Raw genomic sequence first — 72,089 nt, forward strand, 5'->3', positions numbered from 1 at the left:
GAATAATTGATGTTTATTTCAAACCGATATGCAGGTTACACAATGCGCACGGCATCGACTCAGTAGGATGTAGGACCACCGCGAGCGGCGATGCACGCAGAAACACGTCGAGGTACAGAGTCAATAAGAGTGCGGATGGTGTCCTGAGGGATGATTCTCCATTCTCTGTCAACCATTTGCCACAGTTGGTCGTCCGTACGAGGCTGGGGCAGAGTTTGCAAACGGCGTCCAATGATATCCCACACGTGTTCGATTGGTGAGAGATCCGTAGAGTACGCTGGCCACGGAAGCATCTGTACACCTCGTAGAGCCTGTTGGGAGATGCGAGCAGTGTGTAGGCGGGCATTATCCTGCTGAAACAGAGCATTGGGCAGCCCCTGAAGGTACGGGAGTGCCACCGGCCGCAGCACATGCTGCACGTAGCGGTGGGCATTTAACGTGCCTTGAATACGCACTAGAGGTGACGTGGAATCATACGCAATAGCGCCCCAAACCATGATGCCGCGTTGTCTAGCGGTAGGGCGCTCCACAGTTACTGCCGGATTTGACCTTTCTCCACGCCGACGCCACACTCGTCTGCGGTGACTATCACTGACAGAACAGAAGCGTGACTCATCGGAGAACACGACGTTCCGCCATACCGCCATTCCCTCATCCAAGTCGCTCTAGCCCGGCACCATGCCAGGCGTGCACGTCTATGCTGTGGAGTCAATGGTAGTCTTCTGAGCGGACGCCGGGAGTGCAGGCCTCCTTCAACCAATCGACGGGAAATTGTTCTGGTCGATATTGGAACAGCCAGGGTGTCTTGCACATGCTGAAGAATGGCGGTTGACGTGGCGTGCGGGGCTGCCACCGCTTTGCGGCGGATGCGCCGATCCTCGCGTGCTGACGTCACTCGGGCTGCGCCTGGACCCCTCGCACGTGCCACATGTCCCTGCGCCAACCATCTTCGCCACAGGCGCTGCACCGTGGACACATCCCTATGGGTATCGGCTGCGATTTGACGAAGCGACCAACCTGCCCTTCTCAGCCCGATCACCATACCCCTCGTAAAGTCGTCTGTCTGCTGGAAATGCCTCCGTTGACGGCGGCCTGGCATTCTTAGCTATACACGTGTCCCGTGGCACACGACAACACGTTCTACAATGACTGTTGGCTGAGAAATCACGGTACGAAGTGGGCCATTCGCCAACGCCGTGTCCCATTTATCGTTCGCTACGTGCGCAGCACAGCGGCGCATTTCACATCATGAGCATACCTCAGTGACGTCAGTCTACCCTGCAATTGGCATAAAGTTCTGACCACTCCTTCTTGGTGTTGCATTTGCTCTGTCAGTCAGTGTATAATATTTCATTAACATCAGCGCATTCTACACAGTCAGTGTTAATGAACGTTATTTGGTCACCTTTCAGTCAGCCGAAAGGAGAATTTGAAATGTGGCTTCCGGGAGAATGATTCGCATTCCACTGGCAGCTCGAAAACCCATTTTTGTCATTCTCATTCGGTATCATGTGCTCAGATGGATACAAAATATTCGTACAAGAGGGGTAGTTGATGTTTCTAAGCAAATAAAGTGTTATTTCCTTAAATAATTGCATTTAAAAATCAAGCTCTGCATCATGCTCTTGCAAAAAGTGTTAAATTATTGATCGAATGTAAGTGCATCAGAAAAGGTGCATTTGTCCACCATTGATAAGTATACCAGCGTGCAGGAAATCTGACCAATTCCCATAGATTACAATATTAAATTCCTTCCGTGGTTTCCAAATTTATCTAATTAACACTTGACCTCACCTAGCTCTTACTGCTTCTCCTTATTCCTGGTGCACGTTTACGAGCAATATGTCTTCTGGAAAAGAAATGAACTTCATTGACTTGTCTCGTTCTTGTCCTTGACTTTGACAGTAAGAAATTGATTGAGGTATGGGCGATGCGAGTAATGCCATTTTTTATGCAGACAGGCCCTGTGATGAATGGTACGAAAATGTATCTCTAAAGGTTGGCATTTCAGTGAGCTTGATGTGTAAAAGCAGCTTCTAGCTTGGCGAGGAAAGTAATGGGAAACTATGGCACTCCTTATTTCCCTTGTATGCCTCTTGATTTATGCCTAGGCTCACTATGCCAGCTGATTATGGAGCTATTGAGGATAAAGCCAACCTTCGGGATGAGTATAAAACACACATAGGCCTACATATCGTCGTTGCGCCCAGAAAAGCCGCTATGAGATAATATTTCAGCGTAGAACACTGACGAGAAGGGTTCTGGAATTTATCAACGACTATCGTTCTACGTGACACATGTGCTGCGGGTCAGTATGAACATACAACATAAATGGTAGGAGAAATTACAGAGAGATGGGGTAGCCCAATGTAATATTATTAGAGACTCGGTCTTCAAGGTGGAGGGGTTTGAAGTTCTCATCCATTACAGGAGCAAAGTAACGCGTCAGTCACATTAGTAGAAGTATGGAAGAGTGGGACAGATGTTAACGCTGGAGATCGTGGATCTGTTAAGATATTTAAAGACATTTCATTACCAACCTAAATAGCCGTTTATATATGGGCCACATTTTTTTTCTGCACGCAAATGTGTCTGAAGTGAATTATAGAGGAATTATGTGTGCCAGTTTTTTCTTTCCGAATTTGGCCAACTATGGACTGCCAAGGACATAAGGCTTCTTGGCGTTTCTTGTCTTCTGTTTCCTCTTACTTGTCTGTCCCTTCGAATCTTCCCATTCCCCCAAGTCCCCTTTGCAGCATAGAAGGTGAGGCCGCCTGCGTGAGGTACTGGTGTTACTCCACAGTTGTATCTCCCCGACCCGAAGTCTCATCCTCCAGGACACTGCCCTTGAGGCTATAGAGGTGGGAAGAAACCCCCTGGACGGTAAATAAATAAATAAATAAATAAATAAATAAATAAATAAATAAATAAATAAATAAATAAATAAATAAATACACTAGCTTTAAATAAGTGAAGATCGTACACAAGTTTTTTTTTCAGCTTACAGATTATTCCGAAGTCGGGCCTCATTTCTCAACTGTATCCTGCACAGCGTTAAGGTAATTATGTACCTCAGAGCGGGCAGTTTAAAAATTGCGTCTGTGATCTTCAATGATGTAGCTGTTGGGCTCCACCCGGGAGATAGCTGCGCCCCCATGCTGAGCGGACAGACAGATAACAGATTGTATAAGTTACAATAGTAAAACAAATTTGAGTCTTGCCTTCAGAAGCTACGCCCTGTGAGGTAATTACAAGCCTAGTGGTCCTCGTAGGGATCAATCTCTAAGTCGGTCTGTTTGGTGCGCACAGCTCCACCCGGAGCATCTGCCTGGGTGGGCTCACAGTTCCGTACAATGATGTGATTAGAGGAATCTGCTGTTTATCCTCACTGGGACACCTAAGCTGGGTCGCTAGCATTGACGCTATAAAGAGCTGTTTACACTCAGGGTGGCTCATAACATACAACCTTTATCAAAAGAAATTCCTGGAATGCATATACATCTCAGGTAGAAAAAAACCCTTAACCATGGATACAGATTATATTTGTATCACTACAGTAATATCAACGCGAGATCCCGGTCACCTCTTAATGTTATTCTGAAGGATAAAACATTTACTAAAGAAGTTAGTCAATTTATAGTTTTTTTGCTAGTTGCTTTACGTCGCACCGACACAGATAGTTCTTATGGCGACGATAATTCATAGTTTTAAAACCTTCGTCCCCCCAAAAATCATATCATCATTTGTAATTTGATGATAACTGTATATTTTTATGATTGTAAATATTTGTTTTTTGTAATATCTGAAGCGATTTCCTTTCAGATTGGAATACGTTAATTGATAACTTAGGTTCTTCAGTCTTCCGAAACTAATTTTTAATAAATACATTTATAAACTGTCTGAAAAAAGAAACATGTAGTAACAGAATTATTCAAGAAAATATTATTAAAATAGAATGACGGGTTTCGCTCTTGAAGGAGTGTCATTACATTTTATCAAATCACTCTGATTTTTTTTAGAAATATTTATATTTAAATTATGTTGAAATCCTTAAACACTTGAAGTTTGGAACATATCTTAACGAAGTCCTCACTTCTCTCCATTCTGGCATAGATAATAAGATAATACACTAGGTGAAATGGAAAATGTTACACCATGAACACCTTGACCGAAAGCCGAATACCCCAGTATTTCAATGCCTGTGAGATATGATGATTAAAATTTCATCCTCGTACGGCCTAATTGTTAATACAGGAAAGCGCTATTCCAAGAGATGGCGGCTGGTGTGTGTACGTGATAGCTGTTGGGTGTGTCTAGTAGTACTGTCTCTTTTGAAGTAGAGATCGTAACACAGCATGCCTAGAGAACGTGCACGGGAAGCTTATCGCCAGCTTTCGAACTTTGTGAAAGGTCGAATCATTGGCATGAGGGATATGGTAACATCGTACCGAAAGATTGCGCAGACAGTTGGTTGTAGTGCAATGACTGCAGAACGAGTGGTGATGAGATGGGCTCGGGACAACAGTGTGGCACGATGATCAGGCACGAGTCTTTCTAGAAGGAATACACCAGGAGAAGATCGTAGGATTCGTCGGTTGGCTCTGACGAACAGACGGATGATAAAAGCTGAAGTCCGAGCAGAAGTTACAGGCAGGGTGTCACCACGAACCTTCAGAAACAGATTACTGGAAGCTAGCTTGAGGTCTCGAGTTGCCCTGCGTTGTTTACCGCTGGCACCAAACCACTGACAATGGAGACTTGCATGGTGTAGAGCCAGAGTCAACTGGGACATCGAATGGCATTCATTGGTGTTCAGCGATGAGTATCGCTTGTGTTTGAGGTCAGACCGACGTCAACATGTCCGTAGACGACCTGGTGAAAGGTCACAGGAAGAAGAGATTATCGAGGCGCATACCTATCCAACTCGTTGAATCATGGTGTGGGGAGCAATTGGGTATGACAACAGGACGGTTTTGGTACATGTTGAAGGGGTGCTTGCTCGCCAGTATGTTACAAGAATCGTAAACCCTGTTGTCATACCCTCCATGACGAGGTACCAAATGGCATATTCCAGCAGGATAATGAAAGAGCCCACATTGCAGATCACGCCAGAAACGCCTTTGGGAATGTACGGATGCTTGACTAACCCGTCCGGTTTCCTGACTTGTCACCCATAGAACATGTCTGGGTTGTAATGGGAAGACGTATACGGTCATAACAGCTTCCAGCCAGCAATCTTCATGAACTGACACAGCATGTGTTTCAGGCATGACAAGAAATCCCTCAAGATGACATTTGGGGGCTGTTAGCTTCCATGCCATACCGAACACAAAAGCGTATTCGTGCCCGTGGGGGTCATAACTCATACTGACGATGATGGTGATGGACAGTTACGAATGGGCTGAAAGTTTAACAATTTAATACCTGCTATATGGTTAACACCCGGTCTAGAAAGCCAAGAATAACGGCCGAGAGGATTCGTTGTGCCTGACCATACGACACCTCGTAATTTGCAGGCCTAGGGGCTAAGCAGCGGTCGCTTGGTAGGCCAAGGCCCTTCAAGGGCTGTAGTGCCATGGGGTTTGGTTTGTATGTGGTGAACATCTACACAAAGTTTGATAAATACCGGAGTGGTTCTTCATGGTGAAACACTTTCCATTTCCGACAGTGTAGATCATACAGGGACTTCTTTTTATCTATTCACGGGAGTGCCACTCGCCCGGTCGCCTGCCCTGTGAGCCTGTCTCACACCAAGCACTTTGCCGTAATGTGGCCGGCGCTCGCCCGGCACTGAAGTCAGAGTGTTTTCGCACAAGATTACCTGTTCTTTATGAAGAAATTATGTATATACACACGCCAACGTACTGAAAATGCCATTGGAGCAACACACTGTGCACTAAACACGTGAATACTTGACTAAACTGAAACCTACGCTGATGAAGCTCTCAGCAGACTGCAAAGGAGGGGAACTAGTGGCGCCGAGAAGCGCAATATGGCAAAGTGCTTGGAGCGAGACAGGCTCGCAGCGCGGCGATCGGGCAAGCGACAATATGTAAAACAAATGTCTCTGTGCATACTTCATTAAGATAAGTTAAAAATATTCTAACGATTTAAATCAAATTTAAACATAAATACACTTGAGTGTGATTTGATAGAATCTGATGTTGTCATCTCAAGAACGAAACATGTAATTCTAATTTAATTTTGTTTAATTTTCAGGTATAATTCTGTTACCATATTTTTCCGGGTAGTTTTTAAATTAATTTATTCGAAATTAGTTTCTGAAGACCGAAAAACCTAACATTTATAAGTTGTGCAAACAGATGCGTTCAAATCGCAAGTTTCCAAATTAACATCTGACTTTTAACATTTTAGCTTCAATACTGAGATCGTTCATCTGGTGTTGCATTGGAGGGTATAGAATAATATTATATTTTCTCCATCAATATATGAGAATTGTCTGTTATTGTAACCTTAGAATTGGGCAATCTCCACTTTGCTCTGTTTCCAGCTGCAAGCTACGGACGTGCTGTCACAGGGACCGCTGTAAAAAGCCAACTACTTATAATGACGGGCACACTGATAGTAATGGCAAGCTGAACGTGGTTGATAGACCTGATTATGCAAGGAAGGCATTATAACGAGCAAACCTTGAGAGGAAGAAATGAGGAAAGGACTCGTTTACTTTTCTGTCACGGTCCGCAGTCCGTATGTCCCTGGTTAAGGGATTAGCTTGTTTTGCATAATCACATGGGGAATGGTGGTCAAAGGCCAAAAATACTTACCTGTTTTTAATAGTTTTTATTTTTTATTTTTGAACGGCATAATGACGTGTATGATGTCTTAATTTTTAATAATAATGTTACATCCCACCAAGTACTTTTATGGTTTTTAGAGATGCCGAGGTGCCGGAATTTTGTACAACAGGAATTCTTTAACGTATCAGAAAATCTAAACGAGGCTGGTGTATTTCAGCACCTTCACCTACCGCTGGACTGAGCCAACTTGAACTTAGAAGGCAAGTGCTCAACTGCCTGGGCTACTCGCCTCCTACTACTTTTTACTTTCGGGGTATGAAGTGCTATATTACGTATCTGTTATTCTCAAGAAAACATTCAATATAGTCCTTACAAAATAGGAGCCCTACAGGAAATACTGTGAGCTTGACAAAACTGCCCAGCTCATTTCAAGAGCGTGGTCGAACGATTAGGTTCGATCCCACAGGGAGCAGTTACGTTGAGGACAAGAGTTGAACAATGGAAATAGGATAGAAAAGTAAAAAGGATAGACGTGACTGGAGTTCAAACAATGCCAGGCTCAGGTAGGAGATCCGTGGTAGTGAACCCACGCCCCCAAGTTGAGATTTCCTGGAATTACCTCAGGTAAATTACTCGAAAATATGAGACCAACCCTAAACTATGCCATTCTAATAAACTTCTAATCAAATTGGGGCCAACAGAATATCCCTGTGTGGATTAGTGGTAGAGTGTCAGCCTCTGTAGTCCATGATAGCGGGTTCAAACCTGGGAGAGGTAGATTTGAAGGACGAAAAAATATCCTTTCGGTTCTCCATGTCGTACGATGTCGGCAGGTAAAATACCTCTAGCGACACATTCGGTGTGTATCCGAGAATATTATTTAAAACTCGGTGATAGATAGCCCATCAGACATCTGTTCGTTCGATAGCTGCAGTCGCTTAAGTGCGGCCAGTATCCAGTATTCGGGAGATAGTAGGTTCGAGCCCCACTGTCGGCAGCCCTGAAAATGGTTTTCCGTGGTTTCCCATTTTCACACCAGGCAAATGCTGGGCTGTACCTTAATTAAGGCCACGGCCGCTTTCTTCCCACCCCTAGCCCTTTCCTGTCCCATCGTCGCCATAAGACCTATCTGTGTCGGTGCGACGTAAAGCAACTAGCAAAAAAAAAAAAAAAAAAAGATCTGTTCCTCTGCCGTCGGGTAGAATGAAACGAAACATAAATTGACACGCAAGCAACCTAAATAACGTCAGATCAAAATGCCCGCACACAGTATCTTTGGCCACACCATTATTATTATTATTATTATTATTATTATTATTATTATTATTATTATTATTATTATTATTATTATTATTTGCCTGCTGCCATTTCTTGATGGATGCAGTACTTTTGTATCCATCTCTTGGCACAGGCCAGAGTAAAGTGTAGCTTCCACCGAAGTCCCAGTCTCATCCATGGCTGTGACAATATGGAAGCTGCTGGGGTATGGGTGGTGCTGAGTAATGACATTCAGAGCACGACTAGTGCATCTGAGTGTTATGAAAGGTGTTGCTCATAGGGTCAGTCGTGCTGCAATAGCACTTTCTGACCCAGTGAGGAAAGCAACGGCAAACTACCTCACTCCTCGTCTTGCCTAGTACGCCTCATTTCGGTGCTGCCATTGGTTTTTGCCGTTTCCTTATAACCGCATAACCTTTGGTGGTGCTATTTGAGGATCCAACCAGCCTCTGGGCTGATGAGCTAACAGACAGACAGACAGATTATTATTATTATTATTATTATTATTATTATTATTATTATTATTATTATTATTATTATTATTATTATTTGCTAGTGGCTTTACGTCACACCGATACAGATAGGTGTTATGGCGACGATGGAGCAGGAAAGGACTAGGAGATGGAAGGAAGCGGACGAGGTTTTAATTACGGTACAGCCCCAGCATTTGCCTGGTGTGAAAATAGGAAACCACGGAAAACCATTTTCAGGGCTGCCGACAGTGGGGCTCGAACCCACTATCTGACGGATGCAAGCTCCAGCTGCGCGCCCCAAACCGCACGGCCAACTCGCCCGGTATTATTATTATTATTATTATTATTATTATTATTATTATTATTATTATTATTACCTCTTCCAGCTACCTCCTACGACAGGCTAGGGATACCATGGATGTATTATACTGCCCCCTCCATAGTTTTACCGATTTGCGTATTTAAAACTCACTGCTGTTAATACAACGATAAAATCAACATGAGTCTGATAGAAAGATGTTATCTCCAGTTTACTTCTAAACTACACACGTGTCTTTACTGTGCGTACATGCTAATGAATAATTCAAAAGGTGAGAGAGAAATAGTTACAAATGAGCATGTCAAGGAAGTTTCTGAGTCGAGTACTTTAGAGCGCTGTTATCGTATGACCTCCCACAAACCTCCGTAAATCTGTTACGTACTCTTTGTGTACAAGACCATGGTTCGCTGTGTTCTGCGCGTGACATGATACGATAAAACAGATTTGGGGAACAAAACCAAATTTAATTCCGAACACAGTTTGAGGTTATCATTATAATGCCCTAAATAACAGTACGAACACGAACTCATCGTCAATTCTTTATTGTGGTTGTTGCTGTAGTAGTAGTAGTAGTAGTAGTAGTTGTTGTGTCAAAAATTCTCAACCTGGCCATTAAAGAACTAGACACGGAAGAACTGACCTTCATCCAAAAACCTACACCAACAGCAAGAGGCTTCACAGAGGGTTGAAAACTGCAATATATAGGTAAGCTGAAAAAAAAAACAGGGTGTGAGACAGGGTTGTGTGTAACCTCCGCTACTGTTCAACTTGTATTCCGAGCAGATTTTCGTGGTGACACTTTTAAAGGACAGAGGGTGGAATAAAGGTTAGCGGAAGACTACGTATATGACACAGTCGTCTTTGCCGACTGTCCCGAGGTTCTACAATGCCTGATAGATATTTGCAATTGGGCTTACCATCAACATAGCTCTCAGTAGAAATTACGACACACGGGTACAATTTGAAACTCTACGGTAAACAAATTTAACAGGTACCCAAATTCAAGTACGTTGTCTGTTGGGTCTCTGAAGATGAAGACCCGGACTTACAGATCTGTGTGAGGACAGAAATAGTTCGTGAAAAATTCAAAAAAATTATAAACTTAACTGTGTGGCAAAAATCCTCAACCAGCACGCAAGTCTTAGAAGTGCTATGTGTATTGTTCCTCTATAGGGCGCTGCAAGATCGATACTAGAGAGTAGCACCATAAGCAGAGTGAAAACCTTCGGGATTAGAATCTCCAGGAGGATGTTTCGGATTTCATGGACAGTTCACATCTCCAATGCAGTAATACTGAAGCACTTGAAGAAGAATCAGAAGTGAGTTAGTATGACCAACGAAAATAAGACAGACTACTTACGACATAAGAACGACATGAGCCACCTCCTAAAACTGACGTTGCAAGGCCGACGAACCCGAGGTTGAAGTAGACACTTATGGCTAGGAAACGTCTTTTTCCTTGCTAGTGGTTTGATGTCACACTAACAGATCGAAATTTTTCGGCAACGCAAAAATGGGAAAGGACTAGCATTGGCAAGGTAGCGTCCGTTGCCTTTATTAAGGTATATCCCCAGCAATTGCCTGGTGTGAAAATGGGAATCCACGGAAAACCATCTCAGGGCTGCCGACGATGGGATTCGAACCCACCTTCTCCTGAATGCAAGCTCTCAGCTACGCGCCCCTAACCACGCGGCTAACTCGCTCTGTGACTCAGTAACTTACGACAATGGTCAGGAATGGATTCAGAAACTACAGGTAATAAAACTAACCACTTTTAGTGGAAAAGACCCCAAAGATATATTATAATTATTATTAGCAAATACATTGAAATTGCGTGGTGAAAATAGCAATGAAATCAAATTAAACCACAAATTACGTAGTCCTATCAATGGCAAATAACAATAAAATGAAAGCAAAATGTTACAAGAAATATCAAAACAAAGACATTTATGATAAAAAAAAGCAGAACGAAAATATATAAAAACAAGACGCAAAAAAATACACGACAAAAATTACTTACGAGTAGTGAAACACGGTAGCTAAAGGCAATCGCATATAAATGTATACGAAATTTACGGAAAATAACTTAAAATATTCACAGATAGCTTTAATAGTTCCAGGACCTTGAGGCTATGATTTACAACAGATTGAGTTGCACAACGACTTAGTCTAATACTATACAGCTAATAATAAGAGTTGGTATCTGACATTTCTTAGAGGGAGGTCCGTTTACTGCCTGCCGAGGCGGAATGAAGGGAGTGGCTGTGTGGTTGCCATGGGAACGAGGGTGGGGAGACTGCGGTTGCCATGGAGATACAACTTCAGGGCAGCTCGACTTGCTGGGAGTTGCCAAGCCTGTCAGTGTTTCTGGTAAGAACCTGATTGTTTGTATAAGAGTGATCGCAAATGGGACTACACCGCCTGGCCAGGTAGTCTACAAGAGATCACAGCTGTCAGAATGAAGGAGGGAACAAGTGAGCCGGAAGCGAGGGGTAAGAGCATGTAGAAAGGAATGTGGCAACATCGTGAAATGGCACGTGCAGTGCTCCTCCCTCCAAACTTACCAGTCACGCGCCAACTTTAGTTAAGTCTAGTATAGCTTAACGTTGTATATACATTATCACATAGAAAATACGAAATTTGTAGAATATTTATGTCTTTTCATTCAGCTTCTTACATCTTTGGGGAAAAGGGTTTAAGACAGATACAGACAATGTATTCCAATTATCAATTCCCATATTTACAAAACATGTTCTATGTTTGTTTCCTACAGTCTACCTTAACCATTAACTGTCTTTTATAAGGAACAGGACATCTACGAGCCCTGAATGGACTATTTAAAGACCAAGTATAACCTCCCGGTAACAGGGTTGTTTGTGGGATGCAGAGGCACTATTACCAAATTCTTTACCGAGTTCTGTGTCCGTTTTGGCCTGAGAACAAAATTGAGAGGAGAAATATCGCTACAGGCTCTAAAGGGCTCTCTTCAGATTTTACAAAATTATCTATTTACACGCTATTAAACATAATTCATTTCGAGGTACTATTTAAAATAAATTATTAATTTTATATCGTCCCTGTTCTGCCAAAACGGCGAATGTTACAATGCTCCTCCTATCCATTATTTCCCTTAAACTGGTCACGCCTTCCAGCCACATATTGATATTCGGTCCATCAGAACAATTTCCGTTGAGTTCATTTTCCTATGTGCGTATGTAAAGGAAAATGAACCTTACTGTACCATACTGAATGAATGTATGTTTGCATGACATTTACCCACTCCTAGGGTGTGATGTATTTAAGGTTTATTTTCCATTACACACCCCCATAGGAAAATGAACTCAACGAAAATTGTTCTGATGGACCGCATATCAATATGTGGCTGGAAGGCGTGACCAGTCTTAAGGGATATAATGGATAGGAAGCGCATTGTAACATTCGCCGTTTTGGCAGAACAGTGACGATATGGTATGCTCCGTCAAAATGGTACCCCATAATATTGGGAAGTACATATATAAATAAATTAATAGTCGTACTTCATGACGATAAACAGAATAATGCTGATATTTTCTTCTGCTAATCAAATTCGACTTTAAATTGTAACGTAAGCTAATTTTCGATCATTTTACTCCTTAAAATTTTTACCCCAAGTAATAATAAATTTAATGTGGTTTTGTAATGAACTTGCTTATACAGCGTCGTCCTAAGTATATCGCCAAAGCAATATAGGCTGTTGGTCATGAATGGTAGTTTCGTATCTACATGTCTCGACTTCTCAACGGGGAGTTGAACCCACGTCATTATGCCACTGTTACGAAGACTGTATTTGTTTCAGGATAGAGGGAATCGCAACTAGCTAGTGAATAAGGCAACTTAAGTTCTTATACACCCCAATACATCAGGAATTTTCAACGCAGAATAACAATTCCCTGTTTTCGTTTTCTTCGTAAAACTCACTGTTCAATGAACACATGTAAAACCGAGATTTTAAAAAAAATTCTTCCTTACTTGCTGTTTCAAGGAATAATCTTCTACATAATATATTCTTAGAGTTCAAAGAAACTGTACTCTCTTGCAGCTCCAGGTCTCGTGTGTCAAGGATTGAGGCTGTGACCTTCGTTGTTTGAGCTTCATAAAACGACGTTATGGTTACACAGTTCTTTTGCAAGAACTATAGACCGCGGTTGCCCTTCAACACACACGCACGAGCGGCAAGCACGAGGATTTTCTTTTTTTTTGTGACCCAGAGGACCAAGTTTTATCCAGGAATTTATGTGGATCCTAAAGTGTTTTATTGACGTGTGTGGAGACAAAGGTCTCTCTTGTTCTTTAGACACCCACCACTCAAGAGGATATAACGACGTTGAACTTGGCACACACACGCTGCCTCTCTTATGACTAGGACGTAAAATATCGTTTGCAGCTCGTAAATATTTTATAATGGAGCTTCACTTGAAATGTGTTTTTTTAAAGATTGAAAGGGAAAACAACCCTTGAATTTCTAGTCAAGGAACTCGGACACGTGCAGTGTAGTTTCCTATTGCACGCTAAGGGAATATGGTATCTTTTTATCGCATCATACACGTGTACACTAATATCTTAATAATAAAACCGGCCCCTCAAACCTAAGCCCATTGTTATATTTGTGTATGACTGAATATCGCTGGATAACATGCATTCCTGGAATATTACTTTTTACACTACGAGTTTCTGTTTTATAACTCATCTCTGTTTCTCATATCCATTGAAACAGACCACCATTCCGTGAAATATCATTGAAATGTGATGACCTAAATGTTTATACACTGTATAATGCTGTGAAGTGGTCCATGTCCTTATTCTGACAGTATCAATAGTGGTCTTCTCCACCAGATGCCTCTTCATAAACTCGATAAGAAGACCTGCTTCCAAAATGAATAAACAGTTGCCATTTTGCTGTTCGCCAGATGTACACGCAGTATATAGTAATTACTTCTAAAATTTAAAGAACACATTGTACCAAGCGTAGGCTGATATTTGAGGCAGATAATTAAGAACCAGATAACCACTTACTTGAAACAAACAGACTTGATTGGTTCACGTGGGTTGGATTTCTAACGGCGACATAGCTGAGTAACATAGACACTGACTTCCCATAAATAACTATAAGTTTAGCTGTGATAACTAGAATTAGAGAATTTGAACAAACAAACCATTTTCAGTAGTTGACACCTCCTATCAACTACAAGAACTCAACTGATATTTGGACCAGTACTTGACATCCACATGTTTGTCCACTATATAACCTAAAAACACTGGTATACCCTAAAACTACCGGGCGAGTTGGCCGTGCGCGTAGAGGCGCGCGGCTGTGAGCTTGCATCCGGGAGATAGTAGGTTCGAATCCCACTATCGGCAGCCCTGAAGATGGTTTTCCGTGGTTTCCCATTTTCACACCAGGCAAATGCTGGGGCTGTACCTTAATTAAGGCCACGGCCGCTTCCTTCCAACTCCTAGGCCTTTCCTATCCCATCGTCGCCATAAGACCTATCTGTGTCGGTGCGACGTAAAGCCCCTAGCAAAAAAAAAAAAAAAATACCCTAAAACTATTCATTACGTTCAACAAGCAATGCACCTGAAATGTATAATTCAAAAATAATAATATTAGAGGTTGATGTTACCTTAACAAGAAACATACCTCCTTAACGATTTGAATAACGAAATCAGCAGAGATGCACAGATCACAACACGTGTTCACAAATTCAAACATAGACCACAAAATGTTAAGTGACATTGGAGATAGCACCACCATACAGTTAACACGTAAATTAATGCTTGCTACGAAGTTCTTTGCTTATTTAAAGCAATTTCATTACATGGTGCCTTTACCTAGCTCATGGTTTCAATGACAAACCAATAGGTGTCAATCGCCACTAACCGGGGGTGAGTTACCCGTGCGGTTAGAGGCGCATTTTGCATTCAGGAGATGGTGGGTTCGAATACCACCGTCGATAGCCCTTGAAAATGGCTTTCCGTGGTTTCCCATTTTCACACCAGGCAAATGCTGGAGGTTTAATTAAGGTCATGGACGCTTCGTTTCCATTCCTATCCCGTTTCCATCCTTGCGTCACAGAAAAATGTCAGTGCGTCAGGGCGTCATTAAACCACTATAAAAATCTAATAATAATAATAATAATAATAATAATAATAATAATAATAATAAATTCGCCAAAATGTCATTGTTTTCGTGCTTTCAATGTCATTTAATGGCACCTATGTGCCTTCGTGTTTAATTAATTTCGTGTGGCTATTTCTAGCCGAGTGCAGCCCTTGTAAGGCAGACCTTCCGATGAGGGTGGGCGGCATCTGCCATGTGTAGGTAACTGCGTGTTATTGTGGTGGAGGATGGTGTTATGTGTGGTGTGTGAGTTGCAGGGATGTTGGGGACAGCACAAACACCCAGCCCCAGAGGCAGTGCAATGAACCTATGAAGGTTAAAAATCCTCGACCTGGCCGGGGATCGAAACCGGGACTTTCTGAACCGAGGGCTAGTATGCTAACCATTCAGCCAACGAGTCGGACGCCTTCGTGTTTATATAATCAGAATAGTTCTGGAGAACTTTCACAATAATACACTGTGATTGTCCGTGCTAAAAGTTTTGTTCTCCGTATAGGTGTTGAATAACTGTATACCGTATCTTATTTGTTTTATATTTACTTACTTTTACTATCGTAACTTATTTAATTTTATAGCTATTCACTATATACTAAATGTAACTTGAGCTCCAGTGGTTCAGATTCCACGTAAAACAGTAGGTCACATGGCTATGATCACGATATCAGCAGTCATATATAACTGCAAGCTTCCTTAGTTTGATTTGTCGACACGAAATCAAGACATTTAGAAATGAGGATCTCAGTTCAGAGGCACGTAACCCTGTGATAATCTCAGTCTATGCCAGCGTTAATAATAATAATAATAATAATAATAATAATAATAATAATAATAATAATAATAATAATAATAATAATAATAAATATATTAATAAAAGTAACAGTATATTATACAAAACAATGATGTTTGTCTGTCCTTTTGATTTTTCTGGCAATTTAATTTTCATGAACGTTTCAAATATTTTGAAATTGAGTGGCAATAAAAGAAATTCGTGTCCGTATATATGCAAGTCTGTCTGTTTGTTCCCACATCGCACAAGAACCGCTGTTGAAACTTGGAATGTAGACTAGAGTAGACCACGATTAAATTTTAGGATACCCTTCGTTTCGAAACTCACATTTCAACACTACTTGAAAGGAAGAGTGAAATACAAACTTCGAAATATTCCCCTGAATTTTTGGTGTAGGAAGATAAATTGTAGGAAAAACGCTTCAGAAATTTGCAGACATTTTTTTCGTATAAAATATCACAATAGAATAAAACTTTCTGAAATCCCGCGACTGTCTAGAATTGATAACATCCCCCAATAAACTTGCTGCAATCTCTCGACTAAACACTTTTATATTATGGCTTTCGAAGGTGCCGCTGATTATTTTAACTTAATATATCCATGTTTTTTGCAAGAACTCGAACTTCGTTCTCTACTCCAATGGTTGATGATGATGATGTTATTTGTTTTACGTCCCACTAACTACTTTTAAGGTCTTCGGAGACGCCGAGGTGCCGGAATTTAGTCCCGCAGGAGTTCTTTTACGTGCCAGTAAATCTACCGACACGGGGCTGTCGTGTTTGAGCACCTTCAAATACCACCGGACTGAGCCAGGATCGAACTTGCCAAGTTGGGGTTAGAAGGCCCAGCGCCTTAACCGTCTGAGCCACTCAGCCCGGCACTCCAATGGTTGCCGAAGACATACGTGGCTATAGGGGAGGGGAAACGCGATCAACAGCTCCCACCAGTCTAATCTTCTCCCCTATTTCTGCCACTGATAATTTGTTAAGAAGGAAGTCATCAGTCCAACAACATTCAGCCTTTTCAGCTTTAACGCACGCATTTTCCGGTAAGCGTCTATGACTATCAGCAGACCTCAAGGGCAGGAGCTAAAGGTTGCAGTATTGACGTGCGCTCGAGTTGCCTCTCCCATAGACAGCCCTATGTCGCCTCTAGTGAAATATCGGTATTTCATTCGATATTGCCGACATTATCGTAACAAAATATCGATATTGGTCGATCACATGATGTTTTTCAAAATACAAAGATTCGAAATTACACTGACTGACAGAGCAAATGCAACACCAAGAAGGAGTGGTCAGAACTTTATGCCAATTGCAGGGTAGACTGACGTCACTGAGGTATGCTCATGATGTGAAATGCGCCGCTGTGCTGCGCACGTAGCGAACGATAAATGGGACACGGCGTTGGCGAATGGCCCACTTCGTACCGTGATTTCTCAGCCGACAGTCATTGTAGAACGTGTTGTCGTGTGCCACAGGACACGTGTATAGCTAAGAATGCCAGGCCGCCGTCAACGGAGGCATTTCCAGCAGACAGACGACTTTACGAGGGGTATGGTGATCGGGCTGAGAAGGGCAGGTTGGTCGCTTCGTCAAATCGCAGCCGATACCCATAGGGATGTGTCCACGGTGCAGCGCCTGTGGCGAAGATAGTTGGCGCAGGGACATGTGGCACGTGCGAGGGGTCCAGGCGCAGCCCGAGTGACGTCAGCACGCGAGGATCGGCGCATCCGCCGCCAAGCGGTGGCAGCCCCGCACGCCACGTCAACCGCCATTCTTCAGCATGTGCAAGACACCCTGGCTGTTCCAATATCGACCAGAACAATTTCCCGTCGATTGGTTGAAGGAGGCCTGCACTCCCGGCGTCCGCTCAGAAGACTACCATTGACTCCACAGCATAGACGTGCACGCCTGGCATGGTGCCGGGCTAGAGCGACTTGGATGAGGGAATGGCGGAACGTCGTGTTCTCCGATGAGTCACGCTTCTGTTCTGTCAGTGATAGTCACCGCAGACGAGTGTGGCGTCGGCGTGGAGAAAGGTCAAATCCGGCAGTAACTGTGGAGCGCCCTACCGCTAGACAACGCGGCATCATGGTTTGGGGCGCTATTGCGTATGATTTCACGTCACCTCTAGTGCGTATTCAAGGCACGTTAAATGCCCACCGCTACGTGCAGCATGTGCTGCGGCCGGTGGCACTCCCGTACCTTCAGGGGCTGCCCAATGCTCTGTTTCAGCAGGATAATGCCCGCCCACACACTGCTTGCATCTCCCAACAGGCTCTACGAGGTGTACAGATGCTTCCGTGGCCAGCGTACTCTCCGGATCTCTCACCAATCGAACACGTGTGGGATCTATTGGACGCCGTTTGCAAACTCTGCCCCAGCCTCGTACGGACGACCAACTGTGGCAAATGGTTGACAGAGAATGGAGAACCATCCCTCAGGACACCATCCGCACTCTTATTGACTCTGTTCCTCGACGTGTTTCTGCGTGCATCGCCGCTCGCGGTGGTCCTACATCCTACTGAGTCGATGCCGTGCTCATTGTGTAACCTGCATATCGGTTTGAAATAAACATCAATTATTCGTCCGTGCCGTCTCTGTTTTTTCCCCAACATTCATCCCTTTCGAACCACTCCTTCTTGGTGTTGCATTTGCTCTGTCAGTCAGGGTATATTGCGTTAATTTTTTTTTTGCTAGGGGCATTACGTCGCACCGACACAGATAGGTCTTATGGCGACGATGGGATAGGAAAGGCCTAGGAGTTGGAAGGAAGCGGCCGTGGCCTTAATTAAGGTACAGCCCCAGCATTTGCCTGGTGTGAAAATGGGAAACCACGGAAAACCATTTTCAGGGCTGCCGATAGTGGGATTCGAACCTACTATCTCCCGGATGCAAGCTCACAGCCGCGCGCCTCTACGCGCACGGCCAACTCGCCCGGTTGCGTTAAATTTGGGATCACGACAGTTCTAAGAGAATCAAATATAACACTATAAATATTGTGTGTAAAATCATAACCACAATTTAGTTCTATTTCCACCGAATTTTACATGTTTAGAACATTGTTTACACACTGTGAAACTTCGGTATTTTTGTCAGGTCGGCTACATCCACACTCTAGCTTGCTAGTCGGAGGAGCAACTGAAAGCAACTTTCACGAGAAAACACCAACACAGAAAACATTTATACGAGGAATTTTTCTGATTTACCAGCGAAACAAAAATGTCTACAAAATGCAGCAGGCCAAAAAAAAAAAAAAAAAAAAAAAAAAACTGAACTTACTCAAGGCACACAGACCACAAATAACTGAATGGACAGCGAACAATATCAGGATAAAAATCCTTGTTATCGGACAATACCCCTTTTCTGAATTAAAATACTTCATGCCTTTCTTTTACGGTAATAGACTAGGCCTACTCATGAGGTGTATTCTTAATTATAATTGTGTACACATTATTCAATGAATACCAAAAACAAACCAAAGCACATAGCGCAACAGCTCCGAAGGGCCTTGACTTCGCAAGCGATCGCTGCTCAGCCCAAAGGCCTGCAGATTACGAGGTGTCATGTGGTCAGCACGACGAATCGTATCAGCCATTATTATTGGCTTCGTAGACCGGGGCCGCAACCTTACCGTCATATAGTTCCTCAATTGCAATCAAGTAGGCTGGGTGGACCTGAAACCAACTCAGATCCAGGTAAAAATCCTTGTCCTGGCCAGGAATCGAACCCGGACATCCTTGTAAGTACGCTAACCCTACACCCCGGGGCCAGCGTTCGATTAATACCGCTATTCATTACTTTTCCAAACGATCCTTTTGATATCAGTAATGTCATAATAAGGTATCGATACCACAAAAATATCAAAACAACATATCGATAGTAAAGATCGAATATCGATAATGTCGCAACATCCCTACTCCCGGATCAACAGAACATCTGCACTTTTTTTAGCGCACCACCAAATGTCATCTGCCAGAAAATGTTGGGGTTATTTGAATAAGCTTCGTTTGAGTGTGTTTTTTTCAGTAGTACAACGTTTCTTAGCTGCACCCTGATCCTTTTGAACACGTCAACGACGCGAATGTGCAGGTAATATGAATATGAAAACACTCTGTACAATACTAACTTGGCACTATCATCCTGGTTTCTTTCAAGTATGGATGCAGCCTCTTCCTCTATACAAAAGGTCAACAGCACGTCGATCGCGATTTACTGGTAGCTCGTGAGCACAGATTTAAGGAGGAAGGAGAGATTTTCAGAAAATATTCAAATCCTCCGCATTAAATTCCGACGCAAGCTCTAGGAGAAGTTTGTTTTGCATTTGACTTTCACTATGTATGAAGAAGATCCCCTAACGATAGAAATAGAATTTCCCGCCCATCCGTATGACATAGTGAGTCTTGCTGCATTCCAGTTTTTGTAAATTCTTACTTTCAAGTTTGAACTTCATTAAAAGGTTAAGTCCAGAACTTTGTTAAATAATTCAGATTGTTCATTACTCCCAGTGTTTCCTATTATTCACCCAAAATAGAAGTTAAATAATTCCTTGCCTAGATCCACATTTGAGAAAAGCTTTTTGCAATATAATATTAAAAACTACTGTGATTTGTTGGACAAATTCTTCCTCATACCAGTAGCCATTGGTACCTTTGACGATGATGGCCTCGGTTTTATCAAAGAGTTTGGCCAATGGATTGCTCGCATTTCCGGCGATACCCGATGTACTGTTTTCCTTATTCAACTCATCAGCGTAGCTTTACAGAGTGGGAATGTCACATCTATTCTCGGGACACTACCACCAGGTACAGAGCTGGATGAAGTGTTTCTTCTTTAAGACATTACTTTATATTGTACAGAAATTGTATGTATACTAAATAAATGTTATTAAAATATCCATGCCAACGGCCGTAGCCGTGTTGAAACACCGGATCCCGTGAGATCTCCGAAGTTAAGCTACATTGGGCGTGGTCAGGAGTTGGATGGGTTGCCACGCGCTGTTGGCGAGGGGTAAGGGAATGGAGGTGCAGAAAGGAACTGGCCACCCTACCGCACGTAAACTCCGGCTCAGGAACACCTCTGCGGAGGTTCGGACCTGCCTTCGGGCAGAATAACCCTTACCTTACCTAAAATATCCATGTATATCTTTATTTCACTGCAGCCTCCGTGGCTCAGGCGGCAGCGTGCCGGTCTTTCGCCACTGGGTTCCGTGGTTCAAATTCTGGTCACTCGAATGTGAAATTTGTGCTGGACAAAGCAGTGTCGGGACAGATTTTTCTGGGGCTACTCCGGTTTTCCCTGCCATCTTTCTTTCCAGCAACACTCTCCAGTATCATATAATTTCATCTGCCAGTCATTACTCATTGCCCCAGAGGAGTGCGACAGTCTTCGGCAGCCGGCACAATTCCTCTCCTCGCCGTTAGATGAGGGTTTCATTCATTTCATCCCTGACCCGGTTGAATAATTGGAAAACACGCTGTGGATATTCATTTCACACACATATATATTTCATTGCCTAGACTTTCTCACCGTTTTATTAACCGACTTTTCAGGAAGAAGAAATGTTGGAGTACAATTGGTTAAATGCTAGTTCATTTAAAAATATCAGATATCAGTAGATCTCTAGTTTGCTGGCTCCTGCTCTGCATTAATGCTCAGTTTCTGTTAGCGTGGTACAACCCTGGGAGCGCCTTCTTATATCTCATGTCAAAACTGTTGCCAGAGGAAATATGAGCGCAATAAACTTTATCTCGAAGCTCAAAGTCAAACGCTATGTTTAACGTGCTGATCCGCTGATGCGCTAGGATTGGTGGAGATCACCTCTCTCCTATGGCAGTTCTGTTTGTCTTCCAAAGCAAGGAACATCTGAAATGTGGCTGACCGATATTGCTATACACCGACGCCGAATAGGACAGAAGCTGTAAACACTGTTTATTTTATAAGTTTTAGCTGCACCTGATTTATTAGTACTTACAATTCTATATCACCTGGTGCAATTTCTTGATGGATGCAGTATTTTCGCATCTGTCTCTTGACAGAGGACAGAGCAAAGTGTAGCTTCCACCGAAGTCCCAGTCTCATCCATGGCTGTGACATTTACATTTTTACGTAATCTTTTCATTATAAAATCTAGAATTATTCAAACTCTAATCTGTTCAGCGTTGTTATTAAAAGTGGGAACCGTCCCTTTCCATTTTGATTATTCCCGGGAACCACGGAGGGGTTAAGGTGAAAAACTTGCTTCATTCTGATAACTTGTCAAAAAATTTCTCTCCTCATACTTCTAGCTTACAATAGAGAAATAACATTTTTATTAGGTGTAGTGGTTAGTGTGATTAGCTGCCACCCCCGGAGGCCCGGGTTCGATTCCCGGCTCTGCCACGAAATTTGAAAAGTGGTACGAGGGCTGGAACGGGGTCCACTCAGCCTCGGGAGGTCAACTGAGTAGCGGTGGGTTCGATTCCCACCTCGGCCATCATGGAAGTGGTTTTCCGTGGTTCCCACTTCTGCTCCAGGCAAATGCCAGGATGGTATCTACTGTAAAATAAGGCAACAGCCGCTTTCTTCCCTCTTCCTTGTATATCGTTTCCAATTTTCCCATCCCCCTGCAAGGCCCCTGTTCAACATAGCAGGTGAGGCCATCTGGGAGAGGTACTGGTCATCCTCCCCAGTTGTATGCCCGACCCAGAGTCTGAAGTTCCAGGACAATACCCTTGAGGCAGTAGAGGTGGGATCCCTCGCTGAGTCCGAGGAAAAAACCAACCCTGGAGGGTAAGCAGATTAAGGAAAGAAAGAAAGAAAGAAAGAAAGAAAGAACATTTTTATTAGAATAACCATTATCACCTCAGTTCTAATTGGATCATTAGAAGATGTAAACGAAAGCTCCTTACATAAATTAATATCTTACTTTTCAATCAACCATGTTCATAGATGTAAAAGCCCTCAGAGCATTCTACGTCTCCTGTATCTTACCGATTGTTGAATACGCCTCACTAGTCTGGTCCATTTCTGCTTCTTCAGCCACCTTGACCGTGCACAATCGTTCTTCTGTGCTGTCGTCATGGCCACGGTCGCTGCCTGCCGCAACGTGAGCACTAACCAAATACTTGGGAAATTAAAACGCAAAACTCTTCCTGCTCGGGGGAAAGTAGCTATACAAAGCAGCTAATGTTTTATCTAGGTCTCCAGAATTAGTTTCCTTATTCCCCCTCCACATCGCATTTCGTAGCACCAGAATGAATACCCTCTTCCCTACTCCTTACTCCCGGCTTTCTCTCACCTTATCTATCAAAAAGAACCTAGATATCTTCGAATCGTATCTTTCCTTCTGTCACGATATTTCTCATATAACTTAATTTTCCTTCTTATTCTTTACTGTTTCTTCTCTTGTATTTAATTGAATTTCCGTTCATTTATGTCAAATATGAACATTATAGTATTGTATATTTTTATTGTGCATATTAATTAATTAATTAATTAATTAATTAATTAATTAATTAATTTATTTATTTATTTATTTATTTATTTATTTATTTATTTATTTATTTATTTATTTATTTATTTATTGTTTTCGCCGTTCTCCAAATTCTCCAACTATTATTCACATGTTCTTAAACATGATCATCATTTTCAATCAATCAATCAATCAATCTGCATTTAGGATTGTATCCCAGGTGGCAGATTCCCTATCATTTGTTTAACTAGCATTTCCTTAAACGTTTTCGAAGAACTTAGACATTTATCGAACATTTCCCTTGATCATTTATTCCAATCCCTTACTTCTCGTCCTATAAATGAATATTTGCCTCAATGTGTCCTCTTGAGTTCAAACTTTATCTTCATATTACAACATTTCTTACTTTATAAAGCTCCACTGAAGCGTATTCTTCTACTAATGTCATTCCACGCCATCTTTCCGCTGACAGCTCGAAACATACCACATAGTTGAGCATCTCGTCTCCTTACTCCCAAGTCTTCCCAGTCCAAAGTTTGCAACATATTTTGTAACATTACACCTTTGCCGGAAGTAACCCAGAACAAATAGTTTTCCTTTGGATATTTCCTAGTTCTCGTATCAAGTAATCCTGGGGAAGGTCCCATACACTGGAACCATCCTCGAATTGGGGTCTTACCAGAGACTTATACGACCTTTCATCCTTACTAAAACCGCTATAAACCCTCATTACCACGTGGAGAAATCTGTAACTTTTCTCAACTACTTCGTAAATATGATTGCACTTTATGTAGGCCTTGCTACACATCTACATGACAGAGGACATGAAGTATCAAATAAGCAGAATTCTCTGGCTATTTCACACACACACACACACACACACACACACACACACACACACACACACACACCCCCCACACACACACACACACAAGGGACAAAACGGAGCAATTTAGAAACTCTAGACATTAATTAATAGAGTCACAACAAATGATCAATGATAAACATGAAAATGAATATTTAAAAACAACATTAAACTTTAGCAGCAACTGTATATATCTGGCCCTGGCTGAGTGACTCAGACGGTTGAAGCGCTGGTCTTCTGACCCCCCCCCCCAACTTGAAGGCCTTGTCGGATATCTGAAGGTGCTAAAATACGCCAGCCTCGCATCGGTAGATCTACTGGCACGTTAAAGAACTCCTTCGGGTGAAAATTCCGGTAACTGGGCGTCACCGAAAACCGTCAGAATGTAGTTAGTGGGACGTAAAATTATTATTATTATTATTATTATTATTATTATTATTATTATTATTATTATTATTATTATTATTATTATTATTATTATTATTATTATTATTATTATTTTGCTAGTTGCTTTACGTCGCACCGAAACAGATAGGTCTGATGGCGACGATGGGACAGGGAAGGGCTGGGAGTGTGAAGGAAGCGGCCGTGGCCTTAATTAAGGTACAGCCCCAGCATCTGCCTGGTGTGAAAATGGGAAACCACGGAAAAACATTTTCAGGGCTGCCGACAGTGGGGTTCGAACCCACTATCTCCCGAATACTGGATACTGGCCGCACTTAAGCGACTGCAGCTATCGAGCTCGGTTATTATTATTATTATTATTATTATTATTATTATTATTATTATTATTATTATTATTATTATTATTATTATTATTATTATACTGTTCTGTGAGGGCACACACTTATAGTTAGTCCCAAGATAGATGTAATCATAATGTAGGCTACATTGCTCCTACTATGAAATGCAATATTATAGTATTATTTGAAGACAGTTGTGTATGAAGTAGACCAACAATTATGTCACCATTTCAGCACCTAACGATGGAGATAACATTCTGGAGTAAATAATTAAATAACGACTTGTAGAAAATTTTATTATTTCTTCAAGAATTATTCACACATTTTGTGCCGGTAATGCCAAGAGATTTTGATCGTGTTTAGTTACGTGTTTTTTTATTTTCTTGGAAGTATCTTGTGTTAAATGCTTTGAAGTTAGGCCTAACGGTTTTCATGAGACGTAAATTATCAAATTAGAAAGTATAAAAGAATGTTATGAACGTGGCAAGTTTTCTACTGGTCCCGCCTTCTCGCCCCATCACTGCTCCCATATATCCTTTGTTAAGTGGCCCTACCCCGCTGTTATTATAACTACTCAGTGAATCTGGTCGAAACGGTGCTCAAGACAGTAATGGACATTTTTTTGCGGAATACTTCGGTCTTTTGCACTGTGAGATGTGAATTCAGTTACATGCATAGTCCTTAGTTACTTCGTTGACGGGGTGGAAGTTCCTTATGGGGATCACTGTAAGCACCCGGGTGTTAATAAAAGGAAATATATTAATTGGAGTAATCACATATATGGAATTGTAAATAAAGGGCACAGATCTCTGCACATGGTTATGAGGGTATTTAAGGGTTTTTGTAAGGATGTAAAGGGGATGACATATAAATCTCTGGTAATACCCCAACGAGAGTATGGCTCCAGTGTACGGGACCCTCACCACGATTATTTCATTCGAGAACTGGAAAATGTCCAAAGAAAAGTAGCTCGATTTGTCCTGGGTGATTTCTGACAAAAGAGTAGCGTTACGAAAATGTTGCAAAGCTTGGGGTGGTAAGAATTGGGAGAAAGGAGACGAGTTGCTCGACTAAGTGGTATGTTCCGAGCTGTCAGTGGTGAGATGGCGTGGAATAACATTAGCAGGCGAATAAGTTCGAGTGGTGATTTTAATATTAGGAAAGATCACAATATGAAGATAAAGTTGGAATTCAAGAGAACAAACAGGGGCAAATATTTGTATATAGGAAGGGGAGGTAGGGACTGGAATAATTTACCAAGGAAGATGTTCAATGCATTTCCAAATTCTTTGCAATCAGTTAAGAAAATGCTAGGATACGATAGATAGAGAATCCGCTACCTGCGCGACTGCCCTAAATGGAGATCAATGTTGCCTGGTTGACTGATTGCTTGATCGATTAATCGATTGATTGATTGACTGATTGATTATTTGATTGGTTGAATGTCTTCGCGGGATAAAATTGTAAAGTTTCACTTGTTCTGTGAAGAATCTGTAATACGGTTTAATATTCACCCATTATTATCTTTTTGTAGATTGGTGAATAAATAACATCACTTCTGAGCAATTTTACGACAATACTTAATTTCATTTGCGCGATATTTTAAAGTTTATGTCATATTTTGGGATATTTTACAGCTAAATTGTATGCATATTTCCAAAGAGAGTTTAGGTCATACAAATCCAAGCCATAATAATAATTATGAGCCTTCCTTATGAGCCGAGACAGAGATATCTTGAAAGTATAAAATATACACGCCAGTAAGCTTACTTTATAAATCATTCATTTGTGCAGTCTTCAGTCTCCCAAGTAACATTTGTCAGAAGTGTCAAAGACATCACATTCAACAGGAAATGCATTGTTCTTCCGGATGTGCCCTAATGTTGGAGTGTTGAGCTGAAAATGAATAAATACTTGATGGTTGATGGTACCATGACGGCTTTGGAGGTTCATATGAATGTTATGGAGGGAAAATTCACAAAAGAAAGCGTATGGTAAATGTTTACCGTTGATAAAAATAAATAAAAGTAATACACATCTAAGAGCAGTGTTGCCAACAATGAAGTAGGATTACCCACTAAACGGCTGCTTGAAGACCACTAGAAACCACTAGATCCATCCCCGCCCCCCGCCCGAACCCAAACCCTAGGTAACATTTGTTGAGTTACAAAAATACTACATTAACAGGAAATTAAGTATATTATTGTAATTTATATTTCGAAGTATATTTGAAGGCGAACTTATCTAACAATAAGGGATCACTGATGTATTTTTCTAACACTTCGACAAAATGCACAGAGGAAGAAGTAGGAGTACAATATGTTTTCGCAGTCTCTACTTGTTGTAATACTTCATTTGTTAGCTGATATGGCAGCATTGTTTCTTCTCAGTCCTGCCAGAATCAATAAAATCAAAGTTGTCACTTCGATTTTTGGCATTAGTTTTATTAATGCTCTACTAACTAAAAATTCTCCAATTACGCATCTCATCATGACAATATTATGCTTGGCATTGCAAATGTCGCCAGCTGCTAAAATGGATTGATGTAAGTTGCGTCGCAGCATTTTCATCAATTTACACGAGAAATTAACGGTGTCCATGGCTTGAGACCAGTTTAAAAAGGACATATTTTTTCAACTGATATATTAAACTTAACCTTTTTAAAATAAAGAGCACAATTTACTTTACGTCGCACCGACACAGATAGATTTTATGGTGTCGATGGGATAGGAAATGGCTAGAAGTAGGAAGGAAGCCGCCATAGCCTTAATTAACGTACAGACTCCATCATTACCCTGGTGTGAAAATGAAAAAAAAAATCATCAGTAATGCCGAAAGGGGTGTTCGAACCTACTGTCTCCGGAATGAGATCTGACTTATTAATCTTTACTATGGCGTCCAATTTGCATAATTCAAGAAGGGGAATAAACGACTCTATAGCAACCTTAAGTGTAAATGACATTTGAAGAAGGGGCATTTCTTTATGAAAGAAGAAAGAAGGAAGAAAGAAACACTCAAGCGTTCCTTGCTTGCTTGCTATATTGCTGTATCTCCGCTGAAGTTCAGGTCTTCCCCGTCTCGCCAGTTGATTGAATTATAACTGTCAACGTCAAGAACTTAAATTTTAACTATTACAGTATTACACTCTCTATCGTATGCATAATACTAATTGAAAAACCACCAATATATCCACTGACATAAGCATGAAAAGGCTAGATTTCCCACTGTCCACCGTGTGTTAATATTTGCCCACGTATTGTGACCGTTCACAACGTCACCTATGGTATGTCATGATATCCAGGAGATGAAATATGCCGTTTTCCGCGTCATTCTACGATAAAAACTGCCCAAGTTAGAATTTTTCTGCCCGCTCCAGGACTCGAGTTGCAATATCCAGAGTCGCGCGACCCAGCTCTAGTTGCTGGTAATTAGCAGCAAGGCGGTGCAAGAGCGCTTGTACTCGAAGCTCTCTCACTCCCACCGCGAGCGAGACGAAACGATACGCGTTATCACGTGACAAAGAATCTAGGTCACTAGCTGAGCCCAGAGAGTAGGTCCAACGTGAAAACTAACATTATACCATGTTTTCCTCGCTTATTCACCACTGCCAACTTAACGCATTCAACTGTTTTATTTCTGTTAAATTTTATAAATCGCAAAATACCCAATGGATAATTAAGCGCAAACATTCATTGGAATCAGGGAATTTTACGCATAATTATGAGACCAAGAAGTGCTCTACTTAACTAACAGGGCAGTAACTGCGCTGTAAACAAGGGCGCGTCTTAATGACTAACAGATGTTGGACCCTAACCGTGCCAAGGAACACAAGGAATCCCCTGTGCTCGTCATCATTCACCGCCAGAGACTAAAGGACGCTTTTAAGATTGCTTCAAAACCTACGAAGTTATTTTAATAACAGTCACTCAGTGGAGATGGGAATACAGGAGCTACATTTCGATATCCTGTTCGTCACTGTACGTTGCGTATTAACGGATCAATGTGTGAGAAAGGATTGCATTTTTCCCCCACCCTCAGCATTCGGGTCTCTAGCGTAGCGCGCCTATATATTCATGAGCTGAGAAGGAGACACCATCCAGTGCATTCTCAATGTGACGCCAGTACGGTAGTATTTCGTCGTGGTTTGTGTATGAGTCGTTTGTGAAGAAATAATCTTGTAATTTGAGCAGTGTTATGCAGATTCATTAAACCCTGTGAACATCTGCGAAAATACCCACAATTTAACTAAGTTTTTTTTTTTGCGAGTACAGTGTGTCGCTATTTAATATAGTGGGAGCAGCACGAAACCGAAATGACTGCTGTCCGTGTGTCGAAGAGGTCGTGCGTCGAGCCTCATACGTGCCGATACTAATACGGCTTAATTAACCACAATAGCCAGGTAACTCAGTGCGTGGAGTTGTATGTGTGTGTCTCGACATAATTGAGAGATACAAAGAAAGTGCGTGAACGGCTCAGTGTCGGCATAATTAAGGGTAGTGTCACGTCTATAAATCGATAATGCAGTTGAGAGCCTGACTTACGCATGACTAGGCGAGATAGAATATGCTTGAAGTGTGGTCGTGTGAGACGAGAAAATTTAATCCAGTAGTGGCCTAACCAGTGACATTCTTTATTCAGGACCTAGAATAGCTGCATGCTGTTTATAAAAGAATAGGTACATGAGGAGGGAGCAGTGTCGGGCTACAGAGACAATACCGGCATTGGGTTGGAATGCTCGTGCTATTGAGCAGATCCAACCATATATTCAAATTGTGGTGTGTAATAGACTAACGCATTCACTTGAGATAATTTCCCCTCATTTACATGTCTACGAGAACGCCGAAGTGAACGCCGACGTCCAGTTAAATGCCAGAATTTTGCCTGTGTACCGGAGTGAACGAGTCATCTAGCTGTTTGCCGGAATTTCGCCTGGTAGCCGAGAACGTCTGGAACGTCGCTGTCATGTGTATGACCTGCCAGGAGGTCATCATGGGTTTTCACATCGCCGATGACGTGATGCAAGCACTCTAAATCCATGGAGTGCCCTCCTGTAAAGCTGTGAACGTGCTATCCAGAAGGCTGAGTACATTTCCAAGTATTTATATCTTTGAAGGTCGTGTCCCATTGTAAATATGTAGATTTTACACTTAGATATAACGTAGACTGCAAGCACGCCATTTCAGAGGGATAATAATTATAATTTCATTTTATTTGGGTCTTTTATAGAATACTTCTTCATGGTTTGGTAACGACCATATTTTACTTCCATTTTTTTTTTACAAGGGTTTGATAATGCATGACGTAAGTTTAAGGACCTCAGATTAATTAAGTGTGAAGTACCGTCAAGTAAAAGGGCCTAAATATTCTACGTAAGCGACTCCAGTTATCATTTTTCTACAGCCAATAGGAGTCCTCAAAGATATCTCAGTAAATGATTTTTTTTCTTGTACTTCACAAGCTCTTAGGAAATCCTCCTTACTAGAAATTAAAACTGCTGGAACAACGAATGGAGCATGAGATTGGGGTATATATCTTACATCGCTAATTAGTTCGCGAATGTGCAAGTTAACTTGGACCCTGGTGGCAGGAGATTATCACTGAATTTCCATCGTGGTCGATGTACCGAGAGGAAATGAAATGGCTGAACAGGCTGTAGCCATAATATATATTGTGAAATGAAATGTGAAGTTCCCTTGGAATCTGTCATTAAGACACGCGAGGTGCATATCGCGATGTGAATATGTTGATTAGGCCGGATATAGGGCCGTGATTTGTGTGATGCCATTTATGGCCAGTATTGAAAGAAGTGAATAGATTATTTGCCGTGAAGTCATTGCCCGAGAAGGCTAGTGGACCGCTCTTTGAAAGTGTGGCACGGGTAGCTCACAGCGGGAGTTTTATGAGCCCCTTTAAACGGGGGAGTGAAGGCGTTTCTTCAGTGAAATAGAACAGATACAAGTGGCGAGTTTCTTTTCCTTTCGATACAAAGATTATGTGTGTTAATTTAAATAGAGCCAACGTCGCAGAGATACCAAATGAGCATTAAATGAAGGATCCCTCCAATTTATTTCTTTAATTATCCACAGCGTATAGGGAATTCCAGGTCAGATATACCCCGTCTCAGAAGGTCCTGAGTTCATTGCAGGAGACAGTAAAGCCTACTGTCACAAGCGGCAGGTGAATAAGACCACCTGCGGCCCATTATGTGTATGTGAAATGTATATATTCTTGTCCATTTGTTGCAGGTAGTGCTATAATACTTTGTTTATGATGTCTGGTATTGAAGTCGCTAAATGCTTGTCCATAGGTAACATCGTTGTGTAAATAATGTCCTGATATATGTGTTGATAAAAATCCTAATGAAATGAGCGTGTTTATCATACTGGATATTTGGCAACGTTTAACTTAAAGTAGTGTTGTAACGCGACTTTCAAAGGATTGGGAGTGTAAATTGCTTATCTCAGTTCATACGATACTAGCAAACTTATATCATAATTTGATGCAAATTGAATATATTAATTCTCGACAAACAAACAGAATTACAGCTGGGTATGCCTATGTTGAATAGATTTGTGTGTAAAGTGATTAGTGTAAATGTAAAGTGAAATAATTAGAGAGAAAACGCCTCTCTAAATCTGAGATAGTGTAAATAACCCAAGAGGGAGCGCCTTCTTAAGTTGGAATATTTAAACGTATAATGAAGTGTAGAAAGGACTACCGAACATTTAAACGTCAAGATTACCCAAGTTACTATATGTAAGGTGTTTGTATGGCATACCCATGTAAATAATGTGTTTCACTAGTATAAGTAAAATTTTTATTATACAAGATATTGTCTCTCTTCTCATTAGTAATGAAATGGTATTCCTCTCATAATTAACTTTTCCCCCTACTATAGAGACTATTACTAAAGGACTTACCGCCCCATCGGACATTCCACAGACCCGAAAATGCGATACCGACTCGGCTAGCGAACTATTCTAGTAGGGGAGGGTGAGGCTTCGACAAACCGGGCTGAGTTGGAAGCTCACCGATGGTGCTCCATTCTAACGTCATATTTATGAACAATGGTAACTGGTTCATGTACTGATGCCTTGGAAAGGTTGCAGTATCAAGAGTATATAAACTAGATTTAGTTGGAAAAACATCGTGTTGGCAACACTGTTTAAAAGTTTAACCAACAATTTTTGTACCAGGTATCTATGATGTGTTTATATGGAATTACAGATGAATTCTGGACGCCAGAGGTAAACTATCGTAAGTGCAAAAACGATTTTGAGGTGTTAATCGTATGTGAATATTTAGTAGTGACTTCATCTGGGTTCACTATTGCATGTTTCCCAGGAATGAAGATAAGCTCTGTGGTACTATCGTATGTGCAAGGAGAACCCAGCAATAAACAATGGTAAGCGATCATGCTTGTACAACCGTTCAAGCTTATGCCGTCCGCCGCACTCGTTATTATATTGACTCTTACGATAGTTTACCGTGGTTAGAACTGCCTTGAAGGTAGCAAAATATGTGCCTCAGCAGCTTCTGTCTGCCCTTCTGTAAAGTTATTGAAATGTCACGATAGTTTATCCTTGATATCCGTAATTTTGCCTATGAAATGAAAATGTATAAGAACTAAACAGGGGCCGATGACCTTCGATGTTAGGCCCCTTAAAACAACAAGCATCAGAACTAAACAGTATTTCATTCCAACATTTGCCTTGGTTTTCTTCTTTTCTCTTCTTCCGGTGCTTTCTTTACACAACAGATTTAGGAACATTATGAAGTAATTATCTCTACTTTTTGCTTTCTGTATCAAGTTGCCATACCGTGGATGTAGAACAACTGTCGGAAAATCAGTGCCCAGAATTATTTTCTACGTCGTCCATCTTCGCGTTTTTCTTCAATACTGACTTCTATTGTCAGTTGTATCAGACTGAATTTGTTATTTCAGAATACGTATGTAAGCATAACAGACTGTTTTCTGCCATTTTTTGAAGGTTCAGTTTCGCATGATTTTCCAGCACGGTGGAGAATGTCTCTTGGAGACGCGGTCAGCTCTGGGGTAACGCTCTCCAATACAGTACATCTACACATTATATCAGAAAGTTTCCGCTCGACGGCCGTACAGTCTTGAATCGGGAGGCCAATCAAGCAAAATCGCCGTGAGCATTGAGACACGCATCCCACCGTCGCACCAGGTCGTGCGGTGAAACACCGTGTCCTGCTGCGTGAAGAAGTCCGTAACCATCTGCTGCACATTCTCCTCCGACAGAAAGCGTCGACCGTTCAAGGCCGTTTTGAGGGGACCGAAGGCGTGATAATCCCATAGGGAGAGATCCGGACTCATCCACCGTCCGCTTGTTGTTGTCCGTAATGGATAAGGCTGGCTTCCCGTAACGACCGGCGTGTTGTGTCAAAACGCGATCCGCATGGAACCCGGTGCACCATTCCACAACGGTGGTTTTCGACAGACATGCTGCCCCTTACAAATCCTTCATCTTCTGATGGAAGTCCACCGGTGTTTGCCCTTCGGCAGCCAAGAACAGAATAACATCACGTTGGTCCTGTTTGGACGCATTTGGTAATAACGTCGCCATAGTTCACATGGCCGCATTTGACGCACGACACGACTGACGGTATTCCTTTGCCTACATGTCCGTGCTTATATACCCGCATCGGAGTCGCGGGACGTTGCTTGTCCGCGCAGCAACGCCCTCAAACCGAAACTTCTTGTTCACCCCTTATACTTATTTATGTTTCAAGAGTCATAAAATCATGTATAATTACAGCTATTCATCTATAACGTTTATTTTTGAAAACACTTAAAAGAATTGGCTAAATAGAATGCCTACAATACACAGTATTCACATAGACTTTAATTTGTATTTAGTAGTATACAAACACTGACTGACGCTTCACGAGCGTTTCTTGTAGGATACAAAGTACATCTACGTAGCTGATGTGAAATGTTCGTTGCAAATGCAGTACATGCGATGCATAATACATCACCTTAATTGGATTACGATCCAAGAGAGCAGAAGCAAGCAGTTCTGGGGAAGTTTTTCGTCCGTAAATAATTCAGTGAAGAAACGAGAGGGTGGATGTGGATCTACGTTTTACAATAACTGCCTTGGTTGTTATATTCAAGGAGAAATATAACTAGTTAATTTTCTTGTATCGGCAGTAGAAAAAAAAAACATTTATATCGAACAATATAATTATTTTTTTCATCAGTCTATGTACACGTTTCATGCAGATTTGTACACCACTCTAACTTCCCTTAAACCCACCTTATTTCCGGTTCCATGGCTAAATAGTTAGCGTGCTGGCCTTTGGTCACAGGGGTCCTGGGTTCTATTCCGGTAGGGTCGGGAATTTTAACCATACTTGGTTAATTCCGCTGGCACGGGGGCTGGGTGTATGAGACGTCTTCTCATCATTTCATCCTCATCACGACGGCAAGTCGCCTACGCGCGTCAAATCAAAAGATCTGCATCTGGCGAACCGAACTTATCCTCGGACACTCCCGGCGCTAAAAGCTATATGCCATTTCATTATTTTACCTCACCTCATCATTTTATAACTACTTCATCATACATCTGCTCTGCTCTGTTGGTCATATTCACTTCACGGCATCCTCTTGCCGTTCTAATAGTCTATACTTCCTTCAAGGAATGAACTCATAAACATCTAGGGGTCTTAAGATACGTCCTACCATTCTCTTCTTCTTCAAACCATGTTCCTCACATGAACATAATTCAGTATTTGATCGGATCCGGTCGTGTCACATTTCAGTCTTCTTCGGTCACATCATATAGGCCTATAGATTTCCTATTTGTTTTTTTACGTCGCTCCGACACACACATATCTTATGGCGACGATGGGAGAGGAAAGGTCTAGGAATGGGAAAGAAGCGTCCGTAGCCTTAGTTAAGGTACAGCCCCAACATTTGCCTGGTGTGAAAATGGGAAACCACGGAAAACCATCTTCAGGGCTGCCAACAGTGTGGTTCGAACCCACCATCTCCCGAATACTGGATACTAGCCGCACTTAAGCGACTGCAGCTATCGAGCTCGGTACACATCATATTTAACATTCATTTTTTCTTTCTTTCTGCACCACTTATGTTTCATTTCTAAACAATGACTAAGTCCATGCACAACTCTTTCGAAAAATGTTTCTAATAAGGTATTCTTCTTCTCTTTCTACAGCTTTCTCCCACACTTGTGTGGTGGCAGGTGCGAACTGCGTCACACATATATTTAGATTTGACCCTGTTTCACGGTCAGATGCTCTTCCTGACGCCAACCCTATATGGAGGGATGTAATCACTATTGTGTGTTTCTGTGGTGGTTGGTAGTGTGGTATGTTATCTGAATATGATGAGGAGAGTCCCCGAGCCAGAAGTATTAATCAGAAGCGATCAAAATTCCCGACCCGGCCGGGAATCGAACCCGGGACCCTGTGAACCGAAGGCCAGTACGCTGACCATTCAGCCAACGAGTCGGACTTTTCTAATAAGGTATATTAAGATATAAATTAAAGATCGATGATGATGATGATTGTGTTTGTTGTTTAAAGGGGCCTAACAGCTAGGTCATCGGCCCCTAATGGTACTAGGTGCAAAGAAATAAGATTGTAATTAAAATGTCAAAATGTATCCACTGACTAAAATGTAAAAAAACCGTGAATCCAAAACAATCAGTGGATCCAATTCACATTTCCTTATTTTCAAAGTTGATGCTTATCCAAAGGGGGCCAAAATCCAGGTCACCGTCCCCTCATAGTATTTGTCACTGGTAAACGAGAACCATGGTGTTCCTCCTATAGTGGTGTTAATCACAGGTAACGTAGGATCATGGTGTGTCTCGCATGGTGGTACTAATCACAGGTAATTATACCCATGATACGTCAGACACAATGGCACCACTCACAGGTAACACAATCCCATGGTATTTCGTACAAAAGGGTCCTACTCACCAACAATACAGACCCATGGTTTTCCTCACATAGTGGAACTAATCACAGGCCATGTATGCTCATGGTGTTGCTCACACAGTGGTACTAATAATAGGCAATGCATACTCACGGTGTATTACACATTATGGTAACACCCACGGGTAACACAAACCCATGGTGTCCCTCACATAATGGTACTACTCTCAGACAACGCAAACCCATGGTTTTCCTGACATAGTGGTACTAATCACGGACGACAGCCAAACCCGTGGTCTTTCTCACATACTGGTACAACAAAAAAAAAAAAAAAAAAAAAAAAAAAGGAGAAATGCCGTATGGCTTTTATCGCCGGGAGTGTCCGAGGACATGTTTGGCTCGCCAGGTGCAGGTCTTTGGATTTAACGCCCGAAGCGATCTGCGCGTCGTGATATACTGGTACTAATCACAGGAAACGTAGACCCATTGTGTTTCTTATAAAGTGGTACTACTCGTAGGTAACGCAGACCCATTCTGAACACTGTGGAATCGATCGGTGGAATGCACACGATGAGACTTATCACAGGCAACGCCCAGACCCGTTCTGTTCCTTGCATAATGGTACTGCTCCTATGTAACTTAGACCTATGGTTTTTCTCGCAAGGTGGTACTAGTCGCAAGTCGCGTCCACCCATGGTTTTCCGCACGTAATGGTACTAATCACAAGTAGTTTAATGGTTCTAATGTCATCATCCCTTTATTTGCCAGTTGCTTTTCGTCGCACCGACACAGATAAGTCTTATGGCGACGATGGGATAGGTTTGGACTAGGAGTTGGAAGGAAGCGGCCGTGGCCTTAATTAAGGTACAGACCCAGCATTTGCCTGGTGTGAAAATGGGAAACCAAGGAAAACAATCTTCACGGCTGCCGACAGTGGGATTCGAACCCACTATCTCCCGGATGCAAGCCGCGTGCTCCTGACCGCACGGCTAACTCGCCCGGTCATTATCCCTTAGTTTCCCCTTTTAGTCGCCTCTTATAACAGTTAGGGGATACCGTGGGTGTATCCTTCGTCTGCGTCCCCCATCTATAGGGGAAAAAATATAGATTTGCAATATTGATGAGATAAATAGGTATAGAGGAAACCAGAATGGCTTTTTCTAACTTTCACGAAGATTGTCATTGTTAAGACCTGCATGATCTACCACTTATAAAGCAAGCTTGTAGGTTTGCTTGACAGTTGGTGTTGTAAATATAGCCACAGAACTTCCAATTATATAGTAACCAAACCACATGGACGTCACTCTCACGGGGGCTGGGTGTTTGTACTGTCCCCAACATCTCTGCAACTCACACACCACACATAACACTATCCTCCACCACAATAACACGCTGTTACCTACACATGGATGATGCCGCCCACCCTCATCGGAGGGTCTGCCTTACAAGGGCTGCACTCGGCTAGAAATAGCCACACGAAATTATTATACTGTAGTTTTCATTTTCCACCTCACTAGACTGATAAGACGAATCTCGGTTACTGCGACACTCGTTTATAACGACAGGTCACTTGGATGTCGTTATAACCGAATTCTACTATATATACCAGTTTATTCTTTTAAAAACAAAAACAGACCGCCTGTATGACAAGTTAATAAGGTCGACATGTGATGGTGATATTACGAAGGAATATACACTTAAGTTAGATAATTTTCAAACTTCTTATCGGTAACGACATTATGCGCTGAATATGTGGTGCCTTAAGAACGTAATGGAAACTCGGAGAGATATCGTAACTATTTCGTGTAGGCCCTCCGTGGGTAAATGGCGAAGTGTCGGGGTATGATGCCGCGTGCTCCGACGATTAGTCCTCTTACTTCAGACTTTCTCAAGACTCTCAGTGTTCAGTCTGTAAGCCTCTATTAAAAAAAAAAAAAACCTCTTGTATTCATATTCAGACAACACACCACAGTAACGACCACGACAGAAACACGAAATAAGGAATACATCCCTCCACATAGGGTTCGTATCAGGAAGGGTATCCGTCGGTAAATCAGGGCCATATCCATACGTGCGATACAGTTTGAACCTACAGGTGTGGAAAAAAGCGGTAGAAAAGAAGGAGGAGAAGTCTTAAATGGACTACAGGGATCGGAAAATCATCAATCAGCTGTACAAGAACCAGACAGTGCTTATAGGAAAGGAGCAAATCAACGCGAAAATAAGAATGTGTATTTAGAAGAAGCAATGAAGGAGTTTTCAGCCACCTTCACCCATGGAATAAAAACCAATGGCCAACTATACCAAACAATACGTTTCGCGGATGATATTGCCCTCATACCTGAAACTGAGAAAGAGATAGAGACCTCACTAAATAAAGTGAATGATCTACTAATACTAAAATGTAACATGAATGTTAACAAAACAAAAACCAAGATAATGAAATGTACTCCGGATGGTAAACAGGACGTTAGTGTTTGGTTGGAAGGAGAAAAATTGACTCAAGTAAATCCGTTCAGTTATTTGGGAAGCATCATTACATCTGATGGGAGGTGTGGAAAGGACGTCCGTTCTCGAATAGCGTAGGCTAAAGAAGCTTTCAATAAAAAAAGAAGCCTGTTGACCTCCAAGGCAATATCCCTGCCAGTAAGAAAGCATTTCGTTAAGAGCTTCATTTAGAGCATTGCGACCTATGGCTCTCAAACATGGACTCCATTAAAGGCTGATAAGAAAAGAATAAATGCATTCGAAATGTGGTGCTGGCGTCGAATGTTACGAATACCCTGGACTCACAGGCTAACACATGAATAAGTTCTCAAGAGGGCTGAAGAAACCATCAGTCTAGAGAAAATGATCGCGAAAAGAAGTATTTGGATAGGTCATTTACTCCGCCATTCATCATGGTGCACCACACTGCTTGAAGGGAAACTGGAAGGAAATACTAGAAGAGGACGTCCAAGAGCAGGGTTCCTCGATGGCATTAAAGGGCGACGTCCATATCAACTAATCAAGCAGCTGGCTTAGGAGAGAATATCTTTGGACGAGGACAGTCATTCTATCCACCAACCATCAGGTTGAGGAGAATGAGAGAGGCTCTCTAATATCTTGTGACAAAACAAGGAGCAACATTTTACAACATATGTTTTCTCTCTGCAAGACTACAGTGATGTCAGTTGGGAAGAACCCAAGGAGACTGAATATTTCAAAAATTTCACACACATTGGTCAAGATTCGAACCACGGCTGCCTTATTTATGGGTAAATGCAAAAGTAGGTCGTCGAGAAGGGAATCCAATAGCGAACCATAAAACCTGCAACCTCATGATTAATGCGAAGAAGAAGAAGAAGCCGCAGCAGGAGGAGTTAAGCGGCTAATCACGTCTCCTGATATTATCTGTTTGGGTGAGAAGTTCTTGACGCATAATACAAGTGTAATGAATGTTTGGAATCCTTTACTGAGGTATCTCAAGAATCAGGCGTAGTTTAGTGGTGTCAGTCGTGAGTAACGAGATCTCGCAGTCTGTAATTATTATGTCACCCCAGTAGCTCTTTAACACTCGTTCCGACCGCTCATCCTACCCGCATTAGCGCTGGCTGGACGTGCCGCTGCAACATTCCTGGCAGCTACAAAACATGCATCATGTATAATGAATCTAATTCAAAATTCCACAGTTCCTACCATTTATCTACCTCAATCTGAATTCTCCTTATTCAACATAACGGTGACTTTACGTGAGTTCCGTATGGGATTGTTTATAATTGCACGAGAAATTTGCGACAGATTGCAATAAATTTCATGAGAGGCTGTATGAAAGATGTTAATGGAATTTAACAAAGAATACTGACCGCTTCTGAAGAAATGTGGTAAGCGTCATCATTTGGAGTTCAGAAGGTAATGGTGAGCCTCCGTTGCTCAGACGGCAGAGCGTCGGCCTTTTCACCGCTGGATACCGTGGTTCAAATCCCGGTCACTCCATGTGCGATTTGTGTTGACAAAGCGGAGGCGGGGCAGGTTTTTCTCCGGGTACTCCGGTTTTCCCTGTGATCTTTCATTCCAGCAACACTCTCCATTCTCATTTCATAGCAGCATCTATCACTCATTAATATAAATCACTTTGGGAGTGGCGACCCCATCGTAGTTAACAGCCTATATCTGATTCATTCATTACATCCCTGACCCGGTCAAAGACTGGAAAACAGGTTGTAGGTTTTCATTTCAAGGTAATGGTAATTTAAAGCTGACATTCAAATCTATAATAAATATGAATTATTTAAATTGAATGCTGGCATTTTATATTCGTCGTTTTCAATCCAAATCAGCCATTCCCCTATATCTGTGGTACAAATGAGTTGAAGCGGAAACACTCAGGTTAAAATTACAGTCATTAGTCTCTTTCTTCTTCTTTTTCTACCGCTGTTCCCACACCTGTGCGGTCACGGGTGCGAACGTTGTAGCACATGTGGATTTGGACCTGTTTTACGGCCGGATGCCCTTCCTGACGCCAAGCCTATATGGACGGATGTAATCACTATTGCGTGTTTCTGTGGTGGTTGGTAGTGTAGTCTGTTGTCTGAATATAAAGAGGAAAATCCCCAGTCCCCGGGCCACAGGTATTAATCAGAGGCGATTAAAATCCCCTACTCGGTCGGGAATCGAACCCGGGACCCTTTGAACCGAAGGCCTCAACGCTGACCATTCAGCCAATGAGTCTGACAAAATTACAGTGATTAAAAAGTTTAAAAAATTAAAAATTCTCATTGAACTTTTAAGAAATTAATACACTGTTATCAATTTCTTTGCGTTATTATTCCACTACGAGGTGCCCGCAGTTTCGCCCGCGTTTATTAATTCAGCCGTTAGACGTTTTAAAATATTAATTTTCAAGCAAAATAAATATAAAAACATTATATTTATTAACACACATACTTTTTATACAAATTGCATGACTATATTTCTCTCTCTTTTCCGATGTGGCCAACTTAGTACCACGATATTCAACTTTTTCGGTGGGAGTGGGCTTTGATGTTTGTCCAGTACGTGCGCATTCTCTGGGTGTGTTGTTCCTTAATCTCTTTTCCCCAGAGGGCATCTGTCTTCTTACGGGGCGGATTGTCCTGGAACCTCCTTTGTCTCAGAATACTTGTGAGTGGTGAACGGTCTCTGACGTCACTTTGAACTACTCCTAGTTTCTGAATACCTTTAGCCACCTCTCTCCTGCCAGTACGATAGAATACGATTGATCACTCTGGCAGAATTCACCATTGATGCCCATAGATGGCCAGACATCTCTCCGCGGCCACGTCCGTTTATTTATAGAGCTGATCGTGTCGCCTCCTGTATTTACCCTATATTTTGACTGGTGCTATTATCTTCCTGAGAATCTTCATTTCTTTGGTCTCTAGTTTTTTCAACTAGACCTTTCCTGTTAAGGATCAGGCAGTCGGAGACTCGGAGACATATAGGGCTTCTGGACAGATGACAGCATGGTAGTGTCTGAGTTTGGTGTTGCGGGAGAGACGTCTTTTTTTTTTTTTTTTTTTTTTCAATTTGCTTTACATCGCTTCGACAGAGACAGGTCTTACGGCGACGATGGGATAGGAAAGTTAGAAGTGGAAAGGAAGCGACAGTTTCATTAATTAAGGTAAAACCCCAGCATCTGCCTGGTGTGAATATGGGAAACCACAGAAAACCATATTCAGGGCTGCCGACAGTGGCACGTTTTTCCTCTACGTGTTCTTGGTCAGATGGTATTACAGCTCTAGCTTATTTTCTTTACAAGCTGTTATGAGTCGCACCGACGCAGATAAGTCTTAAGGCGACGATGGGACAGGAAGGAGCTAGGAGTGGGAAGGAAGCGGCCGTGGCCTTAATTAATGTACGGCACCAGCATTTGCCTGTTGAGGAAATGGGAAAGCACGGAAAACCAACTTCAGGGCTACCGACAGTGGGGTTCGAACCCACTATCTCCCAAATACTGGATACTGGCAACTGCAGGCTAGCTTATTAATTCGGGTTATTAAGGCTACCTGTTCTGACAGATTAGACTACATTATTTTATTTTTAAGTATATTGTTTACTCTCAATGCTTAAGGTACCGGTTTGGTAGACGGTAGGAGTAATATTTATGAAAAATATTTTTAAAACTATTTTTTCCTCATAGATTTTAAGGATAAAATATATTAAGTATGTGGAGTTAAGATGTCCAGAGTGTTTACATTTCAAACTCTTGAACAACCCACGCACAGTTGACCATGGAAGAGGCACCGTTTCCTACAACTTAAGGCAATTATCCTTGTGTCTTGTTGATGCACACAGCGAAACTCAAGCGAACGGGGAACTGTAGACGTCTAAATTGAAACGGTATATCCGAAGGGATAATTTGAATCCGAGGAATTAATAGTACTTCACCCGCGGCATGTCCAGTCATGATGATGGCTTCAGTAATATTCGGCCTTCCTTGCTATTTTGTAGATTTTCGTACTTTTAACCTTAATTTTTACCCCTTAGGTGCTGAATTTTTCAAAAAAGATTTCTTATCTGACGCTTCTGGCATATTTAATTTTCATTTATTTTGAGGTGGTGGTGGTGGTGGTGGTGGTGATTATTGTTTTAAGATTAAGTACAACTAGGCAACCATCCTCTATATAACACTAATCAGAGGAAAAAGTAGAAGGGATCCGACACTTCGAAAAATGAAGATATCGGTCAAAGAAAGACAAGGGCCACAAAGGGCGTGAAAATGAAAGACTCCCTAGCCCTCGCAAACCTAATAGCGTCGGGGTCGGAAAAGAACAAGAGTTGACCAAGAGAGGTCGGATAGGATAGATGAAAGTGAGGAGCCTGGCACAAGTAAGTGGAAGCAATGCCAGGACCCAGCTTAGGGCCTCGTGGTCGCCAACCCACGCTCCAATGTTCAGAGCCCCTGAGGCCCCTTTTAGTCGCCTCTTACGACAGGCGGGGAATACCGTGGGTGTTATTCTACCGCCCCCACCCACAGGGGGAACATCATTTATTTTGAGGCTCCTGGGGTATAGTGGTGAGTGTGTGGTATTTCGCATTCATTCAGAGGTTAGTTTCCGAATGATCTTCGGTTATTGAAATAAACTTCATATTCATTTTAATAATCTACCCTATGTCCTACTCGTTGTCTGAATGGTCAGCGTACTGGCCTTCGGTGTCAGAGGGTCCCGGGTTCGATTCCAGGCCTGGTCGGGGATTTTAAACTTAATTGGTTAATTCCATTGGCTCAGGGGCTGGATGTTGATGCTGTCCCCAACATCCCTGCAACTCACACATAACACTATATTCCACCACAATCACACGCAGTTACCTACACGTGGCAGATGCCGCCCACCCTCATCGGAGGGTCTGCCTTACAAGCGCTGCACTCGGCTTGAAATTGCCACACGAAATTATTATTATCTACTCTATGGTTTAATTTTGTAACGACAGTGGCATCACTATTTTAATAAGAATAACAGACCGTCATTCAACGTCTAGGTAATCAGCTCATCACATTCAAAATCCCAGGCTAATTATAACGAAGCAATTCACCCAATTGTAATCCAAAATATTATGGCAGTGCCCAGATATAATCTTTGAAAGGTATATTTGTACAGTTAGCTGACATACTTTTAGACAATACCCAGCGTATTTATTCAATATTCATAAAACACAACCGAATGATTACTAAACAATACAGGAATTTTAATGAAACAATGCCGGTGATTAATATTCACGTGAGCTGTCAAATATTAAATGTTTTTGAACGGGTACATCAAGAAATAACGTGTAAAATCCTATTGTGTACTTCATAAATTATTATGAAAGCCCTGTCTCGTTTGGGTAGTGTTGCCAGATCGACCTGTGTTCAATTTCGAGCGATGTCTCAAATGTAAAACTGGTGTAAGTTTCCGGAACATTTAGGATCCATTGGCACTAAAATATGATCATTTAACACGACTTTTGTATCAACTTCATGACTAAGTACGTAAGTGAACTTGAAATAAACTTCAAACTTAATAGGTCGTATCGAGTACATATGGCACTTGCCATAGCTATCTGAAGTACAGAATTAAAATAGCCAACAGGACACCAGTGGAAGCCGAACCCACAACCTTCTGATTTGGCGCGATATGTTCTAACTATTGAGCTATACAGTCATATTTGTTTTGTTGGCAGAGATCTGAGCGACATGTCTGGTATTAGGGCCAGCTTAACTGTACAGCGCACTAGATGTCTGCTGTGAGTAAGTCAAATAAAATATTTGGCGAGTTTTTTTCCTATTTGCTTTACGTCGCACCGACACAGATAGGTCTAACGGCGACGATGGGGCAGGAAAAGCCTAGGAATGGGAAGGAATCGGCCATGGCCTTAATTAAGGGGTTGTACGGCCGCTTCCTTCCACTTCCTAGGCCTTTCCTATCCCATCGTCGCCACAAGACGTATCTCTGTCGGCGCGACGTAAAACAAATAGCAAAAAAAAAAATTAAGGTACAGCATCAGCATTTGCCTGGTGTGAAAATGGGAAACCACGGAAAACTATCTTCAGGGCTGCCGACAGTGGGGTTCGAACCAACTATCTCCCGGATGCGATCTCACAGCTGCGCGCCCCTAACCGCACGGCCAACTCGCCCGGTGAGTTTTGTTTTGTACTTAACATATATTCGGCACATACACTGTCTGAAAAAAAAACTGAAACACCCGGAATAAAGAGTCGGAGGTCAATGTAACTTCGTACACGTACGCAACATCCACGGGTATGTAAATGATTAGAGTTGCTATTCTCTACGACAGGTAGAACCGCCATCAATTTGCATTAGTGTTTAGTGTTGTCATCAGGGCTGGTAGAGTATATAAGGGGCATGAAAAGCGTCAGGTATTGAGAGACTAGTGTGATGGACACGGAGATGCCGCGTACTTGTGTGGAAAGTGTTATTAATACCAGGCAGAGTTTGAAAAGTTTCTTATTTTGCATCTCCGTTTGACCGGCTGGATGAATCGTGCAGTATCCAGATTTGTGAAGCATTCGGATGTGACACTAGCCCGCTGTTGGACTGTATGGGAACGTGAGGGCAGGCATACTCACCGTCAAGGTTACGCTCAACCACATCTCACCAACACAAGGTACGGTCGCCGAATTGGGCACATCGTAATTCCGAGAACAAGTAATGGGCTCCCTACAACATTCTATGCCATCCCGCACCATTGGCCGGAGACTAGCAGCAGCCGGACTAGGGAACTGCCATCCCATGCGTAGGATGCCGTTAACACCCCAACACAAACGACTGTGTTTGGAGTGGTGCCGTGACCAGGAGGCATGGGCTGCTGATCAGTGGCGTCACATTGTGTTCAGTGACGAATCGCGGTTCTGCATCACCCCGGACAACCATCGTGTGCGAGTATGGCGGAGACCTGGGGAGAGGTCCCATTCTTCCAATGATTTGGTGAGACACAGCGGAGTTACTCCCGGCGTCATGGTGTGGGGAACCATCGGGCATGTCTTCAGGTCACTGGTGGGAGTGATTAATGGCACAACGGCACGTCACGAAATCTTGCGTCCTCATGTGTTACCTCTCAAGTGACAGTATCGTGGACAGCAGGACAATGCTCATCCATACACCGCACGTGTCTCTATGAACTGTGTGCGCGATGTTGAGGTACTCCCGTGGTCAGCAAGATCCTCAGATTTGTCTCCGATAGAATATGTCTCAGACCAGCTCGGTCGTCAACTCCGCCCCAGTGCCAGTATCCAGGATATCAAGGACCCGTTACAACAGTTGTGGGCCAGCTTGGCTCAGGAGAGGATACAGCGGCTTTATGACACCCTTCCCAACCGAATCAGTGCGTGCATCCAGATCAGAGGGGTGCAACGTCATACCGCCAAGTTCTTTGTAAAATTAACTCGATTTTGTAATCACCGGAATAACATTACATATCCTTTCGATGCGTGAAATTTTATTTCCTTTCCTCCTACCCTTCTGGATGCTACATTTTTTCGTCAGGCAGTGTAGTATATGTACTCGACACCACTTAATAAACTGAAATAAAATTCCAAGCACAACGTTCTTCTGACTGAGGGACGAGCTGTTTGTGTTCATTTTCATCTTAAATATGTATTCATTTCATAGTGTCAAACCAAATGTGAATAAAATATTGCACATTGTCGTAATTAACGCATAAAAATGAGTTTCGATATCAATAATACAAGGTGGAACAAGGCTGAAAACAAATATAAATACGAGAAAAGTACTTAGCAGTTGCTGAAACTTAATATTCAATATTATGCAATTTTTCTTGTGAGGAATGATAATGGAAATTCGCCAAATTTTGGCACTGGAATTTCTCTTACGGCTAGGATATCAAATAAATTAATTAAAGCTCATCATCCTACCTTCGCATTTCCCCAAGTACCGAACTCATTATCACCCGTTACCGCGTTACGGGAGATAGTCTTCGCCATCACCTACAGCAAACAAACTACTGAATATAAAAAATAACTCCATTACCCAATATACATTTTTTAATTCCAAATCGAAACATTGTAAATACAACCAGCAAGATGAATTTGATTGTGTCGTGAAGAAGGACCTTGGGAGGCATTTTGTTCTATAACTTTCTCCGAGATTGGTTAAGTATCCTGAGGGCATTTCAGTGTTCTTGAAGTTGTTTAGTTACCACTACACAAAACACCGTCTGGTTTAAAGCAATATTTGCAACTGGGGTAATGTATTATTACCAGAGACCCGTAGCAGCTTCGACCGATGTGTAACTACTTACGTAAGTACATACACTTAGAAGTGAAAGCTACAACATGCATCAAAATACCCAACCTGAGCGTCATGAATTCAGAGTCGTACAAAACATTATCGTCTGAAGCTAACACATGTTCAACAGAACTGAAACAAAATTCAAATATAAACAAATTAAGTCAGGGACCTGCAGTATTATCATAACGATATAGATAAACAAATGCGTAGAATGAAATATTACTGATTTGTACGAAGAAAATCCTGTCGAATAATTTTTAAACCTGAGTACAATAGACATTAGAATTTTAAAACCCCATACATTTCTCTAGTGGTCAAAATGTTAAAAAAATGTTCAAGCACAAGTTCTGTTTCTTTGTAATATATGCAGTTTCTTCTTCTTCTTCTTCTTCTTCTTCCTCTCCTTTCTCTCCCACTTTTCCAAATCTTCGTCAATTATTTACTCCGATAAATGAGAAAAAATCCGGGAAGTACTAGTAGTGTGCTGTGTTGTGTGGAGATAGAATGTGTGTAGGGCAAGCACAAAAGGTTTTATCCACGCCAGAAGAATTATTACCAGACACAGCACCGAAATTTTGTGCCATGCTTTTTTTTGCTAGGGGCTTTACGTCGCACCGACACAGATAGGTCTTATGGCGACGATGGGATAGGAAAGGCCTAGGAGTTGGAAGGAAGCGGCCGTGGCCTTAATTAAGGTACAGCCCCAGCATTTGCCTGGTGTGAAAATGGGAAACCACGGAAAACCATTTTCAGGGCTGCCGATAGTGGGATTCGAACCTACTATCTCCCGGATGCAAGCTCACAGCTGCGCGCCTCTACGCGCACGGCCATCTCGCCCGGTGTGTCATGCTTTCATTTCTATTTACGGTATAGAACAAGTCCATTGGAATAAATATCGAAGACGAAGGTATGTAGATAGAGAAAGAAACGGATAACGTCCTGATTTTTTACTACGTTAGGGTTGTATGCTCTCTCTTACACTTAACCACTGCATTTGCAATGTACAACAATGTACAACAATAACACCATAGCAGTAATAATGAAAATAACAAACAAACCCTACAACTATAACGATGTAAGCTCCCCGGGCAAAAAAAAAGAAGTAATCCTAGTGCGGAAGACAGATGAATCGTTGTACAGATGGCGCAGCGGACGAGTCTGATGATCAAACGCACACGCACTGCCTCTACGTGAGCATAAGGCAGTAGCGATCAGTGAGACATTGATGTTTCCAGCGGACAGTGTACGTCAACATGAATAGAAGTAAGGATGTGACAGAGTGGCAGAAAGGGGCAATCGTGTTCGGTCGTGCCCATGACCATATGGTTCGTGAAATTGCAGGATTTGTTCGTGCTTCGCAGCGGACTGTTCAACGTGTCTTCAAGCAGTTGTGTACTACTCGAGGTCACGAAACACGACGTAGGATTTATGGTCGGGAAAAGATCCAGACTGTGAGGGACCGGAGACGCGTTTCACGGCTTGTGCCACATAATCGCTTCCAAACACGACAGAATTGCTGTAGTCAATGAATGAAGGTCCATCCCAACGTGTTAGTGAGATAACATTGCAACGAAAACTGCATGCAATGAACATCTGAAGTCGGTCACCTCGCAAGAGACCGTTGCTCACACAGACACATGAATCTGCGCGTATTCAATGGGCTAGAAATCATCGAACGTGGACAGTAGTGGACTGGCGGAACATAATGTGGTCTGGCGAATCACACTTTTTTTTACCTTATTCCAATAACGCGCGTCGTCCAGTGTAGCGAAGGGCAAATGAAGCATTCCATCCTGGGAGTGTGCAAGGTCAGGTTCAAGCCGGAGGTGGGTCTGTGATGTTTTGGGGGTATTTTTCATGTCATTGATTGGGTACGCTCATTGAGGTGACCACTAAAATGAACCGGCATGTTTATTTAAACATTCTGGATGATGAGATGTTGCCTTTTAGTCAACAAATGCATGATGAGTATGTTACTGATATCCCGATTTCTCAAGATAACAAAGGGAAAGTTAATCGCGCTGGTCGCATATCTGACTGATTTTAGGAATACTCCCCCACCCTATTACATCTCGATTGGCCTACACTATCACCTGACCTGAACCCCATTGAAAATACAGTATGTGGAACATGTTGGAATAGCTAGAAAAACACCGACATCAGCAACCCCGCAATTTGGTGGAATTGTTCCATCAAATCCTCAGCGAGTAGCTTAACCTGAATGCGATGTACATGCACAACCTTATGGAATCACTTCCTAACCGAATACAGGTGGTTATCAAGTCTAGAGGCTGAGTTCCACGGTGTTGAATGATGCTTGTAATGATTTCTCGATGGGTGAATAACTTTTTGGCCGGTGAGCTTATTTAGTGAGAAATTTAAGATAATATGCTTGTATTAAATGTAAAAGTTAGAAATAATAATAAACCGCAACATGTATATCGTCGTTGCCGGGACAAAGCTCCTATGTGGTAATATTTTTTGAGATATACTGACCCGCAGCACATACATTATGAAGAGGGAGAATGCCTTGATAATATTCACACAATATTGCACCTTAGATGACAGAACCTTACCGGTCAAAGTTCAAAGCTGAAATATTTCACATAGGAGGTATTGTCCCGGCAGCGACGATATAACAATATTATGTGAAAAGAATAATACATATGAAGAAGAACAGTAATAATAAATCAATAAATTGATGTGTAACCCTATAAGTGGTAAATATTATTTTAAAGAAATGTGCTCATTCAATCTTTCTTGCTTTGCTCATCATGCAAGTAAGCTGTTGCTCTCAACAAGTGGTTTCATCAATCCAGATCTGTAAGATTTGTGCTAAACGTAGCCTACAATTTTATATTTACTTATCAGATGTAAGGCTTTTCAGGCGTTTGCTCTATTAACCAGCGTTTCGTCTTAGGTCTGACACTAGAATCGTCAGAGTGGGATGTGTCAGACCCTACCCACTGACGCTGGGTGTATGCAGGTGAGCTTATCAGAAGCCCATTTATGAGGCACAGTCTGATAACTGCATACGGGAGATAAATCTCCACAATGGAATTATTGCCCGCCTAGCAATTCCGTATACGGTGTGGAGATTTATCTCCCGCATGCAGTTATCAGACTGTGCCTCATAAATAGGCTTCTGATAAGCTTACATGCATACACCGAGCGTCAGTAGGTAGGGTCTGACACTAGACTCGTCAGAGTGGGATACTTATATCTCAAAACCTGAAGATGTTGTAGATGTGGAAATAAGTATTTGAAATCTCCTTTAAAAATAAAGAATTTTTTTTACTTCAGAGAAGACATCCTCAAGTGTACAGTTCTACAGTATGTCGCATTGTCATCTTAGACTCTGACGAGTCTAGTGTCAGACCTAAGACGAAACGCTGGTTAATAGAGCAAACGCCTGAAAAGCCTTACATCTGATAAGTTTTTGACATGCTCTATTGGTGAAAAATATCTAATTTCCTCCATGGGAATTTAGAATTTTCCATTTTTATATTTAGTTAATGTAATGAAGTAAAATAAACTTAGTTTATCCTACTGAGTTAATATCGAATATTTTGTTTATCTACATTTAGTAGAAGACACTGCAGCTTATATTTAATGTATTAACATTTGTGTTAAAACACAGCACAAAAATGCGGCCTCCACTATTGAATAAATAATCTTCAGATTCATAAATAGACACGTTAGCTATTCAGCTAAGTGGTATATATAATGGTTTTCAGTTTTACCGTGTCACCACTGCAGTTCTGAACCCTACACCTCGAAACCCGGTAACATTACATGATTTCGTTTTATACCAACATGCCTTCATGTTCCATGTCGAATGTCGTAGTGGTGTGATAATACGCGAATTTCTCTTCTCACTCTGTACATATATGTTGCATTGCAAGTTATACATTTCATATTGCGATCCGTATTGAAGTACATATAAGCTCATGAAAGAATTACCTCTTGGAAGTCCACCTTTTCAATACAATTTGTGATTTATTAGAAATCAAAACCAATGTTACATATTGGTATAACAGGACATGTTTCACCTAAATATATTAGGCATCTTCAGCCGTATTGTTTTAATATAAAACAGAGAGCAGCACACTGTTAGCACCTGAGTAGTCAGCAGCAGAGTGAGGACGTCAAGCGGACTATCCCCCACCATAAAGGGACTCTCTTTTCTATTAAAATACTAGCAGTTACCCGCGTCTTCTCTCGCGAGGATTTCGTAATTTGATAAAAGTAATCGTTCCTCGGTACTGTACTAACACATTATTTGCATATCCCTAAAGTATAAAATCTCACTGAAAGACTGAGTTTCATTTACCCCAGAAACTCTTTGTAAACCACGTTTGTGGTATAAACTTTTGGGGGCTAAGATGACAATGCGACATACTGTAGAACTGTACACTTGAGGATGTCTTCTCTGAAGTAAAAAAAATTCTTTATTTTTAAAGGAGATTTCAAATACTTATTTCCACATCTACAACATCTTCAGGTTTTGAGATATAAGTATCCCCATAAAAGGAATTCAACCCCTTTATCAGCCTTTCGTCCATCCCTACCTAAGTAGATTTTCCGAAGACAAAAAAGACTTGTTTCTTTATTTTTAAAGTACTTCCCAAATACCAAGTTTCATGTCTGTAACATATTACATTTTTGACATACACTGTAGATATACTGGTACTCATTTTGAAAATTCACCTGATTTTTTAATAATTCTTTTCAGCCCCTTAAGTGGTTTTCACAAAACAAAAAATACGTGTTTCTTTATTTTTAAAGGAGATTCCAAATACCAGTTTTCACGTCTGTAACATCTTCAGTTTTTGAGATATCAGTATCCTGATAAAAATAATTGAACCCCCTTTCCAGTCCCTTTACCCCCCACGTTAGCTGGTTTTTCAAAAACAAAATAATACCTGTTTTTTATTTTAAAAATATTAAAAATACCAATTTTCACATCTGTAACATGTTACGTTTTTGAGATATACTGTAGATATGATCATCTTAAAAATTCACGCCAACCCACTTCAGTCCTTTTTACCCCGACCCCCCTTAAGTGCTTTTTCCGAAAACAAAATAATACATGTTTCTTTCTTTGAAGAGATTGGAAATACAACATCACGTCTGTAACATGTTAAGTTTTGAGATACAATATACTGTAATATATGCTCAGGGATTATGCGTACCAATTTTGCTTGGCAGCTATGCCCAAACGTACACGCACAATCTGGCTTTTGTGGAATCCTGGAGCTGACGTTGCCAAGGTTACGGCAGTTCATTTCTTTATCCGATTCCTAGAGCAGGGGTATTGTGGTGCTAATACCTCCATAACGGTTGGTGTTATGGCCTCAAAGCATGGCTTTCGGGCCCGTAGGTCTTACCGAGATATGTTCCTTGCGTCAAGGAGCTTAAAATGAGCTTTGACTCGTCCTTGTACGACAAATTCGATATTTCGCCTATATTAGCCTATTATTTTTATATCTTCCCATCTCGCCCCCCCCCCTCCATCTTCGAATAGTTTTGAAGATAAAATATAGCCAATGTCCGTCAGGGATAATGTGTACCAGTTTTGGATGACAGCTATGCCCAAACGTACATGCATGATCTCGCATGCTGTATAATCCTGGAGCTGATGTTGCCATGGTTACGGCAGTTCATTTCTTTATCCGATTCCTAGAACGGGGGTAATGTGGTGCCAATATGTCCATAACGGTTGGTTTTAGGGCCTTAAAAATTGCTTTGGGGCCGCTAGGGCTTACCAAGTTTTGTTCTTTGCGTCAAGGGGCTTAAAATGAGTTAGTCTCGTTCTTGTACAACAAATTCTATATTTAGCTTATATTAGCCTATTTTGTTATATCGCCCCACCCCCGTCGAATTGTTTTAAAAATAAAATACACTCCACGTCCCTCACGGATAATGTATATTTACATTAGTAAAATAATTTTTAGAATCGGTCCAGTCGTTTCTTTGATTACCCTCCAGATATACACAAAATCACAAAATTCGCACTCTCTCTTTATTATATTAGGTAGTATAGATATGTAGCCACGTAAAGAACCTTCTCTCGAAATCCCCTTTTCTACTCTGTCCACATACGGCTGCTCCGTCTTCACCATGTATCGTAATAATGCCCAGCTACAATTACAAACATCATCAACAGTAGCATTTTTTATTCCAACGAAGTTATAAGTTTGTGAAGTATATTCACGAGTGTACCTGAGTGTTTATAAATATTAATGGTCAAAGACGATCAACAAAAGCGTTATTTTATTATAATGAAGTTTTAAGACAATAACATAAATGTCAAGTACATCTAAGTGTTCATTTTATGTAAATGTTGTGTATATATGTAATAGTGAGTATTAAGACAAAACGCCTGAAGATGCCAAATATATTTCGACGAAACATGTCCCGTTAGTAGCTTATGTAACGTTGGTTTTAATTTCTAATAAATCACAAATTGTATTGAAAAGGAGGACTTCTACGAGATTTTGAGCTGATATGTTGCATTTTGACCTAACAATCACCTAACGGTGGCCATGTTAAACATCAGAATGGAGGAATCAATTAATGTTCTTGTGAAGATTCCAGCAGAGGCTGGCTCCCCAAGGTGTTGGAGCCATTTGGTTATGCTAACGAGGTGTGACGGGATAAGAACAATAAGACAAGACTTCAAATCACCAGACTAACTGTCTGAGTTGAATGGCGTGCCCTTACGAGAAGAGATCCTTATCTCACCCCCGGCTACTTAACATACAAGAAATGTTTTAATTTTGAAAGATAAAGAAATTAACGAGCCTTATGAATATTCACTAGCTAAGTAACACACCAATAAAATATTGTGTCGCCACTCAGAAGATGTCTCAGAACGCTCCTTGAATATAAAGTACAGCACGTAAATCTTCTCGCTTTTCTATTTTCCCGTGTTGGATTACATTTACCTAATCAAGTCACAAAAGAAGGAGAAATGCAGTGAATAACGTGACATTTGATTTAACTAGCGAAGAACAAGATTAGAAGAGGAGGACAGAAGTCACTGAATTATACAGAAAGCCAGATAAGCTTCACATCATCATCATCATCATCATCATGTTTGTAACATCCTCAAAGTATGTCCTCCTTGGTCTTCCTCTTCCTTTCTCTCCTAGTATTTTTCCTTCAAAGACGTTTATTGGAAGTCATTATGTCTCAGGATATGACCTACAAGTTTTAACATCATTCTTTCCATATCCTTTATCAGTCTCCATTGTTCATTGACTTCCTTTAGAACATCTCGATTCGTCTTTTTTAAAGATATTTTCTCCAAATCCGCATTTAAATAGTTTCAAATCAAATCAAATCAAATCAAATCAAATCAAATCAAATCAAATCAAATCAAATCAAATCAAATCAAATCAAATCAAATCAAATCAAATCAAATCAAATCAAATCAAATCAAATCAAATCAAATCAAATCAAATCAAATCAAATCAAATCAAATCAAATCAAATCAAATCAAATCAAATCAAATCAAATCAAATCAAATCAAATCAAATCAAATCAAATCAAATCAAATCAAATCAAATCAAATCAAATCAAATCAAATCAAATCAAATCAAATCAAATCAAATCAAATCAAAATCAGTCAATACTGACCTGCATTTAGGCCAGTCACCCAGGTGGCAGATTCCCTATTGTTTTTCTAGCCTTTTCTTAAATGATTGCAAAGTAATTGGAAATTTATTGAACATCTCCCTTGGTTTATTCCAATCCCTAACTCCTTTTCCTATAAACGAATATTTGCCTCAGTTTGTCCTCTTGAACTCAAATTTTATCTTCATATTGTAATCATATTGTGAATCTCATTCTTTCACATCATTCCTTTTTCTGTACGAAGGACAGCACTAAGGAAGAATTCAGTGTGAAGCCAGCCGAGTAAAGAACAACACATAAATACACTTATTTCCAAACTGTAAAAAAATAAAATGTGGACCATGAAGGAGCCATTGCACGGACACATGGACGATTTGCGTCGCAAAAATCAAAATTATTTATAATTTAATTTAATTTGAAATAAGTGAATTTATCGTAGTATGAAGTGAAATATTGTACGTAACAGCCACTAAAGTAATAAGTTTTTACGTTACTCGCTTCGAAATTCATCTTACTCCTAACGAAAAAGTAGAGGCATGGCCTTTTCGCATTAACGATAAACGTGACAAAAATACTTTGAAGCGATGAGATATCTTAACGAATCGTATGATTAAGGTTGAGAAATTCTTGATTTCGCTTCCGCGAATGACAGCGAATTAAAGCGATAAGGTCAGTTTAAAGTGAAATTTACTTATTTTGTGATAAGTGCGAAACTATAGCTAAATTTATGGAAAACAACGAGCTTGAAATTGCATTCCAATACTACGTGTGTGAAGATAAATGGAAGGCAGAAGAAGGATTTCTCAGTTCGACAGAAATAACTGTAAGTTTTAATACTCTAGGACATCATTCAATGGTATGGCGATGTAGGTTGAAAGGATAATTTGTAATGTGATATTTATTAGAGCTATAATGTAGTCATAAAAAAGAATACATATCATCTGCGCACTTTTTAGCGATAGATTTACACTCTAGTGCTGAAGCGGTCGACCTCGGCAATCTTCGAGATCCGTACTGGCAACCTTTGAAACACAAACTATGAATTGCTTATGCATCGCTGTGAGACATCTGGCGTACACCTTACGTACTAGTACTGGTGTTATTTACACAGCAAATTCAAACTATAGAATTCACTCTAGGAATAAGATTCGCATCGAGAAATGTTATAGAAGGTTATATAATGTGTGTGTGTGACAGTTGTTGGCTTAAGATAACAAAGGTTTAGAAAATTCATATCGATCGATCATATTATCGATTCAATTCAGATTTCATTTCCATTCAGTTGGCAGCACTACCGGAACCGGAAGTGCTCCCTCCTTACTCCTCAATCCCGTACACAAATCTATCGCTAAAAAGTGCGCAGATAATAAGCAATAATGAGTGATTATCTATAAGTATTACATTTCACATAAATAATTCACAAATCACAAGAATTTGACTTTATATGAATAATTTTAGAAAACGATTAGAGCAAAATTCAAGCTATGGCTCAAGACTTATTTTGCGAAATAAAGCGAAAAATTGTTTCCTTTTCGCGAAATCGTACATACATTAATGCGAAAACAACATGCTTCTACGTAAAATATACTTTACGTGGCAGTTGCTTAAATAACTAAGGTAAGGAGAGAAAGGTCAACGAATTACATAAAGTACCAAAAAGGTTCAGTAGATGGGAAATTATGAAAGCGGTCAGCTGCACAATATTGCATAATGTTTAACTAACAATATGTAAACTTTGTTAGTTCGTAGTGCAAGCACATGATGCCTATGCTAACAAGATGATAAAACAGAGAGCGGACTTATTTCATAACAATTTGCTTCGCCTCCCACCGCTGTTTACATTGTAATATTGGTAAATAAAGCAGCTGTTATTGTTCATTGTGAAACTCGTTTGTTTTACGTTCGTGAATATAATACTGTATTGATACATCAGGCGAACAAACATTTTAGCCAAGGGAGTCTACTTCAGAAGACATCAAGTGGTAAACAAGTGCTTTAGAAAGGAGCCTCGATTATGAGCAAGACACCTAGGGGCCTAGTTTTAGAACAAAGGATGTTATAATGATGATCGGTTATCATTCACAGAATGAAACAGCTGAACTCATCAAGTTGCAAGACAGTAATTAAAACTGAGAGGACTTTAACCTTCATATCGTATTAACGAGGTTATTAAGAAAGGTTACAGACCTCATCACATGGATATGAGGGTACTTAGGGGAGCGTAGTAAGAATGAAAAGAAGACCCCAGTTAGAACATGGTTCCAGGGTATGGAGGATAAAGCTGGAATTCAAGAGCTCAAATTGGGGCAAATATTCGTTTATAGGACGAGGATTAAGAGATTGGAATAATTCCAAGTTCTTTGAAATTCAAAGCCGAAGAGAAATATTGCAGCAGATTCGTCCATGAAGAAATGAGACTCTGTCAACGATTCCACGATGGATCAGTCGTCAGCGTGCAGATGAGCAGGCGGAAGTATCACAATGAAAAGTAATGACAGAATATTTACTTGAATAGTAGTAGAATCAATGCAAAAATCAGACAGTAAAACACTGTGGTAAAACCAGAGTGCCTATACGCAGCAAAATGCTTGACAATGAATAGGAAAAACGAACTTGAAGATATCAGAGAGAAAGAAAGAAAAAATTGAGAAAATATTAGGTGCACATAGGAAAGATAATATGTACATTAAGAGAAATAATGAAGATCTAAACAGAAAGACTGAAAGAATAATGAATACAATGAAGAAAAGGAGACTGATGGTTTACGGACACTCGGTAAGAATGAAGGAAAATACGCTAACCAAGGGACTATTCAATCACATCAACAACAACACAAAGACAAAATGCACCTGGATGCTGTTGTTGTTGTTGTTGTTGTTGTTGTTGTTGTTGTTGTTGTTGTTAGTCGTTTAGTCGCTTTCGACTCTCCGTGACCCCATAGACCAAAGTGCGCCATTTTTTCCTGTCGTATACTATTTTCCGAAGTCTTTCTAAATTGAGAGCCGTGGCTTCCTTGATGTCATCAATCCACCTCATCCGTTGTCGCCCTCTTCTCCTGTTACCATCAGTCTTCCCCAGCATTAAGGTCTTTTCCAGTGGATGCTGGAAATACGTAAAAATATGAAAGAAGCCAACATTCGAGGGGCAGACATATAGAACAGACGAAGATTCAGACAACAACTCAAAATGTGGAAGGGTTTCCAGGAGTCTACGGTTAGAAACAACATCCGGAATATCGAGGGGAATATGCTACTTAGTGAAAGGTAGAAAAAGAGTGGTGGAGGAGGAAGAAGAAAGCTAACTAAGTTGTTTAACGTGATCGTTTGATTGCCGGCTCCGAAATAATAATAATAATAATAATAATAATAATAATAAAATAGCTCAGTTTGGAAAAATTGCTGAGTTAAATAATTTCAAATACTGCACGTAGGGGAAATCATCCAACCGTCCGGATTAAATCGTGAAGCAAACTGAGAATTCCTAAATTACAAAAAGCCTATAGAACCACATAAAACAGATACAATAAAATATCAGTATTTAAGAACACTAAAAGCCTCCGTGCCTCAGACGGCAGCGCGTCGGCCTCTCACCGCTGGATACCGTGGTTCAAATCCCGGTCACTCCATGTGAGATTTGTGCTGGACAAAGCGGAGGCGGGACAGGTTTTTCTCCGGGTACTCCGGTTTTCCCTGTCATCTTTCATTCCAGCAACACTCTCCATTCTCATTTCATAGCATCTATCACTCATTACTAAATCACTTTTGGAGTGGCGACCCCATCGTACTAATAGCCTATATCTGATTCATTCATTCCATCCCTGATCCGGTCAATGACTGGAAAACAGGTTGTAGGTTTTCATTTTCAGGAACACTAAATTAAAACACTATAACACTCCAATTAACCCTGAAGCATTATACGTATCAGAAACCTTTATTATTTGAGACAGATCACTAACTAAAAATTTAGAAAAATAAGAAAAGGAATTCCTTAGGATTATCTTTGTTCCAGTATGCATACAAGGAGTGTGGGTGAAACGGAGGTCTCCCTAACTGTACCAGCATTTTGAGAAAATATCGGACACTATTAGAAAAACACGATTGAAATTTTATGGCCATATTGAAGGAATGGACAAAATAGACCTACCAAAAAAGATATTTAAATATGTCTCCTCACTAAAAGTCAAGAATAACTGGATAATCAAAATTGAAAGAGACCTTCAAGAAATTAGCAAATCAGGTGACATTATATGGGCCAGGCCTAGGTTTATAACGTTGGTGAATAAACATATTTTGCTGACAAGCAGAAGGTGAGAACCGCCAATACATGGGCGGAAGAACGGAAGATAAAACACAGCGAGGCGCTGAAGAGATTCTGGGAAGGGAATATAGTGAATTCATCTGCTGAATAAGTTCAATCACGCTACTTAGTTGGGTACAGCGTCGTGATAATAATAAAGGAGAGAAAATTGAAATAGCTGGGTAGTGGATAGACAATGATCTGTCAGAAAGAGAGGCACTGTTATCCAGAATCAACAAGATGAACTTGGCATATAAACTATGAACACTTACAACAAGAATACCTGGATCACACAGTAATCCGCCCGAAGGCTTTATATGCAGCTGAATGTTTGAACCTGATCAAAACAGGATTGGTGAAGAAGTTGGAACTAGTGGAAATATTATGAGGAAACTACTGGGACCCGACAGAACAGAGGATGGAAAACCAATAATTACATCTCAAGATGGAAAAGATCTCAGAAACCACCGGGAAGAGGAGAGTCCTGTTCTTTGGACATATCTACACAACAAACCCGAGAAGACCGGGCGAGGTGGCCGTGCGGTCAGAGGAGCGCGGCTGTGAGCTTGCTTCTGGGAGATAATGGGTTCGAATCCCACTGAAGATGGTTTTCCGTGGTTTCCCATTTTCACACCAGGAAAATGCTGCGGCTGTACCTTAATTAAGGCCACGGCCGCTTCCTTCCAACTCCTAGGCCTTTTCTATACCATCGTCGCCATAAGACCTGTCTATGTCGGTGCGACGTAAAACAACTAGCAAAAAAGAAAGCCCGGGAATCAGATAATAATATTTTTATGAGACCAGGAAAACTACTGTGCGCTGGTACTAGGAGATGACGAAGGACCTGGAGGAAATAGGAATATAAATCAAGTCAAGGATCAAAGGCACTAAGAGGTTTCAAGAAAAAGTGAGATCCCGTACCCAAGCGTCATGGACAGAAGAAAGCAGGAGATTGCAGAGTGAAAGAACGAAGCAGTACTGGACGGGGATTAAAGCCCAGAAACAGATCAAGCTGAATTCGAATTAACGTGGTCCATAGTCGGCCAAAACGAAATAATAATAATAATAATAATAATAATAATAATAATAATAATAATAATAATAATAGTAATAATAATAATAATAATAATAATAATAATAATAATAATAATAATGGTAGTAGTAGATCGCTGACATTACGTATTTATATTAGCAGTGTCCTATCGTACGTTTTGAAGGGAATAACATGTTGGTGTGCTGTGTCGAATCATGGGTTGCGGAATATTGGTCTAACTTACTACACGGTGCAGCTGGTCTCGAGCCAGGGTCTGAAGACTTCTCGTACTTATGGTTTGCTGTTCATTGTGTAGGCGAGCGAGAGTGTGTGGTCGGCATGAGAACACACCGTGGAGATAGAAGAAAGGCATGACAAATAGCAGGCTGGCAGGAAGACAAGAAAGAGGCTAGGAAATCTTTACAGCATCTCTGGAGGATGCAGTGGGGTCGGCCACACCCAACAACGGCGGCGCGCCAGTGACATTGGACGTGAAATATGCCTGCTCAAGTTCGTGCCAATTTCTCTCTCCGGCAATACAAACGGGCGGTTAATGTTCCAGTCCAAGTGCCTTGTCTCCCGATTATCTGAAACACCGCGGTAATATTGTTGCTCTACCGGAGACAATTATCTGAAAAACATGGCCTATTAAGCTACAGATTGAATACAGTCATCAGATATGAATGTGGTGTTTCCAGTTGCACCCACTCCTACCGTCATCTAAGATTGTTTTGATTGTTTCGAAGACATAAACTGGAGACGGAATAAAATGAACATTACTATGTAAAATACAGTTACGAAAGCATGTTATCGTTCCCTGTAACACAGCGTGCAAAGTTACTTGAGATATTACATTACATTATTTAGAGAATGGTAAATTTAGTGGGCTTACTATATCACAGTAGCATTTTATTACCAGCGTGGTGTTCCAGATACACGAGTGAAGTTGCAGAACTGTTACATGTACAGCCGGGTTTCAAGTGAAAAAAGCATTTCCTGGTCCACAAGCAAGACAGTCAGCAGAAGATCTGACCTAGGGAAAGGTCAACAGATGTTTCGGATCTCATCGCCAATAGAACGTGCGTAGAAAAAGGTTTCATACATTTTTAATGTTCATTATCGACGTTAAATGTCTTATATTGTCATTAATTCTAGACAGAACTCTCCTGTGAAAGAAATCCCTCCAGTAATCATTAGCGTATTAGAAGACTTCTGGAAAATAAGAGACAGTTTTATATTCCAGTATTTTCATACATACGTCTAAATATATGCATCTTCTTCATAGACTGCTATGCCTTTCAGCGTTCAGTCTGCGAGCCTCTGTGAATTTACTAACCACTGCCACAATCCTCTGTTTGTAACTAGTTCTATGGCCTCGTTTAATTCTATACCTTTTGAGTTTGTGCAAAGTTAAAATCATAGCAAAAAAAATCTATCCGATCATCATGAGTTAACTAGGATGACGTTTGGAATGTGGGAGAAAATGTTAATATCTATCAATTTCTGAGCGTCGTGTCTACTTTTTCCGTGTCCCGAAAATGCAGAATCTCCTTTCAAATTGTGGTTACTTCCTTAAATAATTTGCACACTCCCTCTCAAATGATTTCGGTGCAAGATAGCTGGATGCTGTAAAATATTTGTGACCATGTTGATTCGGGAGATCTCCTGAACCGTCAAGGTGGTTCCCTGTTCCTTTCGAGGACTCGTGATATTTATTATTGACCTTGTCTAGTGCTGCGGAACTTATGTTACTGTGGTGCTTGTTGTACATAAATATACCGACCAAGTAGCCGCGAGGTTTGGGTCACGTAGCTATCAGCTTGCATTAGTGGGTTCGAACCAAACTCTTCTCAGCAGTCCTGAAAACGGTTTTCCGTGGTTTTCCATTTACACACCAAGAAAATTCTGGAACTGTACCTTAATTAAGGTCACGGGCACTTCTTTTCCACTCCTAGCCCTTTCCTTTCCCATCGTTGTCATAAGACCTATCTGTGTCGGTGTGACGTAAAGCAAATTACAGAAACAAAAAAGTACATAAGTAATTTGTTCAGGATTGAAAAGAAAGCGACCGTTGCCTTGAGGATAGTTTTCTTATAGTTTAAGCCATTTTCTTCCTGGTTTCGCCTTTGTTCATGTATAACTTCGAATTTTTTCTGTCCATAGAATCTAAAAGCTATAAAATAGCTGAAAATAAAAAAAGAATTAATCTAGAAACATACATGGAAATTAAGAATGAATTAAAATAGAATTATTCTATCTTAATTAAATCTAACTTTCAGGTATAGTCTACTATTATTTAAAAGTTTTCATGTCAAGGTATTTTTTTAGATTTATTGATCTTGTATTAATTTCTACAGAATTAAAAACTTGAAAGTTATATACCGCTTTTCACGAGAGTTTAATCCTGATGTAAACAAATATGGGGAGCACGTTGCATTTGCACGTGGACATAGACGTAGTTGATTGGAGAAGCAACTGCACACTCACTCGACTGTATGCGAGCTCCAAGAAAAGTAGTACGTCGCATTAATTTTGTTTTAATTTAATTTATTACATTTAGAGAGTTTTGAAGAGTATGCAATCAAATTAAAATATAGTTTTCATGTATAACGGTATATACATGTTTTTAAAAAATGTTAAAGTGATTAAATAACGAGAAATGAAGGCACAAGGCGTGGTGTAATACAGGAAGTCTTACCGTAGTGGGGGAAAGTCCCAAGCTGTACAGCGTGGAGATGCGGTCTTGCATCTTGCAGCAGCAGTCAGTGAGTCAGTATTCATAGTGAGAGAAATGGAGCAAGAGGTGGGACCATCGCGTGTAGTGAAGCACAAAAGAGGAAACCCACTCAGAAGTGACCATAGGCAGTGCATTGTGACTGTGTTCAATAAACTAAGTGAACAGAATCCAGGTTTAGTCGTTTATTCAGAAGTTCAGATCTTCGCACTGTTGTCGTATGTGATGCGCAGCCCTGAACGTTCGAACACGAGACGTTGACGAGGTGGAGGTCGATATTACACGCTCAGCGATTCACACCTCTTTCTTTGGCGGAGGCGTGGACATACCATGTTTACATCAGGATTAAACTCTCGTGAAAAGACATATAGTATACTTGAGGAAGTATTACCTTAACACTTTCTCATGAACTGAATGGAAAGTCTTTTGAAGGATGGTTGAAGTTTAAATGCTATCCCCATCCAGAAGTTTTCCTCACGTTATCCTAACGCATCAATATATGGATCACTCAGTCCGGCTCCATGGCTAAATGGTTAGCGTGCTGACCTTTGATCACAGGGTTCGAGGATCCGGTTCCCGGCAGGGTCGGGAATTTTAACCATAATTGGTTAATTTCGCTGGCACGGGTGCTGGGTGTATATGTCGTCTTCATCATCATTTCATCCTCATAACGACGCACAGGTCACCTACGGGCGTCAAACCAAAAGACCTGAATCTGGTGAACCGAATTGTCCTCGGACACTCCCGGCACTAAAAGCCATACGCCATTTCATTTTCATGGATCACCCATCACGAGAAAATATTCTGACTCAAAAGCAGAATAAATATTTTGTCAAGAACAGTTTCAGAGAGTGAGCAATTTTTTTTCAAATGCTAGCCATTCCTAATCTTGATACAAATTTCACGTCCCTGTCAGTGAGATTTCTTTCCGACTGAACGGATGAGAAGTTCCTCACAAAGCAGCGCGTCTCCTTTATTAGCTTTCGATACAGTAACAAAGACTTTCCCTTGATCACGAGGGGAACTCCCTTAAGTGCCTACATCAGCTGGATGACACATCAGGATTGGCTCATCGTCTCGACCCTCTCGAGTCGTTAAACCTATTATAGGAAGGCTGTGATTGACAATGGATTACGTTAGTATTCCATAAAAATTGTTTCACTAAAGATATGGAAATTGCGTACTACCACATTTTCTGACCCAATATGATGAACAGTCTTTGTTCACGTGTGCATACTGTACAATGGGATAGTACGATTATCTCAGAGTGAAGGATTGTAACCTGACAAACCCCGGTCAGATATTAAGATATAATTATTATTATTATTATTATTATTATTATTATTATTATTATTGTCATTCTTCTTCTTCTTCTTCTTCTTATTATTATTATTATTATTATTATTATTATTATTATTATTATTATTTATTCATGTGTATATTTCATTTATGTGTGTATTTAGCCGTCGCGGCTTAGTAACTCTTTTTGGAACTCTCGTTATTATGGATACTCTCTATATTTTATTTGGGACTAGTGTGTTTCGATCACTCAGTTTATCTCCCGGTTGTGTACGTGACGAGTCTCCGAGCGGGGGTTTACGTGTTGACGGAGCTGAGGTGGAAAATTCCAGGAACTGGGCTATTTTAAGATGCTGTTGTGTTGGCTTGGGCTAATGTGGTGCAAGCACGCGTCGGCAGTTGGAAGTTGCAGCTTGCAGTGTGCAGAGGTGATACTGGTGGTAATCTGAGAGGTGTTTTGTACGAGTTGTGAGGAAGATGTCCCATGCCATGTTGGGAGTTCGAGATCTGCTGTTGAAGGAACCAGGGAGAAAGATGCTGGAGTGTAACAACATTCTATGGTTATGAATGTTAGCCATATATAATTCTACGGAGAGTCTACGTAAGGTAACGTGTTGGGCCTTTTCAAACTATACCAATGTTGTATGTCCGGCGCTCCCTTCTCGCTCCGCCAGCCAGCTACACGCGCGCCATGTGTCATTCTTCTAGCCTCGACGCGCAGCCCTCAGTGCGCGTGCCTGAACAGTCGTGTGTGTACTATAAAGAGGAACTCCCAGCCTGTCCAGATGCCCACTTGCCCCGGTGTCCAGCTCCAGAATACACCCTACGTCGAGCACGGAGGCTACTCCTCTTGAAAATGTGCTTCGACCAGGTGGACTGAATTTCTGGCAGTACGAGGTCTCACCTCTGGTCACCGCTCCTCTTCCGCTGCCCATATCCAGTCATACTATTACATACCGTTATATTTCCCTAATTAATGCAAGCTCCCTTGGTTTCGCCAAGTAAGAATTCTTCCAACATTGAACTTGCCTTTATGAACTCAACAAGGAAGGACTTTCCAAAACATTTATGTCAGTACTTCTGATAGTTTTCGACTATCGACTTTTCATATCAAGGACTATCTTTTCGAGATAGAAGTGGATGTAAATACTGTAAACTTGTATATAGTGTACAAAAGATAGACTCTTTCTCAAGATTCCTAATTCATTTGCTTCAAGTTAAATTTCATTTTTATTTGTGTAAATAGTGTATTTTGCATTTGAAGCGAATAATAAAGTTGTGTTTTGTAAATCTCAACCTTGGTTACAACAACCAACGCCATCAGCAAAGTGGAGTCCATTCTTGAAAAATGAGTCATGACTGCGTGTGAATATTTTGCGTTGCGGAATAAACTGAGTACCAGTTATTGAGAGAGAGTTATTTCATAAATTAAGACATTTATTATTTATATCAATATTCTCTTTATTTTGTTATATATGTTCAAGGGTGTATCACGACGAGCTCTGCTCGGATTTCTAGGTAAATACAGGTTTAATTGACTAAGTAAATTGTATGAGATTAATATATATTCTGTTTAATTTCTATGGGTGGGGGAAATTACCAGATGGACTCCTTTTCCAATATTAATTTTTTAGGTATCAAGTGATTCAGATCTCCTTGTCACAAGGCAACGACCCTGAAGATGAGTTTCAACAGCCGGCAAAGTTTAAGAATTATTTATTTGTATATTTATGGCTCCCAAATTCCATTAGTCATTATTATTTATATTTATATTTAATAGAGAGATTTCAATGTCGCTAGCAACGTGGGGCAAGACTGATCTGAGTCACGATAGGGTATGCACACAGAAATGGTATAGTTGCTCTCAGATTTCATGATATGTACAGTTGTTGTGGAGATTTCTTGTTCGCTGTGGAGTGTATAATATGTCTTGTGGAAATTTTGCGTATGTGGGAAACGCAAGGTGATGAGTTGGACGAGAGAAAATATTAATCTGTTAAAATTAAGAAATAGGAGTGTGGAAAGGAAAGTGCATATTAATTGTAGTACAGGGGGAGCAAACTATACCGTTGACATGATTAATTCAGACAGTGAAGCCACAATGGGCGATAATAATTTAAATGTTGTGTTAGATTCGATGGTAACCGGGGACAATGCTTCATCATCTCTATCAGAGCAGAGTAGCGATAATAGTGACCAGCAGCTAGACCAATTAGTTCATATTTTGAGTGAATTTACTAATAAACTTGAAAGTAAACTTAGAGAGCAGAATGATGAGTTAACACAGAAACTTGAAATTAAACTTGAGGATAATAATCAGAAAATGGAAATTAATGTTGCTAAAATTGAAAAACAAGTTCAGGAAATTAGTGATAGGATGGATAATCAAGTAAAGAGGTTAAGTGAGAAAGTCGATTCAGGTATTATGGAGATGAGGAAGGAATTAAACTATCAATGTGTAGAAATTAATGGTAAATTGTCTGAGCATGATAGGCAAATTGAAGAAATTAGGGGTATATCTGAATCAAATAAAAGTGAATTTAACCGAGTAATTTGTAACGTTGCTAATAATCTTGAAGCTAAACTTGTTGAAAATAATTCTAAATGTCAGGATAAAATTTTAGATAACTTTAACAGTATTCACAATGTGATAAGTAAACAAGGTGTAATTGAACATCAGGTCAGAGAGAACGCTAGTCATATTGATGTATGGAAGGCAGATGTATTACAGAGGGTCGACGAAAAGATTCAATCAGTCAGGTCCTCAGGTGATGTTCAGAGTTCTAGCATACAAAGGCATATTATTAAGGAAATTGAGCTGCCTAAGTTTAATGGTAAGCAGTTTAACCCTCTGGAATTTCTCAAGGTAGTGGAGAAACGTTTTACTAGGAGCTTGGAAGAAGGTGTGTTAGAGTGGGACTTGGTAGATGATATGTTAGCAAGTGCGTTTACGGGTGAAGCTAGGAGTTGGTATGATGTTTATAGAGGTCATATTAAGGGTTTAAGGGGATTCAGGGAGTTGTTTATGGATAAGTTTTGGGATGAGGAGATTCAGGGTAGGGAAAGAGATAGGATTATGGCTGGGAAGTATAAGGGTAATGAGGGTATTTCTCGTACGGAGTATTTTCTTGTGCACGTGGCTATTAGTCAGAACTTAGAAGAGAGTTTGCCAGAGCAGGATATTGTTAGGAGGATGGCTAGACATTTTAATGAAGATATTCAGTTGGCCATGTGCATCCAGCAGGTTAAGACCATTAAGGGAATGGAAGGGCTGTTGCAACGTTTCGATTCTTTGGGTAGGCAGGTAGGACATAGGAGTGTGGGGGAAAATAATCACAGGAGAGGAGTAGCATTTGAAAGTAATCGTAGGAATGGGAATGACTATAGCAGAAGGGATCAGGGTAATGGGAATAGGCAGGAAGAAACCAGGATTAATTTCAGGAATCAAGATAGTAGGAATTTTAATTCTAGTAATCAGTCTAGGGATTTGAATGATAGGGGGAGAAGGGATGAGAGAGGTAATAATAGTGGTAATCAGCAGAATCAGAATTTAAACTCCAACGGGATGTCCTAAATAGGTCCGTTAGGAGATCCCCACTTGATGTGCAAATCCATGTTATCAGGGAGGCTTTTGAGATTGATGTTGGTAAGGATTTGTTGTGTGACCAGGATAGTGCTAAGGAAGGTGGTTCGTCTGAATTATTGATCAACCCAGCTATGGAGGCTACCATATGGGGTGTGAAGGAGAAATTGCTTGTAGACTCGGGGAGTCATAAGTCTTGTGTAAATTTTAAATTTTGTGAGGAAGCTCGTCGCAGAGGTGAGATTATTGAGGAGATTCCTGTGAGGAACACATTTATTATCACAACAGCTGGTGCTAAGAGTAATCGTATTCGTAGTCAGGTTATTGTTCCTATTGAGGTTGGTGGTCAGACCATGTTGCAATGTTGTCTTGTTGTGCCTAATCTGGTATATTCCGTTATACTGGGGAATGACTGGCTATCTGCAACCAAGTGTGTGATTGACTATGATACTGCTGTTTTGAAATTTCTTGTTGGTGAAGAACGTAAACCGATTAAGCTTAATTATCAGGTGGACAGGAGTAGTTTTGTGCTTCATTGTAGTCATATTCAGGTTATTGAGGAAATTGTTGAGGATGAAGTCGATGTTAAAGTTAATAATGCAAGTATCAGAATTAAGGATGTATGGAGGGTTGTAGTGCCTCAAGCCTTGCGGAAAGACATGATTTGGTATTTCCATGAGGAATTAGGTCACTTTGGTGCGGAGAAGGTATTATGTGCAATTCAGTATCACTTTGTGTGGCGCAATATGGGTAGACAAGTCCGTCAGACTTTGGCTACTTGCGATGTGTGTCAGAAGTGTAAACACCCAAATAGGTATATGCACGGGCCGAGGCAGGCTGTGATAACCGAGGATATAGGTGAGTTACTGTGTGTGGACATCTATGGACCGTTGGTTAAGTCTAGGTATGGATACCGATATATATTTGTAATACTTGACTCGTTCTCTAAATTTGTTAAATTATACTCACTTCGGAAGGCTTCTGCTAGAGGATGTGCCAATGCAGTGAGTAAGTATTGCGAGGAATTCGGTAACTCTAGGAGGATCCTATCCGATCACGGCTCACAGTTCACTTCGAACATCTGGAAGAAGACTCTACAGGACAGAGGTATTCAGGTAACATATTCGTCTATAAGGTTTCCTTGTGGAAACATGTCTGAGAGAGTCATGAGGGAACTTGGACGGATGTTTAGGACCTATGTAAGTCATAATCATAGCTCTTGGTATGAACATTTAAGTAGGATGGAAAACTGGCTCAATGTCACAAGACATGAGAGTACTGGTCTTACACCCATTGAGGTGCACTTTGGGAGAAAGCCTGATTTTGAGTTGGCCAAGATATTGAGGTTGGAGAGCGTGGAGGAGGTTCCTCAGGATCTATTTGTACAGCTTGCTAGGGAGAAGCTGGTTAAGTCTGGTCAGAAACGTGCTAGGATAGTTCAGAATAGGTGCTCTGATAGTTTAGAGGTAGGAGATGAAGTATTGTTGCGAGTGCCTCACCCATCTAACGCTGAGGATAAGACCATGTCTAAGTTTTTTCAATTGTTTAAGGGTCCTTTTATTGTTGCGAGAAGGATAGGGAGGTGTGCATATTCCTTAATTGATGCTAATAGGAAATGTATTGGAACTTATAATGTGTTCAATTTGAGGAAATACCATCGGGATCCCTAATGTTGTATATTGTATATTTGATGGGTAGTTTGAGGAGCTGTCCTTGGGCCATCAGCCACCTGATTTGTGTTGTTTTGCCAACATTTGCATCTGTTGGAAAACAAAGGGGGAGTATTGTAACCTGACAAACCCCGGTCAGATATTATTATTATTATTGTCATTATTATTATTATTATTATTATTATTATTATTATTATTATTATTATTATTTATTCATGTGTATATTTCATTTATGTGTGTATTTAGCCGTCGCGGCTTAGTAACTCTTTTTGGAACTCTCGTTATTATGGATACTCTCTATATTTTATTTGGGACTAGTGTGTTTCGATCACTCAGTTTATCTCCCGGTTGTGTACGTGACGAGTCTCCGAGCGGGGGTTTACGTGTTGACGGAGCTGAGGTGGAAAATTCCAGGAACTGGGCTATTTTAAGATGCTGTTGTGTTGGCTTGGGCTAGTGTGGTGCAAGCACGCGTCGGCAGTTGGAAGTTGCAGCTTGCAGTGTGCAGAGGTGATACTGGTGGTAATCTGAGAGGTGTTTTGTACGAGTTGTGAGGAAGATGTCCCATGCCATGTTGGGAGTTCGAGATCTGCTGTTGAAGGAACCAGGGAGAAAGATGCTGGAGTGTAACAACATTCTATGGTTATGAATGTTAGCCATATATAATTCTACGGAGAGTCTACGTAAGGTAACGTGTTGGGCCTTTTCAAACTATACCAACGCCATCAGCAAAGTGGAGTCCATTCTTGAAAAATGAGTCATGACTGCGTGTGAATATTTTGCGTTGCGGAATAAACTGAGTACCAGTTATTGAGAGAGAGTTATTTCATAAATTAAGACATTTATTATTTATATCAATATTCTCTTTATTTTGTTATATATGTTCAAGGGTGTATCACGACGAGCTCTGCTCGGATTTCTAGGTAAATACAGGTTTAATTGAGTAAGTAAATTGTATGAGATTAATATATATTATGTTTAATTTCTATGGGTGGGGGAAATTACCAGATGGACTCCTTTTCCAATATTAATTTTTTAGGTATCAAGTGATTCAGATCTCCTTGTCACAAGGCAACGACCCTGAAGATGAGTTTCAACAGCCGGCAAAGTTTAAGAATTATTTATTTGTATATTTATGGCTCCCAAATTCCATTAGTCATTATTATTTATATTTATATTTAATAGAGAGATTACAGGATATCACCGGCTTTAATGATTAACAAGTGGGCACAATAAAGTTCCTTAATGCCTATTCTCACCATTACTTAATAATAATAATAATAATAATAATACAATCATTAATCAAAGTACGATCAATGAAGAATCACCAACGGCCGTAGCCGTGTTGAAACACCGGATCCCGTGAGGTCTCCGAAGTTAAGCAACATTGGGCGTGGTTAAGATTTGGATGGGTTGCCACGCGCTGTTGATGGGGGTAAGGGAATGGAGGAGCGGAAAGGAACTGGCCACTCTACCGTACGTAAACTCCGGCTCAGACACACATCTGCGACGTACGGACCTGCCTTCGGGCAGAATACACCCTTATGTTACCTTATCTTAATGAGAAACCGAAAGAAGACAGTCTTAACCTTTGTAGATTTCAAGAAGGCTTATGATTCCGTAGAACGTGGAGTGCTCATCAACGTTCTCCGGGAGTTAGGAAATGAAAACCTACAACCTGTTTTCCAGTCATTGACCGGGTCAGGGATGTAATGATTGAAGCAGATAATAGGTTATTAGTACGATGGGGTCGCCACTGCCAAAGTGATTATTGATGAATGATATATGCTATGAAATGATAATGGAGAGTGTTGCTGGAATGAAAGATGACAGGGAAAACCGGAGTACCCGGAGAAAAACCTGTCCCACCTCCGCTTTGTCCAGCACAAATCTCACATAGAGTGACCGGGATTTGAACCACGGTATCCAGCTGTGAGAGGCCGACGCGCTGCCGTCTGAGCCACGGAGGCTTCCCGGGAGTTAGGAGTTCATGAAAAATCTTTGGCTATAATTAAGCAAACTCTCGCAGACATCTTTTCCCGACGGTATTAGGTTTGCAAGGCCTGGGAAGTTTTTCATATTTGCCGCCCCCCCCCCCCCCCGCCTCACACACACCTCTCCATTTTTTCCAGTTTGCTTTACGTCGCGCCGATACAGATAGGTCTTATGGCGACGATGGGATAGGAAAAGCCTAGGAGTGGGAAGGAATTGGCCGTGGCCTTAATTAAGGTACATACAGCCCCAGCATTTGCCTGGTGCGAAAATGGGAAACCACGGAAAACCATCTTCAGGGCTGCCGACAGTGGGCCATTCTCTTTGCCGATACCTTCACTTTTCGGAGTGTCGAACTTCTTCCATTTTCCCTTAGGTTAGTGTTGACAGGATGGTTGCCCAATTATACTTCCTCTTAATATAACAGTAATAAAAAACACCACCTCTATCTGTTTGATGCCAGTTTGACTTGCCAAGGGTTGACGAATCCCGAACATTTCTTACCATGGACATTTCATACCGCGGGACATTTCATACCACAGGACATTTCGTACCACCGGACATTTCGTACCACAGGGCATTTCATACCACTTGATCGGCTGATTACTTGCGAAGTGTCAGCTAATGTCTTTAAAATATTTAGGGTAGGACATTCGGTATCGCTTGGAATAGTGGGAAGTATTCCGGCTGCATTACAGACGTATTTACGTCTCCAATATGCGCTTACAGTACATTAAGTTGGTAATTTACACGAGAAAATATTCTGTTCACCATAGTGGTTAGTGAGTTTGATTAGGGCCTACGATTTACAGTTGCCGAGTTCCCGGGGACGAACAGAAATACTGCGACGCTCAACTCTTTGGTGTTTGTTGTAATCTTTCGGTGGCATCAATAGTGTAAGTAATATTTTCTCGTGAAACCGGCTGATGACACTGATGTTAAATTTTGCATGGCAATAGTGTTGGTGGTTTAGAAGATTCACATCGATTACATTTTTGAATAATTTTATTGAGAAATAATGATAAAACCTCTCGACGTGGCGCTATGAAAAAAATAGCTGCTTATGATGAGATGAACATGGATGAAACCAGATTTTCACAGAATTTTAATTAACATACCATATATTTTGCTCAATTAGTCCTGGTAATAAATAGTGGGACAATAACATCAAATGTGTTTAGTTTTCTTATTCCCATCATCCCGGCTTTAGAATGGCAAATCTCCTGTTGATTTTATAAATACCCAACACTTGTCCGATTATTGCTTTACACAAATCATAGCAACAGGTATCATCCCTCGCCCGGCGCT

The sequence above is a fragment of the Anabrus simplex genome, chromosome 4, assembly GCF_040414725.1.
Source record: "Anabrus simplex isolate iqAnaSimp1 chromosome 4, ASM4041472v1, whole genome shotgun sequence".
Taxonomy (NCBI): domain Eukaryota; kingdom Metazoa; phylum Arthropoda; class Insecta; order Orthoptera; family Tettigoniidae; genus Anabrus; species Anabrus simplex.